Source organism: Micropterus dolomieu, linkage group LG19, assembly GCF_021292245.1.
Source record: "Micropterus dolomieu isolate WLL.071019.BEF.003 ecotype Adirondacks linkage group LG19, ASM2129224v1, whole genome shotgun sequence".
NCBI lineage: Eukaryota > Metazoa > Chordata > Actinopteri > Centrarchiformes > Centrarchidae > Micropterus > Micropterus dolomieu.
The window spans coordinates 17,323,480-17,393,898 of NC_060168.1; the positions used below are offsets into that span (position 1 = coordinate 17,323,480).

A 70,419-nucleotide genomic window follows, 5' to 3' on the forward strand; every position below is an offset into this window, starting at 1 on the left:
GGATTTTTAAGAAGATGATATTTCCATCAATTGGTCGAGTTAAAATCTGAAAAGGCTAAAATCATGTCTAATATTGGGGAAAGGCGAGCCTGCATCCTGCCGCCTGGCATTTTTCTGGCCTTATGCTGGCAGTTCAATAGCTATGGTGCTCCACAACAGTTTGGCCCTCTTCTCTGCGCTCCGGGGTGGAGATTTGAGCTGGCACTTAGGCCTATATCTTTTACAATTGAAAGGTGCTATAGTTATAGCTCACTAGCGCAAGCACAAATAACACTGCTGGTTTGAATTTTTAAATGATACAGTGATAACAAGTCACACATTCTCACGGCACGTTCATTTTTATACATCCCACGTGTGCGTAACCTTTTTGTGTGTAGGCAGCATTTATACATGAGGCCCCTGATATTCAGTTCTCTCATGTGGTACTGTGCTACAGCCTAGACTAATACTTTACTCAATTTCGTGAGTGATTTTTGTTTCCCTGTCTCCTGACTGTGTTTTTTGTTTCTGCTTCAGACTCTCCCTCGTCGTGGAGTTTATTTGCTAGTCTGCCTCAGTGTCTCATTCGTGTGTTTCCGCTGCCTGCCCTGCTCTCACTACATGTCCATTTCCCGGAGGCGAATTTGTGTATCCTGCTGATGAAGGCTCTTGTATTGGGGAGAAATAGACTACGGTAGGCCTATGTTATGTATTTAATTTAAACAAAAACAAAGCCAAAGCAAGATGCAGTAAAGACTGGGTAGTGAAAACTTAAAAAACTACATAAAATGCATTTAGAATATAGAAATTCTATATAGGCCTAAGCATAAACAAATTGTTAAACAAATACTCAAAACTTGATTAAATGCATTTACAATGTTTTAATCACTAGATTACATGATGTGTAGGTTATAGCGTCTTTCAAATTATTCTGAAGACATGATAGTGGGATCTATGAGGCTGTAATACTTATTGATAAGAAAACCAAAAATAATAATACTTTCAAATAGGGTTTCAAATCCAAAAAAAATTCTTCTAAAAATATGAATCGTCACGTACATCCTACTAGTTACAGAAAATGTGTGTAGCCAGGTGAACCAGGGGTACAGAGTTAAATAGTGTTAAGTGGGTTATAATGTTATGTAGTTGCTGGTGAGATTACTGCAGCGATAACTGTCCTCTGTATTTAATGGCACTGTCGCTTTAAGAGTTCTACATGGGACGGCTCGCGCGAGAGGGTAGAGTTTCCGACGGACACAGTGTTTGGCCCCGCAATGTAGAGAAACGGCAAGGGATGTACTTTGGTTTATCGATAGGGAGGATATCTCCATGTCCCATGGTACAGTACACTAATAATCCTTAAGATCGGCAGACGAAAGAGTTAACTAGCTAGCGGACCAAGGTAGATGCAAGAAGACCTGGGTGTCCCGGCTGATTCTTGATGATTGATAGCCGAGTGAGTGAGTGTGTGTGTGTGTGTGTGTGTGTGTGTGTGTATCTTCGCCACGAGGGGAAGAGACTCTAAGCAGCGGCGACAGCGTGAGTGACAATGAAGTGTGTGGTGTTCATATTTTTGTTATTCAGCCAGTGTTCGTGGGTCTGGTGGACCCGCTGCATTTTGGGGTTTTTAATTCAACACAATCAAACAATTTTATGTTAAAATACTCAACAGATGTTTACTTCATCCCAATTACAAGCAATATAAACAGCATATATGGTTAATATTTTCTCTTTACCTTTGTTAGATCACATTTAAGAATTAAAGTGCTACTCGTTTTTTTGTTTATTTTTTACTAAAATTACATAAAAAAAGAAAATCAATTATAATCCAGGTATGAGTGGAAAAAGTCAACAAATTTACAGGTTTTTCATAACTATTGACTTTTATTTATTTGAACCCATTTCTCATGGCTCATTTCTTGGACAAGAAGACCATTCAATTTCCCCATTTTTTGACATCCATATTTCCTCACTTGTGAGCTGCTGAACGGCTGGTCCTGGAGCTGGATGCTGACGGGCTGGTCCTGTGGCTGGATGCTGACAGACTGGTCCTGTGGCTCGTCTTCATTTTGGAAATAGGTGATGCTCAATCTCATCCTCTTCTTCAAAGTCAATGTCAGACTCTGAATTGTCAGAAATGTGATCTTCACATTCTGAAACCTCTTCTTGTACATCATCAAAATCTTCTCTCTCTTCCAAAATCAATTGCAAGGCCCTCTGAGCAGTGAATCTTTTGGCCATCTTGATCAGTTGTGATAAGAAACCACACTGGTAAAGCTATATTTATTGTGTCCCGCCCCCAATTTAGAGAAAATAAATATTGGTTCCCACAAGACAGAGAGTAAAATGTGCGGGAATGTGAGAGCAGACGGTGTTTTTAATTAGATTTTGCAACAATGTTGCAACCTTGTGCAGGAACGGCAGGTGCAGAAACACAAAACTCACACACACACACACACACACACACACACACACACACATAGATATGTGGTTTATGGTGACTCTCCATATGCGTAATGGTTTTTCTAATGTACAAACTGCATAATCTGCCCCCTACACTAACCCCAGGAATGTGAGAGCAGACGGTGGCCGTGCTTGAATTTTGCAACAATATTGTGACCTTGTGTGGGAACACAAAACTCACTCACACACACACACACACACACACACACACACACACACACAAACACACTGACAGGAGGAGGACAGAGTAAAGGTACACAGGACCTACAGTTTCCACACTTTTATTAGACCCGGACATCCTGTGTTTAATGTAAATGTGTAGGGGGGGTGTACAGTGTGTTTTCATTGAAAATGTGTTCTGATATATACTCTTCACAGAAAATGAGCCAAGGCAAATGAGTCTGAGTTTGAAAAAATAAATAATCGTATAATTTTTCTTTTGATAAAAAATGAAAACGGGTCCAACAGACCCGAACACCATACAAGGGTTAACAAACAAAATCACATTATATTGGTGTATACTGAAGCTGTAAATAAACAATGTTTCCTATTTTTCCGCTGACTTAGAGGGGAGATACATGTGCGGAGTTCTTGGTGTGTGTGTGAGTATGCACACTGCACAGTAGAATAGTGAGTTACTGATTTCATTCATAAAATGTTAATTCTGAGTTTCTGTACAAAGTGTTGGGCAAATTGTGTTCTGTGAATGAATGTATTTTATGTTTTATGGTAAAATTAAATATTTCACCTTGAGTTTATGCACTCAATGCATTATGTGACTAAGTGAATGTATTTATTGATATTTGTTTTTTTATTTTTCTCTGTTTAGAAAGGCCACTACTGTTGTCTAGCCTAGAGTGGTGCTAACCTAGATATCTAGATTTTGATGTTGTACAGATTTTGGCTGCTAGCTTTGGTTGTTGGGAATTTAGGTTCCTGTCTAGAAAGTGAGTACCTGAAGTCTACCAGAGTGAGTGTGAACTAGTTTATGGCAGCTGTTTACATTTTGTGGTATGGTTAAGGGGTACTATAGAGTACTGTTGAGCACATAGTTGAGATCAGATGCAATAAGCAAAGGACGAGTTAGAAAGTCAACCTTAACCTCTCAACTTTACATTATTAAGGCTGTTCTCATTGGAGTCCAGTCGGGGAATAAAAACCAATAAAATTTATTGTGTGCCTCATCATTCCTGGTCTGGCCACATGTGTTTACTCCCTAACCAGACACACAGGTGTGCTGAAGAAACTATATCATTTTTAAAAGTGTACTAGTGCTGCTAAAAAAAAATGATTTTTTTTCTAATCCTTTGAGATGCACTTGTAATTGCTTTCCCCCTTTGCCATACTTGCCAAAGGTAAAAGGGGTGTCACAGAGGGTAGAAGTGTGTAGTGAACAAGCCAGTGTGGATTTGATCATTTTATATCAACAAAAATTTGAAGATCCCAAATTCTCTTTGTCTCTCCCTGAGAGAAAGAGGGGAAGGGTTGAGATATCCACCCTCAACAGACAGCCAAAGTACCACAAAGGAGGGGGTGAAAGGTTTGCTCCACTCCCAAGTGCTGCTTGGGTAATTTCAGCCATAAAACCTACCACCTCCGGTGAAGTTGAGATAACAGACTCTATGCATGACTGTTAAACTGACAATATTAACATTACACAGAGACTAACCTCAACATGAACCAGGCTGTGAGGACCTCAGTGACCATAAAGGTGTCACCCCGACACTTCCCAGAGACTAATTTCAGCCGGAACCAGCCTATCAGAACCATTTTGAAGAAAGTCAAGAGACTCTAACTGCCCCACACAGGGTAGCCATGGCAACCGTGCCCCCCCTTTTTTTATTTTTTAAAGTTTTGTTTTTATATATATACCTGTCTTGCCCAGCAGCCTGGTATGGAGTATGATGAGCTGGATACCATATTTTGCCAGACAGATTTTACTTTAACAAGAGAGTATTAATATACTCCTTTGTCTGTTTTATTATTTATTTAAATATGTATCGATTTGTCACCGGGCCGGACAGAGGGGCAGACATGGGGATGGGGGGGCACAAACAGACAGCACAGAGAAATGACAACCCCTGCAAGAGAAGGGGGATGGAAGGTGAGGATAACAGGGAATAGCAGAGGGGAAACACCAATTGCAGAAAGCAACAAGACCTGCAATAGAACAGAGAGGGGTGTTTGGGAAGGAGGAAAACAACAAACAAACAATATAAATAATAGTAATAGACAACCAGCCAAACAGTAGCAATAAACAGCTGACATAGTAAGACAACTAAGAGAAAAATGAAAACAAGAAACAGTCATGCACATTAAATAGGCAACAAAGCACAGCCAGGAGAGCTGGAATAATAACAATAAATTTAAATAAATAACTGAAAGAAAAGCATCAGGAATAATTCTACCAGGGACAACCTAAATTTGTTTGTGTCTATTAGTGAGACTGTGTTTGTCTGTGTTTGTGTGGGTGAATGTGTCTGTGTGTGTGTACATGTGTGTGCACATAAGCATGTTAAAGAATGTAGTTGTTAGAGAGTGGGATGCCACACCTACCCCAGCAACAGGCAGGCAAGAACCCCAGTAGCAAATAGGGGAGGGAGAAATAAAAAAACAAAAAAAAAATGACTCCCAGATGTACCACGATGCAAACGCGGAAGACCCCGACCCAACCAACATACGCCCCCCAAAAAAATGACCATCCAAATGCCAGTTGACAATGCAATGCCGACGGAATGCAAGAGATGTACCCGTCAAGGGCCGAGAACTCCAGGCAAAAGCCCACGTGCCCCCCTTTTGCTAATTATTCCAAATATCAAAGATGCCCTTCCTCAGTCTTGACTCTCTACCCCACCAAAGAGCCATAAATTTGGACTCTTAACATGCCCTCTCACTCTTCACCCAGTTGTGAAACTGCTGAGAAATTCTGGACGCCAGAGAAGGACACTGCCCCGAATTCCTTTGTATGGACAAATTAATATTTTCTCCTTATAACTTGCCTATTACCTTGTTTAATTAAATAATCTTTGTTAAGTTACTTAGTAGTTCTCGCCACTTTAATTTGAGTAGTTCTATTACCATGTTCTTAAGACTGTGTTGAAAAGAAGAATCCATAAAGAAAGTTAATTTGCAGTGTTCTAATCTTCCTCAATACTCACTGATGTTCCTTTAATTTATGTTATACTAATGCTATGCTTCAACACCTTTTTATATATTTTCTTGTTAAAGAACGTGTAACAGAAATATTATCCTGTGCTACTTAATTAATTTTCCAGCTCGAAATGTTGAATAACCACTTCTTCCCTAGTGAGAGTATCAATTGTTCTCTTGTGGAACCAATCTCCCCCAAGAGGACAAACTAAGTATTACAGGTTCCTGTTTCTTTAATCCCTCTCCCGCTGTTTTAATGTATCACTCTGTATTTTATTGGGTATAATCTGACGCCACGTTCGTGTAACTTGCTTATATTCTCTAAGTAAGAATATTTAACAGCCAGTATTATCCAGGAAATGTTAGAAGTTCCTGCCATCCTGAAATCCTGAAAATGTGTTTAACTGGTAACCATTCCCATCATTACAACGATTAAGTAACTGTTTCCTTTCCTTTTTATCAAATGCTTAAAACTAAGAACGGTATGACTGTTTTTGACATTTAAGGTTTGATTGTGGGAAGGTATTTGATTGAAGTACACGTAAATAGACTTTAAAATAGACATTACAATTAAGGGACAGCCTCTCTCAGGAGACCGGAAATAAACCCTCAGGGGAAACACAGCCCCCTCCTGGGACACGCCCGAGGAAACAAAACACGGCGACACTTGTTCTCTGGTCTCTTCGCTCTTGTTTATGCTCTGTTCTACACGCTTACAGAGCGTGTCCCGTCTCCCAGCAACACCCTAAGGAGTCCGGTCCGGCATTGCGAAGAGTTTTTTGTTCTTCTTAAGCCACACACACAAAGTCTCGCTCCCTTTCGTGGAAGTTATTCTTTTCTTTTGCTTGTTTGTAAAGTTACCAGACCGTTTTAAGTCAAGCAAATTTTAATTCAGAAACAACCAAGTTTGTTTTTAAACTTTATTTCCGTCGAATCAACTAACCTCACTCCTCCCCACGACAACGAAGCCCGGGAGGCCAGCCACGTGGGTTAGTTACACCAGCAGCAGCCCAAAGGACATGAAAACCCACGAACCGAGCCAAGGTTAACAGCCATCACTGCAAGTTTCTTCAACTAAGTTACCAGCCGAAGTGGCGGACTTCCGGAGCAATTCTCTTGCAGAGAAAGTGACCCGCAGACGGCAGTTGAGCCGTCTCAACCGAGAACGCACGAAACTCAGCCAGCGTGAGGCCGGCTGGAGAATCAACAAGCAGTAAGGAACCAAGGGCATTCTGTGGTTGAGTTGATGTTGATGAGTTATTACCATAACATGCGTTTATTGTTTCTCTTGCCTCCTTAGACCCAAATCTTTTCCACAATAGACCACTAAATCCACATTTAACTCCATCATTTTCATTGATTGCATCCTGTTTGTTTAATCATTATTGTTGTATGTCTTTGATATATCTAAACTCACTTTATATCCACCTTTAGTTAGTTAATAAATTTCACCGTAATCACAGGAACTGTGTGTGTATTGTTTGACTCCAGGTCACTGTAATGGAGGATTTACGCCTTCGATATGAGATTGACTGATTTATAGAAATTATTAAGCAATAACTACTAACTGATCACAGGAATAATTGGGTTATTATTAAACCCATAACGTTACCCAGGGAGCCCGAACTGAACTGAACTGAATTTCTGGTGGTGCCCCCAAATGAGAGAGATATGAATTTATGAATTAATATTTCTGAATAATTAATATTCAGAATTTTTATTTAACCGTCAAGTAGGTATGCTACAAGTGGCATTAGTCTGCAACAATCTTCTCATATTAATATTAACAAATTCTACACAATTACTTAACGTAGATTGTAGTAGTGATCACACAATACCCATGTGACTAGCACATCTAAAGGCAAATAAGCACAGTTACCTTATCTTCAAATGTAGAAGGACAAACTATTTTTACTTTATTTTTACTTTTCCCTGTATTTCATGTTGTGTGCAAATGTTAAAATTGTTCCTGCATGTGCAGAAAGTCATCTGGAAAATGAAAGCAGTCCAAGGATTGTTCCTGCATGTAAAGAAAGTCATGTGGAAAGTGAAAGCAGTCCCAGGTTTACAGACGAAACAAAACCTGACATGGCCCTGACACCGGTATAGCATTTATGTATCATTCATTTCATTGACTTTGATCGAGTTTAAGTCATGTTATAATCCAAGCATGACATGAACCCAGAGCCTGTGGACTTGATTGAGATCATCCGGGGTTCCTATCAGCACTGGGCTGTATATTTGCGATGGCTTTGTTGTTTACTTGGGATAAACACCATTCTGATTAAGAATGGGATGTCGTTAACTTTTTATGTGCATGTTTATCGTGTAAATTTATATATTGCTGGTGAGGGATTAAAGGTTCAGTGTGTAATATTTCTGAGGATCTATTGACAGAAATGGAATATAATATCCATAACTATGTTTTCAGTGGTGTATAAATACTTTGTTGTTTATATTACCTTGAGACTTTTTATCTACATAACTGTGGGCCCCCCCCTTCGCTTTATTTTGTCGTCATGTTTCTACTGTAGCCAACAACAAACAAACAGCGCTACAGAGCGCGTTTCGTCATCACAGCGTTCTTCTGCTTGTATAATTCCGGTAGTGTAGACACCCGGCACTACATTGAATAGGTACTAAGAAGAAGAAGAGGGGGGAATAATTATAATAATAATATAAAGTCTCTGAGTAGTCTTCTGCTTTATTAGAAGTAAGAAGAGAAGTGACATTTGGACAAATGAATGAGCACACACATATTATTTAGCAGGAGAGCCGACAGCCTGTGGATCTTTATACCATGAAGCCAGACGGAGTCAGGACAGATACAAGCTGACGGAAATCACGGATGTGGATTTTCCCAGAAGGCTATAATGTGGGACAGATGTTTCTAAAGCGGTACTGAAGTTGTCTGTTTTCTGTTGGACAAACCTAATATCTCTAAACTAATCTAGCTTTACCAAACTCGCCCTACAGCCCAACAGATGTCCAGCAGGGTGAAGATGCTTCTTATTTTATTTTTAATACAAACACACACATGTTTTATTTATTTATTTTATTTTAATTTTTAATATTTCTTCTTCTTTTTTTTTACACAAACACACATACGCTTTGATTACTTTACGCTTTAATTGCTTGTTTAATGAAATGTATGGTGTTGATTGTTCTTATGTTGTATGTATGATGCTTTGGCAATGTTGTTGTTACACATTCATGCCAATAAAGCTAATTTGAATTGAATTGAGAGATGTGGGCCCTGACAGTAAACACAGCAGAGACTAAGATAATGATCTTACAGATATCAGGTTAAAATCTATATTCCAATTGAAATCTGGCTTAAAATTATCCAATTTGTACTAGAACCAATAATTCTATATGGTAGCAAATTTGGGGGCTAAAACTTAATAATGAATTTGACAAATGGGACAAAACAATCATAGAATCTTTCCATACAGAGTTCTGTAAGAGCATCCTGCAGGTGCTGAGAAAAACACTAAATAACCTGTGCAGAGCAGAGCTCGGCCAATACCCACTCTTACTAAAAATACAGAAAAGATCAATTAAATTTTATTTTATTTAATCACTTAAAATCAGTTAACCCCCAGACATATCATCACAAAGCCCTTACATACCAGGAGCTAAAACCAGAGAAGAGTCCCCTCAGCCAGCTGGTCCTGAGGCTCTCTGCAGTAACAAGTCCCCAACAGCCTCAGGACAGCAACGCCAACTCAAGCAGACCAAACCAAATTATCAGCAAGCCGAAAGAAAAATAGATTGAATACTGGAAAGAAACAACCAAAACACACAATAAATTACAATGTCATCTGACCCTAAAAAGAGAATTCACACTGGCAAAGTACCTGAGTACAATAAAATGTCCTAAACTAAGAAAAATGTTGACAACATACAGACTGAGTGAACACAGCCTGGCCATAGAAAAGGCTCGCCACAGACAGAGCTGGCTACCACAAGAGGAGAGACTCTGCTCACACTGTTCTTTCTTCTCTCCTTCTCTCATGTGGTATTGTGCTACGGCCTGGACTACTTCCTGAATCTCGTGAGAGATTTTTGTATAATTTTATCCTGACTTTGTTTCTGCTTCAGACTCTCCCTCTTTGTAGAGTTTTTCTTGCCAGTCCTCCAGCCTCAGTGTCTCATCTGTGTGTTTCCACTACCTGCCCTGCTCTCACTACATGTCCATTTCCCGGAGGCGAATTTGCGAATCCTATTGGTGAAGGCTCTTGTATTGGGGAGAAATAGACTACGGTAGGCCTATGTTATCTAACTATGTATTTAATTTAAACATGATAGTGGGATTTGTGAGGCTGTAATGCTTATTGACAAGAAAACCAAACCCCTATCGGCACTGGGCTGTGTATATTGGCAATGACTTCGTTGTTCACTTGGCATCGACAACATTCTGTGAGTGCCCCCCACACACAACTCCATGGACTGCTACTGCCAAATCCTGAACAAAAACAGCCTTTAATAATGGCCCACATTCACTGTCTTTCAGACCAAAATATCAGCTAAGATTGTTTGGTTTAAATTATTCATAATTCATACACCACTCAGAATTGTTGTATTTAGCACATAATCCCGGACATATTATGTCTGTTTCTCTCTCTTTCATTCCTCTTTATTCACAATTGATGTCGCGGGTGCAGACACCAGCATTATGATGTCTGTCCTGACTGGCAAAGCCATGGTGAAGAAAGAGAAACTGCAGGACGTGGTGGGCAACAAGTGGAAAATCAACAACAGCCTGGACGAGAAGTACAAGCCCTGCCCAGTCCAGTTTATTGTGAAGGAGGCCTGTGCATGTGTGGGCAAGGAGCTGCCGTATTGCATCTTCAGGGGGAACTGTGAGCACTTTGCAAATGAGCTACGCTACGGAAAAAAAGAGTCCCGGCAGGTCAGTGAACCCAGTCTTTCAGATGTAGGACTCTCTTGAGGCTGGGGTGAAAAACATGAGGGTTCACCAATGTTAAGTGTATAATCAGAGGAGTCTGAGTTAAGATAAGTTAGAGCTTATTGATCCCACCCGGGGGAAAATTACTTTCGTTACAGCAGCTCCAGATAAAACAAAACAGATCATAAAACAGACATACACATGTGATTGATATGAGTTTAGTTTATTTGCTAAAAACAAGCATGGCATACCACAAAATATTGTGCAAGTAGTTTTGGTCATCCAATGAGCTTTAAGCATACTAGGCGACCATCCAAAAACTGAGTTGATGAGAGGCCAAGTAGGTCAGATTTATCTGCCTAGCGCTGACTGTCCAAAGAAGTCCTATCCAATTGACCCTTCACTAAGCCACACCCCCCTGTTGCACTGTTGCAAACTGTCGGACCTGTCGGACTTTTATCACAAATATCTTCAATGAACAACAAAAACAAAGGAATTTGCCTTGCCGTTCCAATACATTTGGAGGGGACTGTATAATGAGTATAATAAGAAGTAAATTTTTAGTATAAAAAACAATTCATTTATATATACAGTATATACATACATATATATACCTGCGATGGACTGGCGACCTGTCCAGGGTGTACCCCCCCTTTCGCGCAATGTCAGCTGGGATAGGCTCCAGGCCCCCACGACCCTGCACGCACGATAAGAGGTTGACGATGGATGGATGATGGATGGATGGACATACATATACTGTATATATTAGGGAGCCACTCAAAAATAAAGTTTCTAATTTTCATCTTCGCACCCCCAAATGTGTTAATAATGTGACAAAAACTAAGTTGACAAGATTTGGATGTATTCTAATACTATTTACTGGTAGCTCGACACTGACAACGTTTTACAGTATGCAACATTTCCCTTCCTTTAATATCACGAGTTAGAATAATGCAAAAATCCTCTAAAAGAAGACCAATAGCTGCTAACAGTTACTTCAGAAGTTAATAATCAACAGTTAAGTATCCATAAGTATCCAGATAATGACTGTATTGCAGCTTTAGCAACAGCTTCATGCGTTTACTTGTAGGGTAGCTGTCCAGCTCATAGAGTAGCAGCAGATAATTCTGCATATTGATGTGTCCTTGGCCAAGATAATGAACCCCAAATTGGTCCTGTTGGCTGTACCATCAGTTTATGAATGTGTGTGAATGAGTTTCTGATTCTGTCGTACAGACTACATAACTTTCAGCGCCGGCTGATCACCGTTCAGACTACACAACTTGCTGTCTTGTGGGAGTTTTGAAGTTGTTGTGGCATTCACATTACGTGACTGATAGTAGAAAGGGGGTCACACACTACAGGAGCTGACAGCAGCTGTGTCACCCGATGGCTGGTCTCCAAACCACGTTTTGTCAAGAAAACACGTGAAATGTGACATGACGCAACACTATATGCAAAGCAGCTGTTTAGATAGCAATTATAATTGCATTGCGCTCCAAGAAATAGAAATGACAGCTGAAGAAGTGGCTGTCTCGTAAAGTGACCTCACTTGAAGTGACCTTCTTTACTGTACCAGAAAATGACTGGTAGCTGGTGCTAAAAATGAGAATAATTAAGTATAACTTGACACACAGATGCGGCTGGCATGGTGGTGCGGTGGTTAGCACTGTCGCTTCACAACAAGAAGGTTGTTGAACTTCGGTCGTCCCAGGCCTTTCTTTGTGGAGTTTGCATGGTCTCCCCATGTCTGTGTGGGTTCTGTTCATGTTCTCCTGCTTCCTCCCATAGTCCAAAGACACGCATAGGTTAATTGGTGATTCTTAATTGCCCTTATTTGTGAACGTGTCTGAATTGTTTGTCTATGTGTGTTAGCCCTGTGATGAGCTAGCAACCTGTCCAGGGTTCACACAGTGACAGCCGGGATTGGCTCTATCCCCACCCACAACCCTGCATAGAGTTAACTATACAGTGGATTACGACTGCTATAGTGCTAACCCAAAAATATTATTCTGATTACATGGTATTTAAACGAAATAATAACACATATCAGATAAAAAAAAACATTTATAAGAACAGTTAAATGATAACAATACTTACTCAAGGATTAATTTACTTTGGTAGAGAAATTTTGAATCAAGTAACATTTTAGTGCGATACGTGTACATACGAAAACATTTGAGCCCATTGAGCTACCAGTAAATATTAATATATCTGAATGAAACTTTCCACAGTTATTATGCGCCATAAAAAGAACAGAATGGGGGTGGGACTTGGAAAATATTTTTAATAAATTTGGACATTAGATTGAGTGGCACCCTAATATATATATATATATATATATATATATATATATATATATATATATATATATATATATATATATATATATATATATATATATATATATATATAAACAATAATAGTAATAATAATAGTAAAAGCATGCATTAAAAACATGCATAAAAGATTAAACACTTGTAAAGGCAGGCTTATGGCAATATAATGTATATTGAACCTGCTTCCATCTCAGACATGCATAGATGTCGTCCATCTGAAACTGTTCAAGTGGTAAGCGTGGTTTGGCCTTAAAGGTTCAGTGTGTAATATTTCTGCAATATAAGGTCTATAACTATGTTTTCAGTGGTGTATAAAGACCTGACATAATAAACTGTTATGTTTTTATTACCTTAGAATGAACCATTTCTATTTACATAACCGCGGTTCCCCCTTACATGGAGGTCGCCATGTTTCCACAGTAGCTGAAAATGGACAAACGGCGCTACAGATCACATTTCGTCATCATGTTGTTCTTCTTCTTACAGTCTAGTTATCAGAGTAGTTATCTGGTTTATTAGAAGTAAGATGTGTAGTGAACAAATGTTTTCAAAGCTGTTGGTATGTTCCTATTTCTCCGTGTTTGGTCCAACAATGTTGCATTAACATGACTCTGTTCCATTGTTGCCTTTTTTGCTGACAATATAGGCAACTATCTAAAAACTAAAATGTAGTTGCCAAGAGGCTGAGTAGGAAAGACTTATCTAAACAGTTTCACAGGTAGCCTACTATACAAGCGTCCAACAGCAATAATGTCCATAAAATGCAATAGTCTGCGTAGACAGCAGTCCGCAAAAATTAAGCTATCCACACCCCCATCCCAAGTGGTGAACAGGTGATATCCCAAATTGCTACCAGCACCACGTGATCCAACAACCAGAAGCAACCAAAAAGCCGTGTTCAAGAACCCCACACCTCATTCCTGACTCCTACACATAAACCACATTTGAAGGTTTGTTACAATTTTATGGTATTTATTCCCCCTCTGAGATCTTCTGGAGCCTGTCTCATAGAGAATTAACAGTTGTTCAAATAATTTTCATATGTGTGGATTACTGAATTTGTCTGAAAAAAACCCTAAATAAATGTTAGAGGTAGCCTACTAAATATGTCTGATACACACACTTATAAATACATGTTTAATGTATATTTATAACAGTGTAAAAGCACATCTACAGTTGGTTGGTCAGATTTATTGCAGAGATTTACAGGTGCATCTCATACAATTAGAATGTCGTGTTCATTTTGTACTATACATATTTAGTAAACAAAGTGAAATATTTCAGGCAAGATTTAATCTTGATGATTATGGCTTACAGCTCACGGAAATTAAAAATCCATATCTCAAAATATTAGAATAAAAAAGATATAATACAGAAATGTCGACGTTCAGAAAAGTTGAACAGTTCTGAAAAAGGTTAATGCACTCAGTACTTAGTCCAGTCCCCTTTACACGAATTACTGCATCAATGCAACATGGCATGGAGGCAATCAACCTGTGGCACTGCTGAGGTTTTATGGAAGCCCAGGTTCCTTTGAAAGTGGTCTATCTTGTCGGTCTAGTGTCTCAGATATCCAGGCAGAGACATTTAGGTGAATCATGTTTTCTGACAGTTATTTCAGAGGTGTGTCAAGCAGGCTACAGACTCTATCAATGTCGTTCAAAATCTTTTATAGTAAAAGCTCAGTTCAACTCTGAATACTACATTGTAGTAAACAAGCTTCTCATGCTTTTATTTTGTAGGCAAAACCACTAAAGAGGAAGTGATTATGTGAGTAACTGTTGCTGTCATGACTGAGATCTATTTCAGCACTGCTATGAAAGTATTTATTTATTTATATTTATATATTTTACAAAGCACCATAATCTGGCAGCGGACCAGATATTATTGATGGCGGGCAGTTTTGGCGAGGGTTCATAATCACAGAGAGAATGAGTGTGTTTCCCTTGTCAATGTTTGTATAAACTTTATTTAATGTGTGGTTTATAATGGACTGTGGTGCAGAAACAGTGACAATGTTAAAAACTCGTAACTTGGCTTACATTTTTCATGTTGTCTGTCAGTGGCCAAGTCACAATAACATATGGTTTTATTGAATAATTAAGTAAATATAATTTCTTAATAAATATACCTAAAGAAACCTCATTTCTTGACTGGCCACTCTCTGCTGTCTCAGAAGAGACATTTTTTGTGCTGTGTCAGCCACCATAGCTGTCCTACGCTCTTTGAAAGGTAGGGGGCAGTGGTAGAATGGACAGATGGTTGCAATTCACAACCCTCACTACTAGATGCCACTAAATCTTACACACATACAGCAAGGTGCAGGCCAGAGTGAGTTTCAAAGCTTGTCAAGCTTATCAATGAATTAATTGAAGCAGGCTTGGTAAAAGTTAGGTCAGTTACAATGGATTTCAATAGTGAACTGTTTTCATGGTGAGAATCAATTCATCTAACCCCATTGACAACATCATCTATGGATCTGCCATCCATGTTCTAACATGTGAGTGAAATATTTCCCAGAATTGTGGGTACTTTGAATGGAATTTTGAATGTCAAGATGACTCTGCTTATCATACCTCTGCTTACTAACTACAAGATGTACGTTTCCCTCTGCAGGCGTTGCTGGTGTTTGCACCCAGAACCACAATGGTGATTCTGGGTATTCACACTGGCAGCTGTGGCAAGAGCTCTGTTTGGAAGCGGCAAAAAAGAAAACAAAAGGAACACACAGTGATGGAAGGCACACGTCGTCTTCACAGGGGCTTGATTAACAGATCACCATGAAAGCTTAAGGGTGCTAATAATAATAATAATAATAATAATGCATTACATTTATATAGCGCTTTATTATTGAAACTCAAAGCGCATCACAGTGAAGTAGGGGGGTCTTACCTCAACCACCACCAATGTGTAGCACCCACCTGGGTGATGCACTGCAGCCATTAAGCGCCGGAATGCTCACCACACATCAGCTTGATGCAAAGAAGGAGAGAAACATTGAGCCAATTACTAGGGGGGATGATTAGATGGCCAGATGGAGAAAGCCAGGTTGGGAATTTTGCCATGACACCGGGGAACCCCCTACTCTTTGCAACAAGTGCCATGGGATCATTAATGACCACAGTGAGTCCGGATCTCAGTTTAACGTCTCATCCGAAGGACGGCATCTCCTACAGCACAGTGTCCCCATCAATGCACTGGGGCATTGGGATCTTATTATTAAGACCAGAGGGAAGACTGCCCCCTACTGGCCCACCAACACCTCTTCCAGCAGCAAATTAGTTTTCCCAGTTGGTCACCCATCCAGGTGCTGGCCAAGCCCAAACCTGCATAGCTTTGGTCATTCAGCAGTAGCAGGGTTTACATTGGTATGGCTGCTAATCTGATCATGCACAGAAAACACTTTTTTATTACATACAAACACCATAGACTGTATATAAAAAGGCAAACATCTGTGATTTAGACATAAGTTTGGCTAATTTCTGTCTTTCCTGCTCAAATTAACTGCCGTCTCTCCCTTATGCCACCTTTATAATGTGAGGCTTTTGTTTGAAATCATGGCCCTATATTTTTCAGATTTTTTAAAATTTCTATAGACAGCATGTAAAAGCACAACAAACAGTTTCCACAAATTAAGGTGCCAAGATGAAATTGAAGTAATGAAGTTTAAATGTTTTAACATGGAGTTTTTGAAGATAACTATAGATTTTTATTGGATTGTGATGAATGTGAGGTTCACAAGGTTGGGGGATCTTTTCTGTATAAAAAAAATATTTGCTGGTAGCTGCAAATGAAAATATATTCCTACTCAAATCAAAGCTAAACAGTTCTGAAGTCTAAGTAGTGATTCTTGTTAGCCAATATATTAATAAGCTTTCCAACACATATATTTTGCATAATCAAAATAAGCTAATATGATGATATTCTGCTTGCATCTTTCAGAAAAACATGTAATGTATTGTAATGTGCACTGACCTACCATTTATGAATTGTGGGTCATTGGCTGAAAGGAGACATGGACGGAACCAATTAAACACTCCTGCTTTCTTGCTTGCTCCCGTTTTCTTTTATTTTATATCTGAGTTCTCTATTTATCTGGAATTTACAAGGTTTTGTCTTAAATTTATTTGTAAGTGTTTTGAATAAAGAAGAATTTGTGTGATCATAGATTGTAGTCTTTTTTTCTGCAACGCAGTGTCGCCCTCACACAGGATCCTAGTACTTGACCTCAGACTAGTTTCAGTTCTGAATTCATTAAATCTTGGTTTTAGCTGCTTACTTACTTCCCTTAGTCACTTTTGAGAAGCAGCATACTGTATTATTACTGTATTAAACACTATTTGTTTTGTTCTCATTCTTCTTCCTCTTTCTTCTTTTTTAGCTTTGCTGCTTGGATCCCTATTTGTTTTGTTCTCATTTTTCTTCCTCTTCTTTCTTTTTCACCGCTAAAAGTGTTTGGGAAGCAAAAACTGCTGCACGAAAACTCACCAAAATTGGCTGGTGGGTTGCAAATTCCACCCACTACTCAGGCAAAAACATGGCACTCGTAGATCTCATGGTGCTATAACAATTGATGCATCTATTCAGATGCTCGGCCCGAGGCCAGTCCTGGGATATTCTTCCACTAGGGGGCACTACACTTTCAAAAAGTTTATACCTCGTAATTCGCTGCATGGATTCGTACAAAATCCAGTTTGTAAGATTTAAGGTCACTACTCAGTTGATGCATAAAATTTGGAAATGATTGCTCAAAGTGGTCATGGCTTATTACAACAAATGTAAATTTCTAGACATTTCTCATTCCAAACTTCAATAAATCTAAGAAAATCACCCATACATCCTAGAGCTGAAATTTTTTCAGTACATCCACTTGCCCCACTGCAACCTATGGTCAATTCAGAAGTCAGTCACGCTATATTTTTCAGAATATGCTAATTTTATTAACATCTATATCTCCACAAATTTTTCTTCAAATGCTACCAAAATCCACACAGACATTCTGTAGATGGCCCATATCAAGTGTTGCAAAGGGTTTTTTATATCGGTCAAACAGTGAGTCTGCACTAATATTCAGTATCTTACTTAATTTACAGTATGCACAACATTTTCTTTTTTACTCAGTGTTTGATCAAACACCACCAAAATAATACACAACACACCCAAAACCAGCAGAATAATTCATCATTTTTTTCAGAATTTTCCACCAGCATTTTGACAGTGGTAAGCGTTTTAAGTTTAAACTGACAAAAATATCCAGGTCTGGCACATGTGACATTACTACCTCAACTTGTGAGGTATGTGGAAAGAACCTCTCACCAGTAGCTTATTCAGTAAGTCACCATTGAGCATTTAACAAAACATTAACAACAGCAATTTCTCTTCAGTGCCCAATACAATAGAGGTGAATAGATGATCCACTAAATTATTACTATTTTCATTGTTGTATTTTCTCCTAATGAGTCCACATTGACCTCTGTTGAAATTTTCACCTCCTGTATGTGGCAGAGGCAGACATCTCAGAGATGGATACCCATTGCAATGCATGTTCCACATTTACAGATCTGAGATCAGTCAAATGTGTCCCCTGTCAGGCCAGTTCAGTACAGTAAAAGTGTTGAATGTGAAAAGTAAACACAACACATTTGTAGTTCCTTGCCAGGAAACCTTTTGTTGCGCCACACAAATATGCAGTTTCATCAGCATAAAGCTCTAAATTAATAAATATAATAATAATAATAAATGAGAACAAACTTGTGCCAGGTCATTGATAAAGATCGAGAAAAGTAAGGGGCCTAAAGTTGAGCCTTGAGGAACACCTTTATCAACAATTAAATAATCTGACTGGAATCCTTGGTAAACAACACAATGACGTCTATTATGCAAATAGGAATTAAACCAGAGCACAGCATGTTTATTCAAACCAATAGAGTAAAGCTTATCCAGTAGAGGGTAATGGTCAACCATATCAAAGGCCTTTGAGAGATCAATGAAAGCAGCACCAATTAAATGACCATTATCAAAACCCGAGAAGACATCATTTGTAAATTTTAAGAGAGCAGTTGAAATAGAAAAATTTGATCTGAAGCCAGATTGATGTGGAGATAAAATGTTATAATTATTAATGTACTCAGTGAGTTGATTAAAAATTAATTTCTCTAATATTTTAGCAACTGCGGAAATTATAGAGATCAGGCTATAATTATTCACATTCGATTGGTCTCCACCTTTGAAAAGAGGTGTCACTCTTGCAGCTTTCCAAATTTGTGGCACAGTACAGGTAGTTAATGATAGATTAAAAAGATCCATAATCATCAAAAGAGGAAACATCAATATGTGAGCTGCAATTTTGATAAACTTGGCTTCCAGATCATCTGGTCCTGCACTGTGTTTTAATTTAAGGTCATGTAATACATTAAAGACATCAGTAGGCATGATCTTTTTAATCTGTTCTCCTTGATGTGATCCACCTGTTTTATGTTCCCGCCCTGCTCGTTTGCCTCACTACTAAATGTCTGTGTTCTGTTCAGTCTGTGTTGGATCATTGTGGTTTGTCGCATGTAGTCTGTGTTTGCTCTGCGTTTGGGTCCTCAACCTTGCTCACACACTGCAAAGTCGTAACAATATTTTAGTTGGCCATTAATATTTCCTTTCTTTATTAGCCTATTTCAAAGCAATATCAGTACCCCGTAGAATGTTGTTGTCAGTGAAAACTAAATGTTATAGTGTCCCTGTTAATGCTCTCGTATATCCTTCATTCATTGACCAGATGGATATTGAAGATATTTTAGGAGAGAGAGAGAGAGAGAGAGAGAGCGAGCGAGAGAAGCAGGAAATTGGCAGTGCAGCTGATTCTGAGGTCAGTAGTTGTCTAGGCACCAAGGCAAAGCCTAAACTACATCATTTCATGATATTTACTATATTCTGTAGATGTTGCCTAAATGGCTATTTTTACATGAGCATATACACACAGGAAAATATAATAAAATAAAAGCAATCATACATACATGTATCCATACATATAGTAATCATTACTCCAAATTTTTTAATCCTTCCACCATCAGGTTATTAAATTCAGACAGTAGCCACCTTAAATAGGATCCTTATCAACAGCTTACGTATGTATGTTTGTATGCACGCCAAACTATAGAGCAAAATCACACTCTGATTGAACCAATCTACAGTGCGGTAACAGTAATTAGTGTAATTAGATAGCACCTACAATTTATCATTAATTCATATAAGAGAAAGAGGAATTAGATATTGTAGTATCCAATACTTATGCATTTGACTCATAACAGTTCAAAATATCACTGTAGCAGCAAGACAGAGGGTCAGTGACCTTCTACGGGGAGAGCAGTGATTGGTGGTTATGTAGGAACTGAACCCTTCTATAGAATTTGACCTCTAACCCCTTGTTTTGTTACCTCAAGATAGTACTGTACCTTTCTATGGGTTTGACCTTTTACTTTGCAGACTCAAACCCTTCTATGGTACCTAACAAATACCTAAACATATCCTATATAAGCTATGTTTGATGAACAGAGAGACAGAGTGGCCATCGGGCTGGGTTACTCTCCAAGCTGCTGCAGAGCTTGTAATTGATGCTGAACTCCTCGATTTAATAAACTTTTATGATCAAGAACAGTGTCAAGCGGGTTTCCTCTCAACACATCATCGCAGCATTATTGTTCGGACACCACAATATGGTATTACGTTATCACACATTTACATGAGTAGCTGGGCAGCATTTAAGGCACAGCTTACAAAAGAACTCAATCCGGCCTAAGTGAATTTCCCTCATGAAGCATTGATGTGTCTAAACACATGGGCGTCGGAGCCATTGTATGTGGTGAGACAAGACCCACCAACTTTTTAAGACTAATGAAATTGGACCCACTCACTTTTACTTCACCTTTCAGAGTATCATCAATCACATCCATTCCACTTGAGGAATGCACTAATAAATTAAACTCCATTCTATAGCCGTCACTTTCACGCTGCTGCTTCTTCAAATCCATATCACTTAGCTCATTTAGTGTCCATATAAGTTCCTCCACTCCATTCCTTGTTTTCACTGCTCGCACCTGCTGCACTGCTGCGACACAGCGAGGTACACAAAGCATTTTAATATACCTGCTTCTCAGGTGTGTCTTTGTGCTCACATACTATCACTAAAAAAGCCACTTTTTAAGTGAATGTTCATCATTTGTTCACCCGGGGCCATATGACATAAAGTTCCCATCTTAAGTCTTAAGTTAAGATAGGAAGAGTCTAAGATAGGGTTTTTCTCAATTTGCTATTACAAAAGCAAATCCTAACTACTACTACTACTATTACTTCACCCTATCTTATCTCAGGTTAGGAAATCCTAAATACTCAATCCAACATAGGTTATCAACTTTTTTGTCTGTTACCTAGCAACTGATGCCACTTTTCTCTTCTCACCGAGCTGAACGGCTTTGTTTTTTTGGTAGTTTTTTTTTTTTAAACATACACTGAAAATGGAGCAGAAACAACACCTATCACTGAACTTCAAGTCAGCCAGCCACATGGAACCCTCTGTGACATTTAGGTAGGTGAAAAACTCTTATGTTTTCATTGTGTTTTCCCAATGACTGAGGTTGTATGTTTTGCAGCAGTCTGCTGCCCGCCTGTTTTATGTGTTTTGGCGGATTCCAAGCTTCCCTGTCTGGAGTGGCGTGATGTATTGTCCTTTACAGAACACCTTGTGTTAAGGTATGAGAAGCTTAATGAGCAACAAGTAGGGTATGATAACTACCTGAGGTAACTGTTATTTGCACATTAATTACTTTTATAAACCTTTTGCAAATTTGCATGTTTTTTTAATTATAGGTTGTCAGCTGCTGTTTTGCCTTGGTTACACTAGGATTTTTAACAATTGTTGCTAGTACACTCTGGCTGCAGTGCCTCCAGGTGGCACTCTGTCGGGTCAGAAATAAGGACAGGCCGGGCCAGTGGAAGACCTGGTCCCTACCCTAACCAACGTATTAAACTCAATAAAATTACTCTATTAGCTTTCTTCTTTAGTCCAAAACTGCGTAGTCAATGACTTCACTGGAAACGGTCAAGAGTCGGTGCAAAAGAGTTTATTCCAATAAAGGACAAGTAAACCCGAGTAACATCCTTTCAGGTCTCAGGATGGAAATGAGCTGGTGGTCAGCGAACATCGCCTTATATTCACCTTAAACTCCACCTTAAACTCCACCTTTAAGGTGGGCGTTACTTAACTCCACCTACAGCGTTCGCTGACCACTCCCTTCCATTGGTGAATTTCTTATCCTCTGCTGCCATCTTGTGACCGTTTTTACGTACTGTTTTACCAATTTAACTCTTTTACTAATATCAAAATTACCAATAATTATTGTTACAATTTATCCTTCTTTATATTTTTGACATTACTGGACTAGAAATTCACCAATATGTTTCAACTTCTGCTTCCCCGTATTTAAAAAAAAAAGTTGTACAGGCATATTTTGACACCATTAGAACTCAAACACTTACAATTGTATTTTTTAAAAGAATTAATAAGGAACAACATACTTGATAAATGCATAAAATGATTCAGTAAGGAATAATATGATTCAACAATGCCAACCATTAGTGTACCATGTCTCATACAAAGTTTAGTTTCTGTAGTTCAAAGCTTTAGTTTCTTGCAGTACCTGGCCATACTTTGCAGTACCAGTCGCCATTAATCACAATGTGTCATGATCTCATTCTTGGCCACAGTTAGCCATGATCTCAGGCCTGGCGTACGTGACTTACAGCAGGTGCCTTACTACCATTGTGTATGTTACGGTTGGCTAGGTTTTGCCTGCGCTGCTTGAGCAGCTGCTCTGCTCATGTTGGCATATTGAAAAGGCACAGGTTCATGAATAACACACAGAATATAAGAATAACATACTAGTTGTATGAGTTGTTGTAACACTTTTTAAACACTTAGTAATCAAACCTTACATTGAAAGAATAACAGTAGTGGTCAACACCTTTACCCAGCGAGACCACAGTCATTCTCCGAATGGCTACACTACATTCACTTCTGAGTAATACAGCACTAGTACAGCATGGTAAGTTTTAGATGACTTACAGCAAACCAACAAAGTGAACAAACATGTAAATTTAAGAAACAAAAAGGAATTATTCAACAATTCCCTCCTTTGCGGCTGTGAGGCCGCACTTCCTATCACTGTAATGCACTGGTAAATGGGACCTACTATCCCGTGATTACTGGTTCGACACATATTTAGCACATAATTGAGCTGAACACGTGGATCCTCCACCTTTACTTGTGTTGTACAGCATTTAGTAACATAATAATTGAATTAGTGCTTTTTAATCTTTGGGTGTCACTGCAACTTAAGTTTCAAGGCCAGGTTAACATCGTGAGATGAGATGTGGATTAGGTGACAAGAAAAGTACCACCCATGATTTTTGATTCAACACATGCTTACATACGGATCCAAACAGCACTTTTTGTCTTAACATGATAAGAGATAAGCAAAAATGTAATTCAAGTATGTCCTCATTCTGGTCAAGGGGAATCATTGACACGTAGTGACTAGCCCACCTGAGACTCTGAGTGGTTCAACATGTGTACTTGACACATGGATCCGGGACTTAAAATGTGCATATCTGTAATAGTTACTTTAGCGTGTGCTTAGCGTGTCAAAACAACCATGTGCGTGAGCTGTTTTTTTGCTATAATATGTTATGCAAGCATAAAATTACGTAATAGGTACTGACTGTCACACCAAACTTAATATTCAGAGAAAGGCACATAACAGTTAAGTGCATGAAACTCCCAGTGATAAGACTTAGAATGTCCATCCCTAGGGGAAAAGTTACTTCATTTGGACGATGTACATTGCTGCTTCCAGCTGCTCACAACGTCTATCCAGTTGCTCACAGCGGGATTGTAGTGCCTCACAGCATCGTCGCAACAACTGTAGGTCGTGTGGCTGGTTGGGTGCTCTGCGAAGGTGTGGTCTCCCCTGTTGACGGAGTCTGGTTGCCATGCGGCCTAAAGAGAGGCACCTCTCTTTCTTTCAGGTGCCGATGTCTGCACGTTGCATCCCAGACATGATTTGATTGAACCTTCGTAGGGGCATCTTGCCCCAATAATCAGGATCTTCATCAATGATGACAGGGGGAATTCTCACTGGCATGGGCTCGGCAGGTGCCTGTTGAGTTGCAATGTCGTGAGGGAGTAGGCCTGAATTTGTGCACTTTGTCGCAGGGGTTGTTTATCCTGTAGTGTGTCCAGTACTGCTGGCTGTTCTATCGGTGGTATGGCATCACTGGGTGATTGTTGGGGAGAACGAACGATTGTGGATGGCTCTGGTATCGGTACAGGATCTTGTGGTCTTGGATCGGGCGTGGTCAGACTATACTGATGTATTGAGTCCGTAGAGTAATCATCACTTAAGCTCATGTGTGAGGAGTGTGAGGAAGTTGACTGAGGACGTGAGTCAGTGGGGGTGTGCAGTTCTTGCTGCTCCATGGGCCCCACTGCTGCTTGTCCTTCCGCCAGGTCGGCTAGTGGCACCGATGGATCGTATGGATCCGAGGCTTGTCTTGCTGCTTCCTGGAACACTCGCTCTGTGCGTATAAATGCCATGAGCCTCTGCACACTGGGTAGGTTGCTTGGTACAGCACCACCCAATCGTGGGGTGGAGGTTCATGCGCGTCGAGGAACTGTAGCGATCCCTCAGAATTGACAAAAAGGTTCATCTGCAGTGAGTCTGATCTTGTGGGGGCAGCCATCATTGTCGCGGCCGAAGTGGTTGGCTGTTCTGCTGCCTGTTGTGCAGGTACCTCAGCACTCGGATGGTAACACGGCTGGGATAATATATCCCCTGGTTCGTCAGTGTGAGTTGGTGGCGCATCTAGGCTCCAGTAAACCGGTGGGCTTGTTGTTTGTTGTGAGCATGGTGGAGCTGGTGCGGTCCACATCTGGCCTGGGGATTGTGGCGTTGGTTGAGTGAGTAGCTGCCTTAGTATGGATCCTGGGGGTGGCTGCAGACCAAACCCTCCTTGGGTCGGTGTCACCGGTGGCCATGACCTCGAGGTTGATGGCATCGTACTGATAGGTTCCAATGTAGGCCATGGTTATGGAGGTGGAGGTGGAGGTGGACGCTCCCTATGCACTGACTGTGTGGAGAATCCTGTGCTGGCCAGGGTAATCTGATAATTTCTGATCAATGGTGGCCTGTGTGGAGGTTGTGGTCCTAGTGTATAATTCTGTCTTCTCCAGTACTCCCAACTTCCCTGACTCTGCCCTAACAGGGGGTGGATAATTTGGCTGGTTGCCTGCTCCATCATTTCCTTGTCCTTCAGCCATGATTGTATCTATTAAAAGAACAACAAATAATTAGTCCACAACTGGCACTGCGTTATGTCTTGGGCAGGCTCGGTACTTAGTAGTGGGTTTCTTTCCTGTGTGTACGAGACGCAGACATAGGTTTCGTCTATGCAATGACTCACACTTTTCTGACAGTTGCCTAAAATGGTCACTGCCCTGCTTTGTTAATTCTGGGTAAGTTGTGAACAAGGTAGTGGTGCCTGCCTGGATGCTAATTACTTCCTTCTCTGTTGTGGTTCTTAGGGGCATGCAATAGGTCTTATTTACTAGCTCATAAGTATATGTTAGCTTTATCTTGCTACATCTTATGAACAATCCTGTCGCTTCCTGATATACTCTTGTTGTCCATTTTTCGCAACAAACGGCACTTAGGAAAAACCTGTAGGGTGGAAGCAACAAGGGGTAATCCTTTGATTGAACTGACCAGTGATAGTGTTGTAATTTTGTTTTAGAATGTGCAAGTGTCACCGGTCCATATGGTAACATGTCCAAAAGGGGTTGTAGTTTTTCATTATATTGTTGGGCTTTTCCTCTGTTTCTTTTATCTGGTCTGTTTCTATTTCGTTTTGGTTCTTGTTGTTCAGTCATTTTGGTTTAATTATTCCTTAAATTGCCAAATGTCCTGGTCCATGATGGTGTACTCATTCTCACTCAAAGAAGGTTTGGATGGAGCAGATGGAACTGCCGGGTTTTCGTATGCTGATGAAACTGCATACATCTCTATCCCTACATCCACGTCATTGTAGATATGGAGCGGGTATTGTCCTGTGACCAGTGAAATCATTCTGCCTATCATGATCCTGATTAGTGGGAATATACAGCACATAATCACCATAGCTATCAAAATTAGTGAGTCAATTACCATTCCTATTTTTTGGAGAATCTTTGTCCAGGACATGTTCTGAAACCACTCCCATGTGGATGTCTGTTTCGTGTTCCAGTTTGAATGTTTAACCTGTTCATCCCTCATTAATTTTAATGATTCTAGAAGCTTAGTGAGGTTCCCTTCTTGCCCTGTGTTCATGGATATTACTGTGCAACACTCATCCCCAAAGTACTTACACACTCCCTGTTCCTCAGCTAACACTGTGTCTAACACAAACCTGTTCTGTATCGCCATCAGAGATGTAGTGTGTAACTGCTCGTGGACAGTCTCTATGTCTGATATTGTCCAATTTACATATCTCTGGTGATTCCACCAAAGATAGGATATCCAACGGCTGTTTCACGCTATGTACTGTGCATTTATGGCTTGGCCAAGTAAGGGGACTGACCCCGCTATTTGTCCAGATATAATCCAGTCTTCTCTTATTGCTCTGTATTCTGATGGCACACCATAAGGTTCCTGATTCCAGGCTACATATACTTTATCTTCCTTATCATTCTTTAGGCTCCTAGCGATACGCTTTGAATCTGCTATGTCTGCCTGACTGAGTACTATTATCTGTCCTGTTGCCATAACTGGAGCAGATATCCCAGTCCACTGTGGTGGCAACTCTACTTTCAGCCGGTCGCTGTCATCACATAACCAGAAAATGTCTGCCATAGCATACGTGCCTCCACCAAGAAACGGTATGGGGATGTCAGCGTCACTCTGATTTCGTTGAGTTCTAAATGGAGCATAGTCTGCCACCACCTGTTGGCATTGAAATTTAGCTTTAGCAGTTGTATCACATTTATCAGGTGCGAGCACCGTTCTGTCATTTTCAAACTTTCGCTTGCAGTGACACGGCACTTTGGCCTCTGCTCCGCTAACCATCATAGTTTTAGTATCCACCATGCAAAATGGGAACACTGTGCTTTCATTCCTAACGGCTGTCTGTTGCATCCACTGTTCCAATAAGGGGTCCATGTAGGATGGACAATTAGTTCTATTCTGTGACCATCCATCACGCTTTGTTGCCATCATTCTTAGCATGCAATAAGAAAAACAATCATTGTGGTGTTGACACGCATTAAAACTTATGGACAATATTTGAGGAACTCTTTTGCCATTGTAACACGCTATGCAGGATTGGGAACTAACCTGCTGAGCAGACTGTTGTAGCCATTGGCGAAACATAGTCTCTCCCTGTATCACGGGCTTTACTCTCGGTTTTGTTTTGGTCTGTTGTACCCTGGGCCTGGTCTTCTGTAATACTCTGGGGTGTCGTTTGTTAGGGTTAGGCTTCAAAGTTGCCTTTGGCTGACCATCTGGTAATTCCCTTCTTTGTTGGCGTGTCGGGGACTTAATCAGTTTGTGGGCTAGTTGTCTGTCTACAGTTGTTACAGTCGCTTCATCCGTACACCTGTCAGAGCTACAGCTTGACGTTATTGCTACCACGCCTTCAGCTTTGCATTGCTCATCAGCTGGCTGATTTTCCAGTATGTAGCCTCCTGGGCCTTGAGTCAGAGTCTTTTTAAGCATGATTGATCTTACATAGGTCAAATTTAGTTTGTCGTTCTTTGGCCATCTACCTTCCTGTACTGCTACTGCTGCTACACATTCAATCATCTGTCCCTGTTTCGGAGGAACGATCTCCTTCTGGGGAATCATGTCCGGAACCTGACATGCTAGTAGTACCAGGACTGCTGTCACTGCTACCCACATCACCAGCTGCCTGTCTTGGAGTTTCTGTTTGTCCCTCTTCTGGGTCTGTTTCTTCGGGCTGTGTCTCTGTTCTCGTATAGGGGCTGTCTCGCTCTGATTCTGATCGTTCTCCTGCTCCTGTTTCAAGTCCTGCTTCTGAGCTGCTTTCTGTTGGACTTGCGTATGTACACGAACCTGTACATGACCTTGGGGTTGCTCCTGTACTTGAACCTGAATCTGACCCTGTTCCTGATTCTGTAATTGGACTTGGTGTTGGCCTTGGGATTGTTTCTGCGTATGGGCTTGGTTCTGGGCTGGGTCTCTGCAGCTCCCTTTCCTGCCCTATACTCCTGGGTATCTCCTTCTGAACCTGAGTCACCTGATCAGCAGTGGTTTAGATGGAACCAAACGTTCTCACCTTCTACTTTTAAGGCTGATGGTGTTGCTAGGACAACTTTAAATGGGCCTTCTCGTCGGGGTTGGTTCCATTTTCTTTTGAACACCTTGACGTACACCCAATCACCAGGACGTATTGTTTGTTGGCGCTCTGGTGTGGCCCCTTTGATCTGTTGGAAGATAGTTCTGTGGATTCTAGTTAAATGCTGGACATAACTTAACTGTTCGAGAGATGGCACTTCATATGGACCTCTCAAATATGGGAAAGGCATCGGCCTCCCTGTGCACATTTCATGCGGTGTTAGATGCGTTATTCTGTTAGTTTGCGATCTCATAGCCATTAGTGCTAGCGGGAGAGCATCTACCCACTTAAGCTTGCCATTGCTGTCTTCTATTATCTTAGCTAGCTTTGCTTTCAGAGTTCCGTTAACTTGTTCCACTGTTCCCTGTGATTGTGGATGATAGACACACCCAAATCTCTGCTTGATGCCCAACATTTGGAGCATTGTTTTTATGACCTGTGCTACAAAGTGTGGTCCATTATCTGCACTAATCTTGTCTGGTAAGCCTAATCGTGGAAAAACTTCCCTACATAGGAACTTTGCCACTGACTTAGTCTGGGCTGGCGGTTGGTGTTGCTTCAATCCATCTGCTGAATCTGTCAACTACTACTAGGATATACCTCATCCTGTTTACCCGCTCTGTCATGTCTACATAGTCTATTATGAGATGTCTAAACGGGCCATCTGGTGCTGGAATGTGAGCCAGTGGGGCTGAGAATGACTTTCTTGTATTGAAAAGAGCGCAGCCCTGACATTCATTCAATGTGCTATCTACGGTGGCGGCCAGATATGGTGACCACCATACTGCCTGTAGGCGCCTGAGTACCTGTCCCCTGGAACAATGGTCTGGTCCATGAGCATTCCTTAAAGCAAAGCTTGTTAAACAAATAGGCAGTGCAAAATGGCCATGAGGACCCCTCCATAGTCCTTTCTGGGGTCCATCCTCAGTTACTTGTCTGGCCCCTTTCTTTAGCCATATGGACTTCTCATACACGTCAGCTGCTGCTTGTGCTGCAATGAGAGATGACAGATTTGTGAGTGGTTCACAGTCTTCAACTGCCACTATTGGACGCATAACTTCCCCTATAGCTGCTTATTTAGCGGCTTCAATCTTGGTTGTTACCTCGAGCTATCAGAGTGTCTGTTTTCTGGTGTGCTGGACACTTTATGATTGCTACTGCGGTTGGTTCATGGATTGCTTCTAATAGTGCAGAGATGGCTTCTCCGTGTATTACAGGAGTTCCGTCTGCTCTACGAAACCCTCTCTGTTTCCAAGTATTGCCATGCACATGACATACTCCATATGCATAAGCTGAGTCTGTGTATACAGTGAAACGCTTTCCTTTTGCCAGCTTACAGGCTGCCGTTAGAGCCTTGATTTCTGCCAATTTCGCTGAACATGGTTGAGGTACAGTAGTGGTTTGAATGTCTGTGAAGGTATTATCTTTGTTTAGCTGCACCACTGCATGTCCTGCATGATTACCTGTGGCATCTCTGAAACAAGAGCCATCAATAAAGAATGTCAAATCAGCTGGGATTGGTTGATTGTGCAAATCCTCGCATATTCTCATGAACGTGTCTGTTACCTATATGCAGTCATGTGGTGTTCCATCTATTTGCAGCACCATACGTGTTGCTGGATTCACAGTGTTGGACCATTAGATAGTGAGCTCTGGTGCAGACAGGTAGAAAACAGGATATGAGGTCATCTCATATCCTGTTTTCCTAGCTTGGGTTACAACAAATCAAGGACTGGTGAGTAGAGCATGCAATTGATGGGACGTATACAAAATCACTGGATGTCCCATTGTCAGTGAAGAGGCTTTTTGAAATGCAAAAACTGCTGCTGCAAATCCCTGATAACACGGTGGCAGTCCCATCTCAATATTGTCCAGTTTTGAACTGTAGTATGCCAGTGGTTGTTTACCTGTTGGTGAGTCCTGCATTAGCACGGCAATCGCATATCCTGATCTTTCAGCTACATACAGGTGGAATGGTTTAGAATAGTCTGGATTGCCTAGTGCTGGAGCAGAACGCAAATCCTGTTTTAGTGCTTGGAAGGCCCCTTCGGCCTCCTCAGTCCAGTATAACTGGGCTAACTTATCTGCCTGACCAGCTGCTCTTATCATAGCACGCAATGGGGCTGTTTTTACTGTGTAATCGCAAATCCACGAGCGACTATATCCTGCCATGCCTAGAAAGGAGAGCATTTGTCTTACTGTTTGTGGTTTTGGTATCTTAGCTATAGCCTCTATCTGTGAGGTGGCTATCAATCTCTCCACTCAATTTTCTGCCTGGATACTCTACCTCGGTCTGGCAAAACTGTAGTTTGTCTTTACTAACTTTGTGCCCTCCTTTGGCCAACGCTAGCAATACTGACATAGTGTCCTCCTCACATTGTTGTTCTGATGGACTGCAAATCAATATGTTGTCCACGTATTGAATCACGGTGCTACCTCTAGGTGTTGCAAATCTTGTGCTAGCACTCTGTTAAAGATTGAAGGACTTGAAACGAAACCCTGTGCAAGCTGCTATAAGTTATCTGATGACCGTCAAATGTGAAAGCAAACAAGTACTGTGACTCTGGGTGTAGGGGCACACTGAAGAATGCTGAACACAAATATCGCTGTGTACCATCGTGTGTTTGGTGGGATGTTAGAGAGCAAGGTGTGTGGATCTGGAACGACAGGTATTTCTGTATCTACAATGGCATTTATTTGTCCCAGATCATGAACATATTGGTAATCATTTGAGTGTGGCTTCTTAATTGGGAAGATCGGTATATTACAGGGACTCTGTGTATTGACCAGAACCCCAGCCTTCATCAGACCCTCAATGTAGGTCTGATCCCTTCCAAAGCATGCTGTTTCAGTGGATATTGTCTTTGGTATGGTAATGTAATGCCTTTTCTTAGTTTTATTTTTACTGGCTGTGCTGATTTAACTAGACCTACGTCTGTTTTGTGTTTAGACCACAATTCCTGAGGTACTTGATCCAGTAATGGTCTGTGCCTGTCTGTTACAACCATAAATAGAGGCAGTTTCTTATCCCGTGGTCCTCTATCAACTATCACCTTTTCTGCTATTCCCTCATCTACTGCTGTCAGCGTTAGTCTCATGCATTGTCTATCTGAGGCAATGCATATGTTTGCATCATATGTTTGTGTCCAGTTTGGTATCTGTAATGCTCCCTTAACCATTGGTCCTAAATCATGAGACTCATAACCTTCTGACACAAGCAAAGTCACATGTGGGACGGAGCCCGAAACCGTGAACCAGTCTTACAGTTCTGGTGGGAGGATGACAGCAGCCGCTGCTCCTTGTGGTCCTATATACACATCTTGGACTGTCAGATAGTGTAGAGTCTTGTTGATAACTTCATCCCATAAGGTCTCATAGTCCTGGTGTTGCTGCCTTTCATCAAGAGACAGAGAAACATCTGATGCCACATACATTTGCATTTCCTTTCTTAGCTCAGGAAGAGTTTTTGAGTGTATGCTAATACTCTGCCATTTGTTCATCCTTCATCTACCATTTGTTGGCTGTTGTTTGCTTTGTACTTGTTCTGTACTGAAGGAGAGGAAATGCTGAGTTCGGGAGAGTAACCGTGCGTTCTCTCCGTGGCCACGTTACATAAAGAAATGATTCAACACATCTATTTGACTCCGTATTCTTTGGAAAGTAATTATTTTTGTTAAGGTTGGGTGGTGGTAGAACTCAGGTGCAAACACAGACCCGGTGAAGGTGTGAAAAAAAGGGTTTATTCTTGATAACAAAAACAATAACTAGGCAAGGGTAGGGAAGACCAGGCTGGGAAGCTAAAGAGCTTGTGGATCCAGGAGTGTGACTGGCGAGGCGAGGGGGCACGAGGCAGCAGAGGTCTGGAAACAAAAAGGAGAGACAAAAAACAGAACAAACTTTAAGGCGAAGGCTCGAGTGGAACGAGAATCATCTGAGTAGGCCGACAACTGTTACCACGGATGGCGAAAAACAATCTGGCACCGGCCCTCCAGGAAGTTGGAGCTTAAGAGCACAGCGGTGATGAGTTGATCTGCTGCAGGTGTGGAGGAGAGCCAGGTGCCGAGCCAGCTACCACGCCCCCTGCACAGAGAGAACACACCTCCCAAGCAGCCATACAGCCCAAGCCGTAACAATTTTCCCTGACAGTTCTTCTGGAAACTCTATGTGCAATCCGGTTGGGGTGCACATTATATGAGCCTTCAACTGGCAGAGCAAGTCTCGTCCCATCAGGCACGTGGGGGTGTTGTCAGAGTATAATAAAGGTGACACAATAGTTTTTCCTGCAATCTTCATTGGTACCGGCTGTGTTAATGGTATTATTTGTGTTTTCCCAGAGAAGCCTACTGTTTTCACTGATGACTCTGAGAGGGGGAGATTTGAGCCGGATTTTCCAATACAAGAGAAGATAGCTTCAGAGTCTACCATAAATTGGTGGTCTTCATCATAAATTGTGACTGTCATGGTAGGCTCTTCTTGTGGTCGTGATGAGATGGCTATTCCTATTAACTCCCCCTCAGGCTCCTCTGGGCTCCCCTATTGCCATTCAGATGCTGGCCATTCCCAGGGATGGGTTTCACAGTCTCGTCGCTGGTGTCCAGATTCTCCACAGCACCAGCAAGCATTTGACGCCCCTTGTGGTTGGTTGAGTTGTGGGTTGGACTGTGTGCGACGCATTTGTGACGGTCCCATTGGGCCTCTCCATCCTCCACGTCGATTTGGGCCACCTCTGGGTCTTGGCTGTGTTTAGTAACGGTTGTACCCTCCTGCATTTCCTTGGGGTGGATTGCCCCCTTGTGGCAGGTAGTTTCCTCGCTGTTGGTAGCTCTGGTGTGGATAGCCCTGCTGTGGGTAGCCTTGCTGTGGTGCATACACCTGTTGAGGAGGTACAGGCTGCACACCTCCTTGTGTCATCATTGGTGGTGCCTGTGGCGGCTGTAGTTGTGTCATGGGCTGTGTTGTTGCAGGTGTCTGTGGTGCCACAACTACAGGTGGAGGCAGCTGAGACAATTCTGCAGTCACCACTGGAGCCTGTGTCTTGCACTTCTCCTTCTTTGCTTTAGTTAATTCATTTTGTTGTAGTTGGGTCAATTTGGTGGTCAAATTTTTGTTTGCTTGTTCTTCTCTCTGTTTTTCTTTTCTCCAATTCTCCACATGATGTACAATGTGTTCAGAGAATAACGGCCATTCCATCTTCATGAGCCCAACCACATTGTCCAGTCGCTTCTGGACCTCTGGAGGCATGGTTTTCTTTATCATCACCTTGAACAGGCTTTTTGTGGTGTCATTGGTGTTCCAGCACTTCCAGTTTCATCTCTCCATTTCTTTTGGAAGTTTATCAGAAACTTGGATGGGCATTCGTCCTCCTTCAGTCTTTCACCATCCAGTTTAGATGGTTCCATTTTCTCCGGATACTGTCTTCTCAGCTCAGCCCATACTCTAGTTCGGTGCCCACTGAAGCCTATGCCATCGACCATGTTTCCTTTCACCACCAAAGGTAATTTTGCTGCATTCATGATGTCTTCTGTGGAGTGTTTTCCCACAACATGCATCAATAAGGCTTTGATGTCTCCTAAGGCCAATGTCACTCCTGCTGTGCTCTCCTCTAGCGCCATGATCCATTTATTGGCACCTTCAGTCAGATCTGGTAATCTGCTGGCCAATCCCACCATGTCGGCGAATCCCCAGGCTACATATGATGTTTGTCTTTGAGCCTTGGTTACCAGAGGGCAGATGAGTCAACGATTGTATTCCCCTCCTTCTTCGTCTTCTTCTTCCTCTTCTTCTTCTTCTTCTTCTGGTGGAGGAATGTGAATGGCGCGTGATCGCTGCTTTTTGGGAACTGAGGGTAGGACTCATCTTCCATTTCTTCAGCACTTTTACATAATCATTAGTGCTATTAATCTGCTGCAGTTGTCGATTGGTCATATCATGCACTCTCGTCTCCAAAATGCATTGCATCTCCACATTCTTTGTTTTTAGCTTTTTATCATTGCTTTTAATTAAATATTTACACAGTGAGAAATGAGTAGGTAATTGAGTTGGGGGATTATGGGAGTGAGATTGAACAGAGTGAAGGAAGTGTACTTCTCTCTTTATTCTTTTTTCAGAATAACTGTAGCTCATTTATTTGCTCAACCCCTCAGCCTGTTTTTATTTTCCATTTAACTCTTTTAACACTGATTGTAACACTGTAACTTTTATTATATTTTATGTTGCTTTTAAACTTTTTTATATTTCCCTGTTGCTTTTATGTTTTATGTAAAGCACTTTGAATTACCTTGCTGTTAAAATGTGCTATACAGATAAACTTGCCTTGCCTTGCCTTGTTGTAATTGGCAAGTCTGACAACTTGAGTGGGGTGTATTCTCCTCCTCCAGCTGCATATCTGTTGTTGTGTCTTCTGTTGCTGTCGTCTGGTGACGTCTGGGCGCTTGCTTCCTTTAGCTAGTAGTCCACTGTGTTCATTACTTCAGTCTTGAAATCTCTTTTCACCTCCTGGTAGTAATTTTCTCTGTCTCTGCTTCCATGTGAATCTCCACTCACATTCAAAGATTCAGGTTTTGTTCCTCGAGATTCTCTGCCCAGTGGATGAAGATTCGCTGGGTTAGGTGTGTCTCTTTGGCACCATTCCATCTCTTCTTCTTCATCCTCCGTATCTCCTGCTGTCATTCTTTCCTGTTAGTTCTCCTCAGCACTGGCAGTCTGCCTCCTGTCCTTTTCTTTGTTGTGAGTTTGCTTGGTCAAGGTCATGGTAAACTTTCCCTCTAGTTCTCCCTCTACTTCTTGTCTTTCCTCTCCCTCAAGTGTCCCTAGCACTGGATAAATGCCTGTCCTAGGTGTGTGACTATCTGGGGAGTATGGCGGTGGTGGTCTGGCCGACCACTCAGGTACAGTTGCCTTCTGCTGTCCCTGGTTTGTTTTCACTTCCTGTTCTACCATCACTTTCCTGATTGCTAATGGAGGTTTGGGGGGTGGATCATGCATGTGTTGGCTTCAAATTTAAACCAACCTAAAACCTTTCTTTCCCTTGCACGCTTTCCTTCTCTTTTTTCACTTGTGTCTCTAGATTTATGGTGTTTTATATTTATTGCCACTTCATCACAGTATGCTTCCATGAAGGTGCCTTGTAAAGGCCATTTTAGTTTTCCTTTTGTTCTCCCATGCCACTTTTTCATGCATTTTTCAATAAATTCTTTTTGATCTGGGTGATTGTTTATCACCACTCCCATTGGAGTTGCTTTCCCTTGTTCCTTCACCATTCCTGCCCCCATGTAGCCCTGTCTTGCACTAAGTGCTGTTCTAAGTATTTCTGGTTCCTTGTCTGTGTCTTTGGTTTTTATCGTTACCAGTTTCTTATCTACTGTAACTCCTGGCTTATATTTCTTTTCCCTTATGGGATTGTACTCTAATCTCTCTGTTCCGTCTCTTGCTGGTGTTTTTGTAATGCACCCAAATTTGCCTGTTTCCCAGTTAATTCTCCTAGGGACTATTGTGAAGCTCAGTCGTGGATTTGAGGTCACTCTATTGCGCCCCAGTATACCATACCCTGTAGGTAGTCCCAATGCTGGACCTAATGGTATGGTAACAGCTGCACTAGGGTTATTGCACAGCTGATCCAACACTATTGCAAGTGTCTTTGGAGTCCACCACCTGCGTATCACTTCTTTCCACGGCACGTCAGGAAACTCGTTCTGCACTTGTGCCAAATTAATAAATTTTGTCAATTGCCACAATTTCTGATTTATCTCTTGTTCAGTTTTCCATTGCTCTACACCATCCTCATCCTTACAAGTTCGTTCCAACCAAAAATGTGTTCTTATTCCTTGTGTTCCTATATCCCCTTCCTGTGTGTAGTGTCCTGGCAAAAATAGCTCGTCTTCACTGCTATTTCCTTCTTCCATAAACTTATCTTTCCCTCAAAGATGTTTATCGAGCAGTGCTCCTCCTTCAGGAGCCTTTGATGGTATTATCTGCAAAGTTTTAATTGCTGAGTAACTTTTTCACACTTAGTCAAACAAATTAAAACATTGACCTTATTTATCTTACATACATTTCACTCTATCAGACACCTAATTTTAATTTTACATTTATTAGATGTTTTAAATATTGGCACTATTTGTTCTCCATACCTTTTACACCTCTCAACCTACCTATTCTATTTTAGCAGTATTTACACGCACGTACGTTTCTGACTCCTATCTCCTGCCGGCCCCTGACTTAATTTACACTACCTAGGTTTTCAAATGGACTGGTCTGATGCACTTCCTCAACACAGACCCAGTTTACACACAAATAGCCTCTCAATCCACTTCCTCGACATGAGGGCTTAGACAGAATTGATACACTTCCTCAACACAAAATCTGTCTTTACAAATCGCTACTCAATCCACTTCCTCAACATGAGAGCGTAAACTTCTTTTATCTTTTAAGCACGCTTCTATTCTCCTATCCTGCCGCCATCCTATTTTAGGCTCCTAGCGGTAACGTGCTATAGTACATCCGCCCGTTCAGTCCTAACCTACCATTGAAGAGCCCCAACACTCAGTTGAGTGCGAATCGCCTGCGAATTATTCTTATAATAACAACTCCACTAGTTGTAGTTCTACGTGGTCTCAGAGACCTCCACTCCCCTCCCTCCCTAGGAACACAAGGCAGGGGAAAGCTCACCTCACTCACTGATCTCCATCTTCACCTGGTCTGAGGCCTTTTGGTTGCTTTGGCACTCGTTTGCAGTGGGTGGCATGAATCCAAGTTGCTCTTTCAGCCACCTTTACTGCTGTTTCTGTTCTTAGCAGTATCTGAAATGGCCCAGTCCACCTGCGAGCCCACTAATTCTTTCTCCTGAAGTCCTTCACCATGATCCAGTTCCCTGGCTCCAGATCGTGCAGTTTCTTTTCGGCAGCTTTTGGGATGGCGTTTTTGACCTGCATGTTAGTTTCAGAAAGCACAGAGGACAAATTAGCACAATATCTCAACATTTCATCCTCACATTGGCTGGTATCAGGGAGTTGTCTTCTAACTGGCCCAATCCCCGTGTTCAATGGTCTGCCAAATAGGACTTCAAAAGGACTGAGACCCCCTCTGCCCCTCATCCGGCTTCTCATGTGCATTAAAACGATCGGCAAGCTGGATGATAAGCACAATGTTGCCTGAGATCAATCCCCATATCCTCCCCTACACTCCTCAGTGCTGTGCTAATGAAAGGTGTGCCATTATCACTGGAGATCTTAGCTGGGATTGATACATGGTCTTTACCGTGTGTCAACTTAGCATAATAAGGAACCACGGCAGGCACGGTTTCCCATCAGGCCCATACCACACTTTGTCAGAAAATGTGCAGCCTGCTTTCTTGTAAAACTTCCTGTTTTCCCACAATCTCCTAAAATTATGAATAACACCCTAAGAATAACGGCTGTCTGTAAAAATATTTACAGTTTTGTCCTTTGCATATTTACATGCTTCTGTCAGTGCAGCTAGCTCTGCTGCTTGTGCAGAATAGTTTGAAGGGAGCGGTTTGGCCAAAATAGTCTCATGCAAAGTTGTTACTGCAAAAACCTGCTCTATTTTTACAAGTTGCTGGAAGTCCTGACCCCTCTGGAAGCATCACACACATTTACCTTCCATTTACCCCATACCCAAGAGGCTGGTGAGATTAGTTACTGGCCCACTCTGCCTTTTTGTTTTGTTCAATAATATTCAGTAATAACTGGTAGTGTGTTTTGTTAAAAATAAGTAACTTGTTTGCCAAAATTGTAGTAAACTTTTATTTTCCATTGTAATTGTGCGGTGAAACCCTTACAAATGGTTCAGAACACAGCAGCGCGTCTGGTTTTTGATCAGCCCAAAAGGACTCACGTCACTCCATTACTCAGTGACGTCCACTGGCTCCCCGTGGCCTCCAGAATCAAATTCAAGTCACTAATGCTTGCATACAGAGTGACTACTGGGTCTGCACCCATCTACCTAAACTCCATAATACAAACTTACGTTCCTCCAACAAACGCCGCCTGGCTCTGCCATCCCTTCACACAAAGCAATCCCAGTCCCGGCTATTCTCATCTGTGACACCACGATGGTGGAACGAGCTACCACACGCCATCAGAGCAGGGGCGTCCCTCTCTAACTTCAAGAAGCTCTTGAAAACTCACTTCTAACTCCTAACCTCTAACATGCTCTTCCTGTGCTCTTCTTCTTCTATCCCCTACAATGATCTTGTATTGATTGCACTTTTTGCTAACTCTTACTTCCTTCCCTAGGTATTTACCCCATATAAGTGATATGTACTGTGAGCTCTTACTAGTATTTATTGCTGCTCTTACTAGTATGTATTGTCAGTTGTAGATCTGTAGTTGATGCTCTGTTGATGCTTGTATGTTGTTCCTCAAATGTAAGTCGCTTTGGATAAAAGAGTCTGCCAAATGAGTAAATGTAAATGTAAATGTAATTTGATTATTTGTAGTATTGACCATCCTCTCTTCAGGCACTTCCAGTTACCAATTATCAATAAATGAGTAATTCTTTTGGAACCACGTCTGTCTTACTTAACCTGTGTAGCCTTTGGATAAAGGGTTAGTCAATGTTCCTTTCCTAAATCTCTGACTTAGGAATGTTAATCTTTAATGGCATTTTTCGTAAATCAGTTCCTAACCCTTATTACCATGGTTACCAATCATTTAAGAAAGGATCTGCAGGAAAGGAAGTTTCTGTAATACGGCCCCACTCAATCTTTCACCTCCACATGGGGCAGCAGTTCTGGTAAGAGAAGTTTAATTTACCCTTTAGTTTTATCCTGTGTCCATGTTTATAAAAACATAAAGCGTTGTTCAGAGGATATTCCAAGTTTCCTGGCTACATCACGTGCGCACAGACAACACGTGACCTTATTGGCCAGGCTCATTGGCAGATATGAACATTTCTGCCGATGGTCATTTTAAGATTTTTGTCTGCACCAATGTCGTGCCGATATCATCACACATCCCTAACATAGAACAATGTTATCTATACATTGAATATTTTCCTCATACCATGCAGGCCTACCTCATGCCCGTTGAGTCTGGTCTTACCAATTCAATTCAAATTGGCTTTTTTGGCATGAATGTGTAACAAAAGCATCATACAAACTACATAAGAACAATAAACCCCATACGTTTCATTAAACAAGTAATTAAAGCGTGTGTGGTTGTGTTAGAAAAAAATAAAATATATTAAAAATGAGTGTTAAAAAAAATATTTAAAATTTAAATAAAACCGTGTGTGTGTGTTAAAAAATATATTAAAAATAAAACAGTAAGTGTGTGTTTAAAATATATATATTAAACATTAAAATAAAACAAATAGATAATACCTTAAGTGTATATTAAGCGAAAAAAATTGATTAAAAAGAAAAAAATTTAAAAAAAGAAATCAGTATCAAATGTAAAATAAAACAATTGCTAAAATATCAAGCAATCAAAATAATATTTGAAAATTTGTACAATTATCAGTCTGAGTTTCTACTAGTTGTTCTCACTTCATGGCATGAGGAGACATATTTTGTAGCAATTATTTGACATTTGGGCATTAGAATTATTGGTTCTAGTACAAACTGGTAAATTTTAAGCCAGATTTCAATTGAATATAGATTTTAATGTATCTCTTTAGTGCATAGAAAGCTCTCCTTGCTTTGTCCCTCAGATCTTTCACAGCCATGTTGAGGTTCCCTGTGTATGTAATGTTGAAGCCAAAGTAAGTGTAGCTTTTTGTATGTTGTATTTTAGTGGTGTCTAAATAGAAATTGTGTGTAACCTGATTTCTGTAGTGTTTCTGAAAGATCATTATCTTAGTCTTTACTGTGATTACTGTCAGGGCCCAGGTCTGACAGAATCTCTGCAGGAGATTAAGGTGCTGCTGCAAACCTTCTTTAGAAGGTGAGAACAACACTAAGTCATTTGCATACGGAAGACCTCTGATCTCTGTGTCGTTCAAGGTGAGTCCAGGTGCTGTGGAACTCTCTAATTGGTTCGCTTATTCATTGATATATAGATAGATAGAGAATTGGACTGAGATTGCATCCCTGTCTCACTCCCCGGCCCTGGGAGAAGAACGCTGTTTGTTTCCAATGTTTATGGCACATTCACTTTTTGTATACATGTTCTTAATCAAATCATGTTTTTCCTCCAATGCCACTTTCAAGTAGTCTATAGAAAAGGCCCTCATGCCAGATGGAATCAAAGGCTTTTTGGAAGTCAACAAAACAGGCATATACCTTTATTTTCTTAATGTTTAATTCTTGATCAATTAAAGTCTGCAGGGTGAATATATGGTCTGTTGTGCGGCAATTTGGCAAAAAAAACTATTTGGCATTTATGCAGAATATTGTGGTCATCAAGAAAGTTGACAAGTTGTTTATTAATGATGATGCAGAATATTTTTCCCAGGTTACTGGATACACATATTCCTCTGTAGTTATTTGGGTCATATTTATCTCCGGATTTATGAATTGGGGTTATTAAACCTTTGTTCCAGATGTCTGGAAAAGTTCCAGTTGCTAAAATGGTATTGAATAGTTTTAGTATAGCCAATCTGATTTTATGGTCTGATTATTTGATCATTTCGTTGAATTCCATCAATATCACAAGCCTTCTTTCCTTTCAGGGACTGGATGACTTCTGTTAATTCTTGTTCTGATACCGGGTAATTTAGAGGGTTTTGGTTGCTTTTTTTTATCACCGCCTCCAGAGATTTCCATTTTGTGAATATCCTGTACTGATCATCATTTTTTGAAATATTACTGTATAATTTACTAAAGTGATTAATCCAAGTATTTCCATCTTGGATCGCCAATTCATCCTGCTGGGTTTGTTTAGGTTGTTCCATTTCTCCCAGAACTGATTAGACTCTAAGGATTCCTCAATTTCACAGAGCTGGTTCTTGCTGTGTTGTTCGTTCTTAGTTTTTAGGGTGTACTTGTATTGTTTCAGAGTGGCCTCATATTGACAGCGTATGTTGTGGTTATCTGGGTCCCTGTGCTTTTCATTTGATAATTTCCTTATTTACAACTTATTTGAAGTTTTCCTTAGGTTTTTGCATTCAGTGTCAAAACATTTGTTACTGTTCATTTGTTGAGGTTTTGGTTTGGAGGCTTTCAAATTAGACAAAGCCAAATTATGAAATATTGAATTGATTTTGTCCACAGCAGGATTTGGACTAGAATTATTCTGGGGAAATGTTTCAGTTAGAAATAAGAGTTAAATCATGAATGTTTTGATTTTCCAGTGCCTTTTGGTACGCCCCCATGCTGTCTGGGCTTCATCTGTATGAGTATGTGCTGTTAAACAGTTCACGGGCACTAGGGGCCCCAGACTTAGACTGAGCCCTTTTCAGATAATCCTTTTCAGATTTTGCTGTGGTCTGAGCTGGGTGTGAGGGGGCTGACTGTGAAAGCTCTGAGACATTACATCTCGATCTTTAATGAAATAATCTACCGTACTACTGCCTAGAGCTGAGCTGTAAGTGTAGCGACCCAGAGAGTCCCCTCATAGCCTGCTGTTGACTATGTACATAGGTACATAGTCAAATACGGTATATATAAGTACGGCAGAGCTGTAAAAGCTGCATACCGCTTGTATTAGTAAGCTTGTCAAAGCTCTTTCTAGCAGGACATTCAGGGATGGGGAAGCAGGTGCTTCTAGGTAAGTGTTTGTCTCCCTGGGTGTTCATAGTGTCGCCCTTTCCCCTGTTCGAGCGTTCAAGTCTCCACAGAGTAATACATTTCCCATGGTTTTATAATGGTTAACTTCCTCCTCAAGAATAGAGAAAATATATGGGTTGTAGTAGGGGGATTCTGATGGAGGTATATAGATGGCACACATGTAGACATGTTGCTTAACACAAATCTGTTTGTTAATTTTCAACCATATATAAGATTCTTCTTTTTTTAATAACTGTGATGGACTGGCTCAGTTCTGATTTACACCATATAATCATGCCTGCTGAATCTCTGCCTTGGGTTATTGTGGGATATTTTGTTGATTGTACAATAATCTCAGTGCAGCCGTCAGGACGACCAGTGGAAACATCTTCTCTGCACCATGTCTCCTGTAAAACTATGATGTAAGTCTTTTAACTCTGAGTCTGAATTTCTGCTCATCAAACCAAAAGCTGATGATCTCAGACCTTGAATGTTCCAACATGTTGTTGTAAACAATTTCATCTCAAAGTGTAATCCGTTCAAAAATTAGACAAACACCTTAAAAAAAATAATACTAATAATAAACTGGATATTAAAAAATACTAGTAACAAACGAAAAGAAAAGTGTAAAAAGAGGAAAATAGTATTGTAGATAAATGAATAAAATATTAAACTTTGAGTGACATTTTGTCAGTGTTTCATGTGTGAAATACTGACAAGGATTGTCCTTAAATTACTATTCGTTTAAAATGATATCCAACATGCTAAACTATGAATTATGTCTTTAAGAGGTCTCTGCTCTTCCATCATGTAGCTATATGAGGCGAGAGCAGAGCAGGTTTAGCATGTGTAATATGTCTTTGAATTCACCAGAGGGGGGGCAGGGCTGTGGCTCGCCTCACCGCTGCAGCATAGTTCAGTCCAATAGGCTGTCCTCTCTGACAGCCAGGGGTAGATGCATGGTGGAGGTCTGGATGGTCTTGAAGGTCTAAGAGGTCCTGGAGGTCTGCGTTGTGTGGTTACCCCTTGGAGTGGTAGTGAGGCTCCTTCCAAGAGCAACATCCTTCAGGGTCCTAGCAAGGGTGGGGACTGCATTTCTGTGTAGGTGTGTTATCATACAGGCAGTCCAAGTGGAGGGTCGGATGGTGGGCCAAGAACACGTTGGGTTTGAGGGCATAGTTCCTGGAGAGGCTGATATTCACTCTGTGAATGGTGTCGGGGTGGAAGTCTCTCCTGTGCAGCAGCGTAGATGACTATCTTGCTGGTAGGGAAATTGGTGGAGGCTTGTTCAGTGACTCTCCTCAGGGATTCTGCTAGTCTGTCCTGTTGGGACCTTAAGTCGTCGGTGCCTGTATGAATAATGATGTGGCTAGGTAAGCCTAGCTCAGGCACTGTTAACAGCTCCAGGGCTCTCCTGGTATTGGGGCACCAGATCTTCTCTGTCTTTGGAATAAGGTCTTTTCATCCAGGAACTTTCTGTTAGAGTCCATGAGGAGGATAATGTCAGCCCTTCTGCCTGTGTGTGTTTGTTCAGACTCAGCTGTCGGGTCTGGATGTGGAGCTGTGGTGGTGGTTTCAGGTCTGGAGCTCCTGGCTGGAGGCTGGCTAGAGGCTGGGCCTTGGACGGGTGCAAGGTTGTGACTGGCATCTTGGCTTGGGATGTGTATTGAGGCAGCTTAATGGTACAGGGGGAGGATTAGAGTCTGCACCAGGCTGGGTGAGAGGGGGAGGGGTCTTCGAGGAAAAGGCTGTTTTCTCCGTCAGCAGGTGTAGTGGGAGTTTGGCTGGATGTGGTCTGGATCTGAGAGGCGAGCACAGGGGGTTGTGTGGAGTTCAGTCTGGCTTGTAGACTTAGCCTGTCCCTGTCCGGTAGCTCTTCTCTCAGTATAGCCAACTCAGTTCTGCAGTTGTCTCTGTCCTTCCTAAGTTCCTTCACCTCCTCACTGAGATGATCCAGCTGTCTTCTCTGAGCTAGTTCTTGTTGAAACTCTCTCAGCTGTGAGTTGACATTGTCCTGTTCTTTCTTGGCCTGGAAGTCACTGACAGTAGGAGAAGTAGGCTGCTGTTGGTCCAGCTGCTCTCTGATCTGTACCAGGTCTATATCCATCTGGGAGAAGTATTCTCTCGTCCAGGTCCTCAAAGTGCTGTACCAGGGGATGATCTGTGTCAGCGTCTGTCAGGAGCAGGGACAGAACAGGACCTCCTCAGTCTCATAGCAGGAAAGTCTAGCTCAGACTGTCTCAGGTTACCTTGTATCATGGCAGTTCCATTTTTGAATAGGTTTATTCTGCTGGTGTCAGAAATTTTCTTCCAGTACACATATTTTCCATCCATTACAAATGCCTGCTCTCTTTATTGCTGGGTAATGAGAGCTGAACACATTCAGCCAGGCATATGGTTCATCAGTCCAGAAGATTAAATTGCTGGACCTTCCATCTTTGTAGTGGTCCAGGAAAAGGATTTCTGGTATTTCTCGAAGTATTGTTTGTTTATATTTTTCTCTTGCAGTTTTGCTTTTGATAGGTGGGGTGTAGTCAATGGTTTCAGAGTGTGTAAACATCATGAAACAGTTGTTGATCTTCAAGCTTCTGTGTTTAAAACAGCACTACTGCTGTTATTGATGCCATTGCTAGGTAACCACAGTCCAGTGTTAGCTTGTTAGCTATTAGCTTGAGTGTTGCAGTAGTAATAAATGCAAAAACCAATAGTTTGCTGTTACTTGCTTGAGTCCCTCTATCCTCTTCTTCGTTTGTTTTTGTTCTCTCCTTGTTTGTTTCTCTTCAGTTTGATGCTCTGTTTTCTGAGCTCCTTCTTCAAACTGTATCTCTTTTCCTTCTTTCTCTTTCTTCATCCTTCTTACTATTTTTTTTTTCTCCTGGTGTATTGTGGTCACTACTTTTTCATTTTCCTCCATTAAAAAGTCAGTGTTTATCCAATTTTTGGACCGAAAACAAGCGTTTTGTTTAGCAGCAAGCCTTAAACATGACTTATCACCAACAACGGAATTCTCTCTCAACCAAATAACAATCACCAAATAATAAAGTATTGATAGTGGTATTGTTAAAGGATCCTTAAGCAGTTTCAAGAAGGCGTGTCAGGAGGACGATGTCTGGCTGCTCTGCTACCACAACCCCTCCATCTACACCGACACACACAGAGATCCATATCTGAAGCGTTTAGCTGCTCAACGTGATCGTAGCTGTCATCGACTCCACACAGGTAACAGCTAATCAGGACTCACCTCTGTAGAACCTTTAGTCTGGTTCTGATCCCAGTTGTGTTCAGTAAGCAGGTCTCTCTGATGTGTCACATGATGATGGGAAGCCTTGTGATGTTCAGGAAGGACTCTGTGCTCAACATCAGTGAGACCCTCTGAGGACACCTGTCCTCACGTCTTCCACCTGTTCTTGTGTCATCATCTTCATGTGTCCACCTGTCCTCGCGTCTTCTTCTTTATATGTCCACAGTTTAGTCTCTAGACTGCGAGACCTTCGAGCAGTACAGCACCTGGCAGCTGTTCCTGGCTCACAGCATCCCTCTGGACACCAGCATCCCCATGACAGGAACACACCTGGACACTTGACTTAGAGACTCCTGGGTCCCCATTAACGTCTCTCTGTGTGTCCCAGTTACAGTGAGGACATGGACGTGGTGAAAATGGTCCTGAGTTGTCCCTGTCACCCCGAGGACCAGTTCACCACCAGCATCCTGAGACACTGGGCATCCAATCACGACAACATGCTGGAGAACACATCAAGGCCCAGCTGATCAAGAACAACAATCAGCCCCGCAAGAGAGAGCAATAGACAGGTGAGGACAGACAGCGATGGATAAGTGAGGACAGAGGTGAGGACAGTCTCTGGGTACCTGTTGAACAGTGGTTGTGTCTCTGTCTTCAGTTCCAGCAGTAAACTGGCTCAGCTCATCCTGGAACAGATCCTGGAGCTCAGGGACAACCTGACGCTGAGCCTGAGCAACACCAAGAACAGGTGTCGGTACACACACAGGCTTATTGATAACTGATTGATTGCGTCTGTCTCTGCCAGTCTTCACTCAGACCCCAATCCTTCAGGCTCTGCAGCATGTTCAGGCCAGCTGTAACGAGGTCCACAAGATGAGGTATGCACGCACTGACGGGTGACATCACTGTGGCGGCTGATATCACTTCCTCCTCCTCCTCCTACAGGTTCAGAGACCTATTCGCCCTGGTGGAGGAGTATAAGGACTCCCAGACCAAGCCTCCCAAGTCCTGCCGTAAGGCTCCAGACTCCTCGTCTCGCTTCCACCAACAACAAGGAGTGCCTCCAGCAGCGCCTCGGTACATAACCCCACCTCCACCTGCTCCTCTGTGTGAGGACAACCTGAATCTGTGTCTCGTTCTTTGATTGGTCCGTTTCAAAACTACAACGGAAAATTTGATATTTAATGCGTCTGATTTGTGAAACCAGGAAGCAGCTTTGTGTCTTCACCAAGAAGGAACCTCCAGGTTTGAAAAGTGAAGCCTCAAACCTGCATCTCTCTAACAGCCAGCAGAGGGTGACACTCAACACTTTCCTAAAGAGTTTATGGTCTAAGTCGCTAGTCTTCTACACAGCATGATGCTCATTTAGTAAATTATGGTCCCATTTAGAGGAAAATAGACCAGAAAGCAGGGGAGGCTTTAGGGCGGTGCTACCTTGTGATTGATAAGTCACCCAAATATGGTACCCCATGGATGTTCAGTCTGTGTTCACAACGGAGCTAAACACCTCTTTTCTCTCAGCTGGACAGGTAGGCTGGAATAAAATACAGCTGCTCGTTATTTTCTATAAATTGAACTAAAGACGTTCTGTTGGCTTCCTGCTCAGGTTCCAGTCTGAAGGGGAGATGTTTGTTAACCTGCTTCACTTGTCCAGACGTTTAGGAACAGCGTTTGTTGGTGTGGAGAAACTGAAGCATTGACCTGACACACGACACCGTACTTTTACTGCCAGAATATTGTCCTCCTCTGAGATTCACCGTCACTTGCTGTCACTTCACATCAAACACTGAGACATCCAGATTAAAGGAGCTGCTCTGATAAAAGCACCTGTCAGATAGATGTCCTGCAGGGTTTCCGCTGGGTCTTAAAGTCTAAAAATAAAAAATTGAAGGCCTTAAAAAGTCTTACATTTGCTGAAGTTTGAGTTTTAGGTAGGAGGTAGTGTTAAACATCCATTTAACGCTACCTCTAATGCTCATTGAAATGGCCCCGCAGCGCTCAAGAATGTCTTTTCCCCTTGTGGTGGTGTATTTCTTTTTGTCGATAGTCCACATCGGTCCAAATATAATTCGCTGTATTACGACTACAAAGACTAACAGGCAGCTTTTGTGTTATTGCCGCAAGTCTCTCGGATTGTACCACAGATATAAAACTGATTCGGACCTATTCTTCAGCAATGGGGAAGTGCAACCTTATTGGTTCTTCGATGAAAAAACGGATCTTAGGGCTTAAAACCATAGTGTTGCTGCTTAATGAATGAACGCCGCTATTGAAATTTCACACGAACATTAATGATTTTCAGTAAACTACGGTAACACTCAACGCATGGCTGTCTTCCTCTCCTCGTTCTTTTAAGGACTAGCGAATGTGAGAGAGCTGCAGAAAGTTAAAGTTAGCGGAGGATAACATCAGCATCAAGTTGTTATGTTAAAACTCTGTCCTTTACATCTCAATAGTTAAATTAAAAAAGGACGGCGTTGACCACGGAGGAGCTGAGGTTAGTAACGTTAAAGTAAATTAGGGATGCAAAATAACGATAGTCCTTTTAAGCTAATGAGGAGATTATTCTTCTGGATTTTGATGTACAAATGAAACGCTTGTAGTAATACAGACGGGTGGTTCTCATGTTGCCTATGATGTTAATTTCTACAAATGTATAAAACAGTAGGCTAAATTAAGACACAAAAGGCAAACATGAACTGTCCTATCTGTAATGATTCTGAGGTCATGTGTGAGGCTCAAAACTGCTTGGTGCTGCACAATGAATGTAAAATCACTGTGGAGAGCATCAAAACTAACCAAATGAATTTTCCCAGATCTAAGGGTTTTAATTCAACCCCAGTAGTCTTATTTAGTAAGTTCAGGTTTTGGTGTGTAGTTTATTGTCTGCTCCCCTGAATTTATCCACTAGCAGTAGGTTAAGTTTTCTAAAGTCGCCAAAAAGACACAGAACTCAAAAATTTTGTAGACATCACTCAATCCTAATTTGAATACAGTGATTTACTCCAAGAAATTTTGTGACTGCATTTCCTTTATGAGTTTCTTTTTTTATATATGATCATAATGGTCTTAAAAAAGGTCTTAAATTTGACCAGGTGAAACCTGCAGAAACCTTGATATTGTTCCATTACCTCGTCTACCTGACTTAACAATTTGCATAATGGGGAACTTATTTTAAGCTATCTTTATTGGTTTATGATTCCATAAAACGCCACATTTAAAGCTCCCTTTTATATTATTTAAGTAAAAGTGCTGCTGATGGTATAAAATTATGCATCGTCGCTTTTTACAGTAAAGAAAGTAGTAAAAGGAAATTTTTATTTAGCTCAAGAGATTCAAGTTATTATCACGTAACACAAACAAATCTCATGAAGAATCTGGAAATGCAGACTGTTCAACATTATTGCAAAAAAGAATGAAAACAAATTGATTATTAACATTGTTGCTGGTTAATTATTTGACCAAGCAGTCAATTACTTTGTCTATTCAGCTTTATGGAAGCTGTGCCTTATTTTGTGTCTGTTAAATGTAGAAATGACAGATGTTTAAGCTTTTGATACTAATAAAGGGAACTTGAATTCACATCATCCAAAGAACTTTTTAAAACCAACACTCTTTATTTGGTGATTTTCATGTTTCTTTACTTGAACACAATTTTGTAATAATGGAGTTGTATTTGTATTTTTGAGGACTACCATCTGAAAATGGGCATTTTGTAAATTTTAAGTAAGTTTCCATCAGTATTTGAGTCTAGCACAATTAATTTTTTTTTAGTAGATTTCTCTCAGATTATAAATTGTGCATAATTACATTTGAGTAAAGAATTGGTGGAATTTAATTTTAATCATCAGTGAATCTATGTAATTTAGTATGTGGAAATTAAATGTTTTAAAAAATATATATTTAAGTCAAGGTTTCCTGAAATATTACCACTAGTATAAACATTTGAGGTAATCAGTTTCCACAAATATTACTTATTCGGGTTTACAGTATAGTCACTGGAGGCAGGAGCCAAAAACAAAAACCATGGCCCTAACACAAACCATACCCAGTTAAGGTCAGACTAAATTGATTATTTCAAGACATTCCTTCTTTGGCAAGATGAGGTATTACAAAAGGTTTTGTACGAATCTGCCAATGTACAACGGCAAAACGTTTGCATGATGTCTAAAAATCTGATATAGGCCTACTGATATACAGTAATACGAATTTACTCTCCCTACAGGCCTAAAAGTAGATATCCTCAGGTAGAATGGCCAATTTATAAAACAATTGTCTTTGCCAACACAATCACTTATCACTTTATCACTACTTAAGTGTGATGTACGACACAAGTGTGGTGCATTTTATGCTAATTTTTTAGTGAAAACAACTATTTTTTATCATTTATCTTCATATTGGTTATTAAATCCTTACAGCATCTGCTAAAACCTACTGTGTATATAAACAAATATGTGTATAAGGATAACAATATAAGAATGCTAACTGAAATATCCTACATAAAACAAAAATTGGTCGGCAGTGTTTTCAAACTTCTCCGTTTTAGGTCTTCTTTTTTTGGCGTTTTAGTCTGGACGGGAGGTGCAAATGAAGCAAAAGGTCTCAGTTTTAAAACAAATGCAGTAGTGTGGATGGGGCCTCATTGTGTTTTCAAGCAAAAGTCAACAGGCATTCTGCTGAGACAGTCGGGTCATTTCAAGTAGGTGGTGCACCAGATAATTAACATCTCTCTTTCTGTCAGACATCACCAAGAATCTTTCCTTCAACAGAGAATTTCAAACAGCTGGCGGCTGTTCTGGAAATTGTCATTTCTCCCAAACTATCCACAGAAATCTGCTAAATTTGAGTTAGGGTGGCCAAAAGTAGGCTTTTCCAATTGAGAATATTTGCTCATTTTAGTCCTTAAACTTATTTTAAAAGTAGATGGCATGATTCAGAAGCTCCAAAAGGTGGCATGTCATGACCGGTAATGGCTGACTTCCATTTAGCTGCTTTGGTTTCAGGGTCCTATTGGACCTTCTAGTTCACTGTCATAATTATGGGACACTTGAATATAATGAGGCCATCATTACTGTTATTCGCAACACGTTTGTCCTACAATGACCAGTCAAATTGCCTGCTTTGACAAAGGTCTGTTCATTTTCACTGGGTGTTTTCCAGCACTGAATCTAATAAAAAAAAAAAGGCCTGTGAAATAAAGTGTTTTGCCAGGATAGACAATGAAGGAACACAGATTTATTTATGGTCTACAGGGTGTATTTTATTTCATTTAAATGGAAAAGAAAGGACAATTAGTGCAACGCTAAAAGGGTCGAGCCAAGTGCTTTTAAGAGGCATACTGGGCAGAGGATTACCAGGTGTCATCTTGTCTGTTTTAACTGTTGGTACTGTATAGGAAAATACTGGAATGATCTATTATTTCAGCATCTTGACCTCCATCTCAGCCAAAGGTAGTGTTGTTCCAGGCCACATTGGCTGCATCCATGTCTACAAAGTTAATATAAATCCTGAAATAGACACAAAGAGAAATAGGTTAATGACACTGCACATGAACAGCATGAGAGATACAAGGGAATCGGAGTTTGTGTTTGTCACCACGTTACCTTAACTTATCAAATTATGTGAGGTAAATACTGGTTGCTGTGTGTGTGTTTGCTACCTGTCAGGAGAGATGCCCAGGTGTTTGTTGAGCAGTCCACACAGGAGTTTAGAGTATTTGCTTTGAGCACCACTGATCTTGCCAATACTGGTTAAGGAGCAGAGAGCGCAGGGGTCCCCCTTCCCTCCAAACATCATCATCTGGTCAGGGTTGATGTGCACAGCAATGTACTGGTATTTGCAAGACAGTCACAAAACATGATGTCAGCCCACACCGGGTGGAACAATCACATCTAGTAGTTTTTGAAGATCTTAGCCTAAATGAGCCTACACATGACATTGTAGTTTCAGCATCATAAAGGCCGGCACATATTAAATATGTGGACTACAGTGATGGCTGTAGTGAGGATTTTTGAAATAGTGATGTCATGAATCCAACTCCTCTCCAACTCCACCACGAAGAAATACAAGTCATCAAAAAATACCTTTGTCTAATTATTTGAAGATTATTTTCTTGTTCTATTAATTAATTTGATTATTTAATTTAAATTACATGCATAATGGTCTAAATGCTGTTTAATATTTTGGTGGAATAATATATTAAAAGATATTTAGTCTAACAAATTGATTATTAAAACCCCCCAAATTTTCAGAAACAATACGCTCAGTGGTAGAAGCTACACCTTACTACAATTAAACCCCATATTTTGAATGAGCTGTGCAGTCTAGTTCCTTTTATGTTGAATATTCATGTATATGGTAGTTAAATCTATGTCTATTCATGTTAAAAGTGACAAACAGATCTCAAATACAAATTTGGCTGAGAAATAATATTCAGTATCAGTTTATATGACTTGATAGAAGATTTGCTTTTACCTTTTTGGGTTTAGTGAACTCACGCCGCTGATTAATCATTTACCCATGCTTACTCTAAATATAACTGTCCAGACTATGTTTGCATACATCTAACCTTATTCATTCAGTGGAGAGACATATAATCTCTACTTTTAGCTGCAATTCAATGGAAATCAGGCTGAAGGCGGAACTAGGTAATAAGCATAGATGCTGTAGGAAGCACGACCCTGGCCTACCTGTGCAGGTTTGCCCATAGCTTTGGCCAGCTCCTCAGTGGCCTCGGACAGAAGAGCCGCAGGCACATCGTTTTTCACCACGTTGGTGTTCACCACAAACATCGGCATGATTGCGCCTCTTTAGTGCTTATCTTACCTCTTACCTCTTCCCTTCACAAACTGACACTGCCCACAGGCGGAAGAACAGTCGAGACTTCTCTTCCTCTCTTGTGAGAGTGTGCAATCACTTGACAAAAAGACCACAGCGCCTCCATCCATCCTGGAGGATGCTTTACACACGCTAAACAAAACGCCAATCAAGTACAAGTTATGTATTTTTACGTTATTATTTCCCTGTTTCCTTAAAATAATGATCACCACCCACTGTTGAGATCACATTAACTACAAAGTGATGAAAAATCCCGAGTTTAGTATTTTGTTTTTTTCCCAGGGTGCAGCTTTTCCTGAGTGTAGCGTAATTACGGTACTGGGCATGCGCAGTGTTCTCAAGCAAGCATCACTAAGCAGTGCTGAAGGAGGCGAGAAGGAAAACAGTGGCAGGGAGAGAGAGGGCAGAAGTTGGATGGCGCTTTCCTTTGTCGTCGTGTCTCTGTTCTTATGAACAACGAGCAAGCTGATCCGCGATCCGCGAAATCACACCGTCTGTCGCCGATTCACGTCTGAGTTACTGCTCCGGGTTTCATCCAACAAACGGTGCGTATACAAAGCTAAATTAGCCAGGCTGCTAGCACGATCACTTTCCACCGCTGCTGCGGAGGGGCTGCTGCTCCTTTTTTACTTTAACTGTGTGTCGATCAGTAGTACAAGTTATTACAACAAGCTAACCTGACGCAGTGTATGGTGTTTACTGACAATACTGCCGTTGTACTTTCTGAACACACGGGCTGTATAGTCTTTAATTATATAGTAATAGATGGAATAATCATAATATTGGTGTGTGGGCTCACATTAATGTCGATATTATAAGTATTGTGTAGCTGCTAGATAGCAGCGACAAATAAAGTTATTACTTGTGACTGAAATTTGCGATTTGTATACGATTTGTTATATAGGCTAAAGTATGAACGACTGAAACAGTGTGAAACTTTTGCGACCTCAGTGGGAAAACTGTGTCATCTAACTAATTGATGATCATGACCCTCAGCTCCGCTCCCGTCCGAACCTGCGGCCACGATGATGGAGGAATCGGTGTCCACCTTTGAGACGCATCTGACGGCTGTCATGGACAGTCTGATCCGAGCCTCGGTCTGTGAGATCACCAAACTCTTTCAGGAGACGGTGAACGACTACCTGGTGGAGCTGTCCCTCAACAGGAGGGAGAACGAGGCCCTCAAACTGCGGCTGAGGCTCACCGAGAGCAAGCTGAGAACCGAGCGCATGTACGGGCTAGGCTGGGCTGCCAACCGCCGCAACGCCGGACTGGCGGCGGATGAAGGAGCAGGAGGAGGGCGGCTGAAACGAAAAGTTGAGGTGACCCGTAAGTATTTCGGATGGCTTGAGGATGGCATTTTCTCCTCAAAACAAGCAGGCTTCCGTCATGGATCGCGTTTAAAGCGGTCTTTACGTTGCTAAAAACAGCTCCCATATTTCAGCATTATTGTGTTTTTTTACTGTGAGAAACAGGGCTCTTGCATGCGGCCAGGGCTTATGTGAAGACGCACTTGTTTTGTTGGAAACCATCTGGCAAGAGCTGATCTCTCCCTCCCTCCTTCCTCTCTCCCTTCCTCCTCCGCCTCCTCTTCATGTTCTCTCCCTCTGTCCTTCACCTCCCCCTCTCCTCTCTCTCTCTCTGTCTCTCTCCCTGCTGCATTCTGTCCCTCCCACTCCTCTGTGCTTTTGCACACTCTCTGTCTCCCTCCCTCCCTCCCTTCCTGCTGTGCTCCTTTCCCTCCCCCCACCTCCTTCACTTCTCTCTGTATCTCTCCAACTCTACCTCCTCCCCTTCCCGCTCCTCTCTCCTTCACGCCCTCTCCTCTCTCCCTGCCCCCACCACCTCCTGCTCTGTTCTCTCCCTCATCACGTTGCACACACACTCCCGCCCCCCCCCCCTTCCCTCCCCCACCTCCTCCGCCTCCTCTCCCGCTCCTCTCCACCACCACCATAATTACACACTTCCTCTCCACTTCCACTTCTCCTCTGTCTGTCTCTGTCATTCCTCTTTTTACCCTATCACTCCTTCAACATGTCCTCCCTCTCCTCATCTCTCCTGTGGCCCCTGCCAACTCCACTTCTCCCTCTCCTCTCTGCCTCTCTTGGTTTACTCCTTCCTTTCACATGTTTTTCTCTCCTTCCCGCTCTCTCGTCTGTCCTTCTACGCCCCCCTGTCCTCACTCGTTCATCATGCTCACTCCTCCTCCCCCTTCTCCCTTTCCTCACTCTCTTCCACCCTCAACCTCCCCATACTCTTGTTCCTGTCTGCCCTCCAATCCCCTCCTCCACCTCATCTCCCACTTCTCCTCCCTCTTCTCTCCTTCATCTCTCTCTGTTGGCCTCCTCTCCCCCTCATATTTCATTCTCCCGTCTCCCCGTGCCCTCCCTCTCCTACACCCCTGCTCACTTTCTCCTCCCTCTCTCACCTCCCTCCTTCCCTTCCTTGTCTTTCTCTCTTCTCCACAGGAGGCAAGTCAAAGAAGGGCCCGGCGGCAGCCTATGGCAAAGGCTGGCCTGGAGGTGTGTGGGAGGAAGGAGGAGGTGGTGGTGGCGGTGGGGGAGGAAGTGGAGGAGCTGTGGGGATGGTAGCAGGAGCAGGAGGACGAGGGGGAAAGGAGGCCAGGGAGATGTACCTCATCCAGTTCCCCCGAGATGAAGAGGATGAGGGAGGGATGGCGGAGGACGAGGAAGGGGAGGGCAGCCTCAGCGGTGAGGGGGAGGAGACGGCCAACATCAAAGAGGAGGTGAGGGAGATGGGCTTTTCTCAGAGGAGGAGGAGGAGTAGGAGGAGAAAGTGGCACAGCATCTCTGCACTGCTCAGCAGCTTCATTTAGAATAAAAAAACAATGTTGAGAGAAAATCAAAGAAATAATACAGAGAGAGTTTTGCTGGTGTTCTTCAGCCATCAAATCACTGATTTCAGATGTAGTGCATAAAGGGAAGGCTATTGATTTGATATTTAGCTTCCAGAGGAGCCCGTTGAGTAGGGCTCTTCACATCTCAAGTGCAGCAAGCTTTTAGGTACTTTTAGCTACTACTAGTAGTGGTGAAAAACAGTTTGCTATTCCACCACATGACCAAGTTGCAGGGCACAGATCCACTCTTTGCCTCTCTTCTGTATTTGAATATTCAAAGCGTGCAGAATGTGTCATTAGCCTCCCTGTCAAGTCAGTTCAAGGTGTTTTTCAGGGCAAATAAAATAAAAAGCTTTGAAGAAATATTACCAATAATATAGCTTTTTTACATAGTACATTGCGAACATTTTGAAAAAGGTATTTATAAATGTAACTATAAATTGCACATCCTATCTGGTTTGAGGTGTTTGCCCTATAACTCTCCCGCTCGTCATTGCAGTTTGCTCAAACAGAGGGCTATCAACCCACCTCTCTCCGGTTAATCAAGGAGGCTTTGAAGATGAACCCGCCCAACAAGAAACTCCACACTGGCTCCAGATCCCAAAGTGAAGGTAATAAGCCCAGGACACACTGACTGAGGGGGGGGAGTTAGTGAAATGTTCAGAGACAAGAAAGTGGTAATGATCGCTTACGCCAGCTCTCTCTATCTCTCTCCTCCACATGTCTCCTACTCCCTCTGTGTCCGCTCAGGAGACCTGTCAGATCGTCCCCCGACCATTCATTCAGGAGAGAGAGAGGAAGAGGACTGGGAGGTGGACTCAACTGAGCCATCGGAGGGGGGCATGACCATGGATGAGCTGAGGGGTCTGGAGTCCGCACTAAGGGCTGAGAGAGGCCGCGAGCAGGCTGCCATGACGGCTTCCCAGCCTGTCAGCCCTGTCTCAGAGGTAGTGCGAGGCAGTGAGGTCAGCATGGTCCCCAAGTACATAGGTCTTGATGGATTGGAGCAGGATGGAGAGCTGGAGCCTCAGCCACCCACCCTGCAGAGAGAGGAGCAGATCGGGCAAGGCAGATTGAAGGATGCCGTGAGGGCTGGAGTGGTTGGGGGAGTGGAGCTGAGGTTAGGCTGGTCGAAGAAGTTGAGAGAGGGCGACTCGGCTGCAGAGGATGTGGTGGAGCTGGGAGAGTCCGAGCACCTGCCCCACCTGTCTGCTTCAGGAAGTGTTGGGGAGAGCGGAGGGGAAGAGGAGGGTGGCGGGGACCTGCTCCATTTTTGCCCACAGTGTGGAGGAGGCTTCACCTCAGAGGCTGAGCTGGAGGAGCACCCCTGTCCACTAGGAGGCTCTCAATTACAGAACAGTGCAGCAGAGGGCAGTCTTTTCCCTTGTGCCCACTGTGGCAACACGTTCAGCCACGCCTGGGCACTTAAGAACCATGAGTGTGCCTGTGCCGCCGAGCGGCCGCACTGCTGTGAAATCTGTGGGAAGCGCTTCACGCACTCGCGCTCACTGGAACGACATCATCTGGTGCACACGGGGGAGAGGCCTCACCGGTGCCCTCAGTGTGGGCGCACCTTCAGTCGGCTAGGCAATTTGGAACGGCACCAGCGGATTCACACAGGTGAACGTCCGTACGGGTGTGAAGCATGCGGAAAACGGTTCAGTCGCGTGGAGTACTTAAAGAGACACCAACTCATACACAACAGTGAAAAGGCGACACTCCAGTGCTCCAACTGTGGAAGTGGCTTTAGTGATGTGGAGCAACTGAAAAACCACCAGTGTTTTTAGAGCCTCTCCTTCAAATCTGTGATAGAACTGGAAGCAAAAAACAGGTGTTTAATTGAATGTGGTAGAATTTAGGTGACGAATGTGACTGGTACATGCTAATTTTATTCTCAGTGATTTGGTGTTGCTTTTCTTACTCACTAGTAAATAAAGAAGGCAAATCTCCAAAGTTGACAAGAAGGCAGTCGTACATGGTGTTTCTCCGAGGAGAAATTGAATCAATCTCAGAAGTTCAGCCATTTTAACTTAAGGTGTATTCATTTGTATGTACAAAGCCTGTACTTATTTATGATGATCAATAAACTCTACATTTTTGTCTTTTTATCAATAATTCACTCATGTTAAAGTTGGTGCTGTTGTTTTTTTCCTGACAATATAATTGACAAGTTGGTATTTTGTATATATGTGTTTTGGTCATATTAAGAAATAAATATTTCAATTCATCAGAAGACTCTTTGCCTTTGTCAGTATGTTTTATTAGAAAATCATGGGGTTAGTGAACATGTTATAAGATGACATTGATAAGGGGGGAAAATACAAAATTTGTGAGATCAAATTCTGAAAAATTCATTTCCAACCATCAAGAAAGAACAACATTTTGATTAAACATTTATGCACTCATTAAACTGTGAGGGAATCTCTGTAATACTTTGAGTCTGACTAGGAGGGATGTGTTATACTTGGCGACTTCTGGCTACGATAGATTAACCGTGTGCAGGGAAGTTAAGTTACTTCCACAAAGACCAAGAGCTTGTCACCCTTTCTTGCTTACACTGCCCTATAAAAAGACTGACAGGCATTCTCAGCCTTGTTCTCAAAATGCTCTCTAGGGTCTCTAAGGACAGCTGCCTCACATCATAGCCTCTCATGCTGGGGTCTGCTTTTGGATCTACCTGGACAATCTCTTCTCCACTGTTGCGGTCATTTCTTCCCACTGCAGCATATGTGGGGAAAAAGGGCTTCACAGATTTCGGAAGGTTGGATTTGTAGGATGGACAGCAGTAGGCAGACCACATGTACTCAGGAACAGACACCCTGTTATTGATCCAGCGGGTTTCAGACTTATAAGGCATGACTCCGGTGATCACATACATTGGCCCGTTGCAGAAAGCCTTGAACCTCTCCATCACCTCCTTCTCCAGTGGGTTCCAGGTGTCTCTGTTGGAGCCTGCGCGCTGAGGGACAATGTTTGTTAGGGTGAAGGTCGCTTCACGGCCTTCTTTTGTTTTCTGGTGCATGCTGGGATTGAGATGGCCCTTGGTGTAGCTGGAGTTCTTGTAGTCCCGAAGCACTGCCTGGCTCTCAATCACACTCCTGTAGACTGGTTTTGGGGCTGGGAAAGGCTGCATATCAGGGCTGGCTCTATCAAACACCAGCTTAATGTCAGAGAGAGAGAGAAGGAGATGCTGCTTTTTAGAAGCTACATAAAAGCATTTTGCTGCTTAGTGTTGAGCGTAGTTTAATCGGCGAGTGTTAGTGTGCTTCTATTGTGTAAACAGGCTTGCGACTGATTCAGTCATCTAGCTGAAGAAGAGGTAGATAAAATAAAATAAAATAAAAATAAAAACAAAATGGATAAAATGCTCTACTTTATTTCCTCTGTGACTCTGTATGAGAGACGCTGCTTCTGCTTATAGGTAGTGGTAAAAACTGCATTTGAGCAAGTAACACATTGACCACAATGATACTCAGTATTGAACAGGAAATATTAATGTTCTCTCTCACACATTTCTCATACCCAGCTTACAACCCAAAAATAAATTCCTATTAGATCTACATGCAAATGCAGAATTTCCATTTCATGATTTTTACAGACACACTACAACAGCACCTCTATAGAAGAACAAATGTGAATTCATTAGCTTACCTGTGGTTCATACATCCAAGAGGTTTTGGGCCGTTTGCCATCTGCAGGACTGAGTATGTACGCAGAGTACAATGGTGCACGATGCTGACGGTGATAAAGGCTGGCAAAGTGGTACTGGTTTTTGTAGCGCTGGCAAATTGGCTGGTATCCTGCTGCTTTGATACCCTTTGGTGGAGTTTTGTTATAGAAGAATTTCAGGCACTGGGAGAAGTTGTCACTGATCTCTCCAAGGACCAGGCCACCAAACCAGGGTAAGAGAAGAAGCAGAGCTCCTGTTGAGAATTGCAGCATCTTCCTTTGAGACGTCCAGGAAACTGGCTATATCTATTATGGAGAAAATTTAGTGGACAGTGAACACACACTTTGCTCCAGATATCCTCTTTGACTCAAACTGCTGGACAAACTAGTCTTACCTAAGTCTCTCCCTCCAAGGTAAGTAGAAAAACTGAGTTGTTAGCCGTGTAACCAAACAGTGACTTGCAGCTCTTCTGTTAAAAACTCTCCAGTCAGCCTCTGAGGTTGCAGGGAGGGTCTCAGTATCAGCTCACAAACCACAACATGTCATCACTTTTGTATTTTGTCACGAATTGGCTCAATGAGGGTGACAAGAAGGCGGTCTACGCAAGAGACATATTTCAACAAATGTAATTTATTTTAAATGAACCAAAATGAACAATATGGTGTAGAAATCAGTAATATCAGCAATGCATTGATTTAGGAGATACTGCATGTACTGTGGTGCTGAATGGCACAAAATGAAAAGAAGCATTGTGAATACCAGATGGAGATAAATAGAAAGAGAGAGAGTAGGCTCACGGGCCAGTTTTTGTAGCCTTGGTAATGCCAGTCCACTAGACACAGTGGGAGGGACGTCATGCCCCTTTTTAAGCTCAAGCTAAAACACCAAAGAATAAATAAATAAAATGATGGTAACATACAAGAATATAAAAGTTAAATATGTTACATATGATTTCAATTCAGACTCCCTGCTTATCACAAAATGGCCATACATTGACTTATACCACCACCACCGCCATCTATTGTAACATCAAAACAATGATGACTGATAAGGCAACTAAATTCTTTCATTTTGTGCACAGTTTTATAATTGATGTAGATGTGAAAAAAATGCCCATCTCAAACTGCTTATTTGAGATTAATGAGAGTTTACATTTACTCATCTAGCTGACACTTTTATCCAAAGCGACTTACAATTGCTATATGTCAGAGGTCACACGCCTCTAGAGCAACTAGGGGCTAAGTGTCACAGTGGATTTGAACCTGGGTCTCTCACACCAAAGGCATGTGTCTTATCCATCAACCCCTTTTGAGTGTGCTTTGCACTTTCAGGAGGATGAAGTCCTAGCTCACCAAGAGTCTGGTGAAAAATATTTTCCATTATCATTCAGCTCCTGAAATGGGTGTAAGGAAAGTTGACCTGAATAAATTATGCATTTAGAGTGGGTTTTTTTCAGCTGGTTTTAGTAAAAAAAGATAATACTAATTTACCAAATTATCAAGTATGAGCTGACTACTTAAGATTTATAACTTTTATCTCTAAAAGTTTTTTAAGTGCAATTTATTATCATGATTAGGATTTTTACTTTTTATTTAAGTAGGTGCACTTGATGAGGCACTGGGAAAAAATACAGGAGTTAGAGGAACTGTTGTCCAGCCTTACCCTCTCTGAACTCCTGGATAGATGATGTATGTCTGATTAAGACTTCTGGTATTTCTCATCCAAACATGTGTTTTTTTGTTTTCTGGAGATACATTGAGCCTTCTGCATTAAGGATTGTGTACTGGTCCAAAGCCAGGATGATTGGGTACACCTGTAAAGAAATAGGTCAACAGGCCAATCACCAGATGTGAACTGCAGCTTATTGATGAATTCTTCATGTTTTGCCTATATGCCGCTGCTTGCCTTAGGGAGAGAGTTTTGGCAGAGATATTTGGAGTGAGCAGTTATACAGTAAGTCATGTTTTAATCACATGTTCCAATTACTTGTACCTTGTATTGGGATCCATTCAAATCTAGATGATGTAAGAGCTGGGTGAGATGAACAATGCCTGTGAAATTCCAGCAGTACAGCCTAAATGTGAGGTTCATTGGTGGCTCCACAGAGTTCAGATGCAATTAAGCTCCACTCTGAAATATACATCACATACCCTGTGGTGCAGTCACTTTTACATCCAAATTATTTACTCAATCTCTAACAAGGAGTTGACAAGGCAGTCAGGAATCTGGAGTTACTGGAGCCAGGGGCTGAGGTTATGGCAGACAAGGGCTTCCTCATTGAGATGCTATTGGAAGATCTTGAGGCCAAATTGATCATCACACCTTTCAAGCACCAAAACCAGGAAACTGAGAGGACATATTCAGACTCCATATTCTGGTTTAACGGGCAATTGGATGGATAAAAGAGTACCACATTTGGGATTCACCAGTTCCCCTCCCCTTGGCAATAAATCAGATATGGTCCTGCTGTTGCATAATGGCAAATTACGACCCGGCCTGCCATTCTAGTTTCTGGTGCAACGAAAATCAGCTTCCTTGTGTCCAGTCAGTCAACATCAGATGCGTCCTCCCCTCATGATAAGCAACTGAATGTACATTTATATGTTTGTATCAATAATGCACTCATGTTAAAATCAATGCCTTTGTTTGCAACATGTAATTGACAGCTTGGTTTTATATGTGGTCAGGTCACTTAAAAAAAAGTAATTTAATCCATCCATTTAATTTTACGTGATTGGAAACTCCTGTTTTAATATGACATTGACAAGTGAGGAAACATTTTACCAAATCATATTCATCAAAAATAATAATTTCAACACAATCGTGAGACAAGACAGCTGTTAATCTAACACTTTAAACTGTGAGGGTGTTATTAAGACTGAGGAGGACTCTGGTTAAGACGAGACGGGGGGATCTTGTGTACCTGCTAACAAAGAGTGCCTGAGTATAACGGAGGAGACGTATGCAGGTAAACTAACAATATCCAAAGCTCCTCTTTTCAATCTTATGAGAAAGTCATGTGGTTGACATCAGCAGAAGGGAAAATATAAATGCTAACTAACTAACATTTCGTATGAATTGCAATGTCAGTGGAGAACGATACTCATAAAATTATATTATTACTTTTATTATATTATTACTTAGTAATCAGGTAAAAATTTTCTCAGACATATGTTTAAGCTATGTCCTTCATGTGTACATCGCCATATTTATATATCCTATGTGCCTTGCTGCAAAACTGTCAAACTGAATGAAATGCTTTCGGAAACACTGGTGACTTTTGAAGCTCTAGACATCATTTTGACACAAGCTCCAGCACAAGGTATTGAAACAGCGCGTTTCACAGGGGTGAAACAAGCTTTGGCGCTTCGTCATAATTTGCCCATCTCTAACATTTATTTATTATACTTACTTTTTTTTATATCAACCCCAGGAAGCATTGCTACATTACTAATCATGCAAAGTGGGTCCCAGAAGCTCCAGGCTTATTGCGTATCCACTGATTTGTGCTGATTTGAAAGAAAATTATTTTGAGGGTTATGCACCACTAAAACACAGCATCAACTGACAGTGGCAGTAATAAGGGATTTAAACTGGGTCTTCCTTGACACCTTGCTGTCTAGAAAAGGGTCCCTGTGACAAAAACAAAACCCAAAATACCCCTTTTTTAGGTTTGTACTTAATTGTTGCATATTCCAAAATATATTTTTGTTTATGTAAATCACCACACAGCCAGCCTGGAGCCAGCAGAGAAAAACTGAACACTGCAGAGTGGGATGAAAAAATAGGTACCCATTAGCTCATTTTGCCTTGGGGCACCCCAGCAGGTTAATGCGGCCATATAAGGGAGGGTAGTTGTTGCTAAGGTAACTTAGCAACTAACTAAGGTAATAACTAATTTAAAAAAACAACAAACCACAGTTATTTCTACAAAGTAATGGCTGCCCTTTCTTGTCACACAGTATTTTTGTGGTTTATTCATCCAGTTGGCATTGGACTGTTTTCCATTCACAGGACTGTTTGTGTGTATGCAGAGTACAGAAAATTAAATGTTTGTATTTGTATAATGATTTGTTTCATCTCTCAGTTCAATCTTTTTTTTCTCTTTATTAGTGAAACCATGGGGGTAGTTGTTGATCATGAAACAAGATGACATTAACAAGAGGAAAAATATTTATTTTACAAAACCCTAATCATCAGAAAAAAATTATTTCAAGCCATCATGAGATAATTATCATGCCCTGGTTAATCAAACTCAAACTTTTTTTCAATTTAGTAATTAAAGAGAGGCCGCACACTGAGGTGATGTGTCATACGTGGTGATTACTGCAGTGCACACCAATCACAGTTGACATTTCAACAAGGAAGTAAAGCTTTTCACCTACTGACACTGCCCATGAAACAGACTGATGGGCATGGCCAGCCTTTGTGTCAGGATGCCCTCCAGCGTCTCTAAAGACATCCGCCTCACGTCGTAACCCCTCACCGAGGCTTTAGCCTTGACATTAACCGGCACAATCTCCTCTCCACTGTTGCGGTCATTTCTTCCCACTGCAGCATATGTGGGGAAAAAGGGCTTCACAGATTTAGGAAGGTTGGATTTGTAGGATGGACAGCAGTATGCAGACCACATGTACTCAGGAACAGACACCCTGTTATTGATCCAGCGAGGTTCTGAGTTATAAGGAATGACTCCAGTGATCACATACATCGACCCATTGCAGAACGTCTTGAATTCTGTCAACACTTCATTCTCCAGACCGCTCCAGGGGCCGGAGTTTGAGCCTGCTCGCTGAGGGACAATGTTTGTCAGGGTGAAGGTGGCCTCACGGTCTTCTTTTGTCTTTTGGTGCATACTGGGATTGAGATGGCCTTTGGTGTAGCTGGAGTTCATGTAGTCGTGCAGCACCGCCTGGCTCTCAATCACATTCTGGTCCACGGGGGTTTGGAAATGTTTCATCTCTGAGCTGGCACGGGAAAACGCCAACTTCATGACAATGAGAGAGAATTACATAGCACATTTTAGAATGAATGGATAAGTCGTTCAGTTTGCAAAATGAAAATGGAACTTATGAAAGGTAATTTTTCCTTCTTTGTCACGTCACTAGGGAAACAATGACGTGTGTGACAGAATTTTTGTATTTACAATTTGAGAGAGGGTTCTTGTGCTTCTGCTCAAAGTTATAGGCAAAAACTTCATTATGTCAATCACACACTGATGACAATGACACTTCAATTAAACCAAATGTTCTAGTGTTCCCTGTGAATTTTTGTGTATTTGCAAAAGTTATCATAAAGAGAGCTCTTTAGACTCACTTAACTCTACAATAATACATTGACAGAAACACACCAGTGAATTCACTGAACCAAAGAAAGTGAAGTTCTGTTAACAATAACTAATGAAGAGCTTTCCTTCAATCTGCCCTTATCAAAACACAATCTATATGATCACAGTATACACTCAGTTTTTAGTTGATTGGGTACTATTTTACTACTATAGTAAAACTAATACAGTTTGATACAACAGTGCTGTAATAAACCCTCCCGTCATGGGGCTTTTAATGTTCAGTTTTTGTTGAAAGTGTTTTAGAGAGGTGTTGATTCATCTTTATGATTATTCTGGAGAATGTAGTTTGTGGTGCTGTTGAACTGTATTGCAATATACAGAGAGACATTTCTGTTATTTAGCTTTCCCTCATTGATATAAATGGGGTGGACAAAAAAATAGAAATATACTTGTAAGTATAACACAATAGCATTGCAAACTGCAACCTCCAAAATGATTGCGCCTCTCTAAAACGCAGTTAACGCCCAATAAAGTACAGTTAGTCTTTAAAGAAAATGACTGCTCTTGAGGGTTTTTCCCCATAGACTAGTTTTGGGGCTGGGAAGGGCTGCATATAGGGTCTGGCTTTGTCAGACACCAGCTTAATGACAGAGAATAATAAATCTAAAAGTGTTTTGCTGCTTATTGTTGAGTTAATTCGATGTGAGTGTTAGTGTGCTTCTGTTGTGTGAACAGGCATGACTGATTCAGTCATTTAATTGAAGAGGAAATAGTTTGAATAAAATGAAATCAAAATGAAACAAAATAGATTAAATGCTACTTTGTTTTCTCTGTGACAGCATTTTTCTGTACACAGTCTGAGATACGCTGCTTCTACTTGAAGGGAGTGGTAAAAACTGCATTTGAGCAAGTCACGCAATGATTTGCAGGAAGTGTTCTGTCTCTCACATATCATCACAACCACACAACCCAAAAATAAATTCCCATTAGATCTACATGCAAATGCAGAAATTTCATGTGTCTGTGAGAAATTCTATTTTATGAATTGTATAGACACTTAAATCTACAATTAAAAAAAAACGAGATAGAAGGACAAATGTGAATTTGTTAGCTTACCTGTGGTTCATACATCCAAGAGGTTTTGGGCCGTTTGCCATCTGCAGGACTGAGTATGTACGCAGAGTACAATGGTGCACGATGCTGACGGTGATAAAGGCTGGCAAAGTGGTATTGGTTTTTGTAGCGCTGGCAAATTGGCTGGTATCCTGCTGTTTTGATACCCCTTGGTGGAGTTTTATTATAGAAGAAATCAAGGCACTGAGAGAAGTCACCGCTGATCTCTCCAAGGACCAGGCCACCAAACCAGAGTAGGAGAAGAAGCAGAGCCCCCGTGGAGAAATGCAGCATCTTCCTTTGAGACATCCTGTACAATAGAGCAGGAGGCCAGCTGAATATACGTCTGCTGAAAAGAGATGCCAACGAACACAGACTTTGCTGACAGACTTCCTCGCAGACACAGCTCCAGTCTTAAATAAACCCTATATTTCCTTGGTCACCATTCAGCGTCTGGAGTATAGGTGTTTGTGAGCTGTCTCAGAGGTTTCCTCTTCTATATACAGTTTCCTCTTATATATACTGACAGAAGTAGTAGTAGTTCTGACCCACCCACTACCCTTTTTGCTATCAAAATACCCCATTGACCAGCAGTCAGGCTGCGTTCTGGGAAACAATTATCTGGTTCTGCAAATCCTTTTGTCATCAGTCAGCTGAGGTAGAGACCAACTTATTTCAAGTGTTTAATACCTGTATCTTAGTTAGATTCCAGACACATTCTGACTATATTTATGTTAAAAACAACAAATAATGTGTTGTAAATGCTCCACGCAGTTTCTGGTTGCTGGCTGTTGTAGAAGTTGCTGTTGTCTTGCATCTATCCCCTCCAGGAGCAGTTTTTATAGCTGGAAGGGCTACAGACCTCTGGAGGTGTTCCCTGCAGAGTGTCTGTCCCCAGCGTTCTCCCACCTTGTCTAAAAAGACGAAGCATCAAGGGAGTACCTAGGGAGTAGCATGACGCAGAGCTCTGTGTGGATTGCGGTGAGATGCAAACACTCATCTTGATTGTCAGTAGTCTTGCATTTACACAGTACTTGTCTGAAATTGTCTCTGGGACTTATTTAAAGCACCCTCGGATGTTTATTGGCAAAAATGTGTTCATTTGTATAATTACACAAACACAGTCCTCCTCTCTTTGTTTCATTTTCCGTCTCGCTTCAGTTTCTGTGTGGTCTTGTATTTCTTTTGTCATCAAAACTTCCCTGATTGTGGGAACCAGAAGTATTTTCCAGAAGATATAAAAGCACCATACAGCAATTCCATTGTTTCACAACTTTTATTATCAAACGTCTTTTTTATTTCATTATCTTGGTAAAATTGACAGTTTCAGACCGTCTGCTCCAATCTGTCTATATTTAGCACATGTGAGATTGTAGAAGGGATGTAAATAAAGGGGAATCCAGATGGATGTACACAAATAAAGATCAGGAGGTAGATTTGCGACCATGATGTACATGGGGTGGGTGGAACTATACCCCATGTACTGATGCTACCAATTAGTCTTATTTTATCGATACTAATGTCAATAGGACAGATACAAAACATTTCAATGTATATATCATGTTCTGGGTTCATGAACACACTTTTTGGTTTCACTCTTTGATGATGTTGTGAGCATGTGCACAGTGGTGAACATGTTAGTTCAAAGAATTTACACAATGAACATTTCTGTTATTAACCATTAAAATCTGTCTTTAACATGTGTTTATGTTATAAAGTAATTAACTGAGAATAGTAAAAAAATAAATGCCTATTGTTTTGCAAATTACTAAGTGGCTATGAAGATGTGATTGGAAGCCTATTAACTATGCATTAAACTAATAAAAAGGGTATTACTTTACCCTATTGATATTGGTGATTCTGGCCCTGCATAAAGCATACAAATACAATACAAAAATTATGAGCAGTCCTTGAACATTTGATTCAATTTGTTGGCAGGATTTAATTAGGGATAAAGGTGAGGTGTGGGTGGTGGATTGTTTATTAAAGCCATCTAGTGAGCATTCAGAGACATGACACTTATCAGCAGCTTGACTATCCAGGACACAGAAACACAGTCAGGTCAGTCAAACTGGTCAGAGGTTGAGTAATAACGCTGCATTTACAGTCACTGGCGATGTATCGTAACCTGTGAATGACCAGGACTGACCATAGTTTCGGTTTCCACATAGAGGAAAGCTGCTGAGCCTTATTTAGGGACAGTATGAAAATGATTACAGTGGGGAGTCAGCAAAAACAAACCTTGCAATATTCTCCCCCTTTTCATCCCTTTACTGACTTGTGCTGTGTCAGTTAGTATAACTTCTTCCTTGTTTTCTGTTTCTGACTCAGAGGAGGTAGGGTGTGGACACCTAGCTCACTTACCTGTTGAAATAAGTTTTTAAACTGCAGCTTCACTCTTAAACAAAATTAAAGAGCCCTTCAAGCCCTAATGCTCTATATGAGAGATATGTTATAAGCTTAAGTTAAGTTCAATTAGTACAGTTTATTAGGTATCAGGTGAGTATGTGGCACCTGCTATTAGCAAATCCATAAGTTTGTCTTAGTCTATAATGTTAATTCTAAGTTTTACTAAACTAGTGAGTTATCAGGCACATTAATAACAAAGTGCTTGACGATAAAAACAAATAAGGCAACATATATACAGTACATACACACACCCAGATGTGTAAAGCCAGGAAACATATGCAGGCTAGCATCATCTAACGTTAATCAAAAGCAATCTAATATATAACCTAGCCCTGTAAAGAAATGGCTCTGGCCTAGCCCTATAACTTCTAAAAATAATGGTTGAGTGATATATTAAACTAACTGCAAGTCTTTTATACGAGTCATTATATGTGGCGTTAATTATACATGGTTAAATCTTGAGAAATACTACATTTCACAGTTTGTAGTAGCTATTAATGCAGTTTAGACTCAGATAGTGTTAGCCTACTATGCTAACCTAACCAACATTATTTGGTAATTTAGTGTAACATTATTGTTTTAAAGTTACATTGTGTTATTGTAAAACATTATTTAAAATCTTCAATCATCAGGAAACACCATGATGCATTTAATTAATTAACGCCATAACTCATATCTTCTTATACAGTAGGCTACATTAACTAGCAAGCTAGTTTGTCAGTCGGTTGGGTCAGCTACACATCAGTTAGCATTAGTTTACACAACATAAAGAACTGGGTTTGGTGAACCGGTATATTACAACTAGGCTAAGTTTTAATGTACAGTATGAACAGCTGGTGCAATTAAAGCCCTGATTTCCACTGCTACATAACACAATTTCCTTGTAATAATTTCCTTATTATTAATTTTCTTTTCTTTTTAGCACTTTAATGTATCCTCCAATGGATTATTTGACCTTTGACCTTCTGGAAGTACCTCTGAATATATTGATATTTAACAACGTATTAGCATTACAAACATCAACATTGGATTATTGTAAGAAACCTAATGCGTTTTAACAATTAGACTTATTAACTATTGCTGCTTGTCATAAGTGAGAAACCACTGACCCTTGGTGATTCCTTAATATAATAACTGCAGTCTTGATATGTATTATTATTAATAATGACTGTTAATTACTTGGTAATGGCTTGGAGAGACTTTTCACAACCTAGTAAGTTGCCCTCTGTCTTTGCCGTGCCTGAAAACATTTGCTCTGCCTTCTTTTATTCAGTCTCTGCCTTCAGCTTCAGACCACTCCCTCTCTGTGCACGGAAGAGAGGTCTTCTCTTCTTTACGCGTCACAGTGTTGCCTTCATACTTTTCTCTTCAGGACGATGTGCGCAGCCGAGAATGGAGGACGCCAACGCGCTTGAAGAACTCCAGTCGGAGCTCACCTGTCCTGTGTGTCTGGAGCTTTTCCGTGATCCGGTGATCCTCGAGTGCGGACACCACTTCTGCCAGGTGTGCATAATCCAGTGTTGGGAAGCCAAGGCGGACGAGTTGTCGAGTTGTCCAAAGTGTAGGAAGTCGTGCGGCCGTAAACTGCGACCCAACTCGCTTCTGTGCAACGTCGTGGATAGTGTACGGAGAGCCCGTGCCACGGACACGGCCTCCGGGGTAACCGGATGGGACCCGGAAGGTGCGCTAGAGGAACCGGAGGAACGGGAGCTTGGCTCCAGCATGAGCAGCGTAGCCTCGTCCACCGGGCAGTGGCCGCGCCTGAGTATGGATATGTGCGAGGAGCATGAGGAGAAGCTGAAGCTTTACTGTGAGGACGACCAGATTCCCATTTGTCTGGTGTGCGGGATGTCCCGGGACCACAAGACCCATAATGTCATCCCCATTACCGAGGCTTTTGAAAACTACAAGGTACCCTCCCATCGGCTGAGTTCAGACACGTTTCTTTATGATAAACCTCAATCTTTTTTAGGCTCAAAGTATGGCTAAATCTCACCCTAAAACCAATACAGAGCACTTTCTGAGATGGAGAACTTGGTGACTGTCCTGACATCATTATTTGGTCAGTGTCATTAAATAATACCTGGAGCTACAAGATAAACTTTAGTTTTAGGGAGTGCCATGCTCCACCATGCACATTTTACACTCCTCTCAGTGTTCTTGGAAGGTAACATGTCTCAAGTTTGAAAATCTTCCTAAATGTCAAATGAAACCTATTTTTTATTATATAAACATAACTGCTCTGACATCAGCAAATAGGGCTTTCACGGAGCAGATGTTGTGACATGGCAGTTGTTTTTCAAAGCAACCAGTTTTCCCTAGCAGCCTTTGGGCACTTTGTGTTTTACAGGAATTCAGCGCACCACTGTGAGCTCTTGTGAACTCCCCTACGCTCTAAACCTCGCAGCTGACCTTCATCAGTTTGTTCAGAGACTCACTGTGAGAGGCCTCTCAGTGTGTTTTAACATGTTTTGCTGAATTTTGTTTGAATTTGTGGCTCACAGCGTTCAGTTGTGGGAAGGGCGGGTGTCATATGACTCCCATTTAAGATGTTTTTGTTCAGAGCAAAGCACCAATCAAATTAACTCTAAGTTTTCGAGTAATCTTGTTTAGCGACACCATTTCTTAACCATGTGTTGCATGTTATGGGCTATTTCTGCTGCTTATACCAACAGGATAAGCTGTCTGTCGCTCTAGAGAGGGTTCAGCTGCAGACAGACAAGGCCACACTTTTCCAAAGACAGACCAATGAAAAGATCCTCTTCATGAAGGTATGAAGATGTGTGTGTGTGTGTGTGTTTGTGAAGCAGTGTGAAAGGACTAAGATGTCCTGAACTGTGTGTGAGTGTGTGTTTTGAATAGAACCTGAATCTCTGCTAGCTAAGCAATAATCACCTGCATTTCCCCACCTTTACCTGTCTGACGGATGTGAATAAGGGCTGACTCATCCTCATTATGACTTGTGGGGACATAACAGGTCGTTATTCAGCATCGACGTGATGATTCTCATGTTTTGCAAATGCACATGTGGTTCCTGAAATGAATTAGGTGGCAAACAAACATC

The 70,419-nt window shown here is 41.5% G+C and overlaps 6 protein-coding genes and 1 long non-coding RNA gene across 8 annotated transcripts in view; 3 read left to right on the forward strand and 4 right to left on the reverse strand.

Annotated features, from left to right (window-relative positions):
* The first annotated feature begins 6,298 nt into the window (after nt 1-6,298).
* On the forward strand, nt 6,299-17,010 carry LOC123957127 (phospholipase A and acyltransferase 3-like). 2 transcript variants are annotated; one of them, XM_046029707.1, is made up of 3 exons: nt 6,299-6,805; nt 10,260-10,507; nt 15,460-17,010. In XM_046029707.1, exons 2-3 carry the CDS (start codon nt 10,271-10,273, stop codon nt 15,625-15,627), a joined length of 405 nt encoding a protein of 134 aa, XP_045885663.1. In that variant the 5' UTR covers nt 6,299-6,805; nt 10,260-10,270; the 3' UTR covers nt 15,628-17,010. The 2 variants fall into 2 exon arrangements, with proteins under 2 accessions (XP_045885663.1, XP_045885664.1); XM_046029708.1 differs by lacking the exon at nt 6,299-6,805 and adding an exon at nt 9,551-9,858.
* A 14,990-nt stretch (nt 17,011-32,000) lies between these two features.
* LOC123957173 lies at nt 32,001-44,502 on the reverse strand. Its single transcript, XR_006821750.1, has 3 exons — nt 42,812-44,502; nt 36,940-37,196; nt 32,001-32,132 (listed from the first exon to the last, which is right to left on the reverse strand). It is a non-coding gene; the product is annotated as an uncharacterized LOC123957173 (long non-coding RNA).
* Nucleotides 44,503-50,420: 5,918 nt separating this feature from the next.
* On the reverse strand, nt 50,421-52,062 carry mif (macrophage migration inhibitory factor). The gene is made up of 3 exons (XM_046031202.1): nt 51,872-52,062; nt 50,842-51,011; nt 50,421-50,689 (listed from the first exon to the last, which is right to left on the reverse strand). Exons 1-3 carry the CDS (start codon nt 51,977-51,979, stop codon nt 50,623-50,625), a joined length of 345 nt encoding a protein of 114 aa, XP_045887158.1. The 5' UTR covers nt 51,980-52,062; the 3' UTR covers nt 50,421-50,622.
* A 308-nt stretch (nt 52,063-52,370) lies between these two features.
* On the forward strand, nt 52,371-57,103 carry si:dkeyp-121d2.7 (zinc finger protein 696). The gene is made up of 5 exons (XM_046031201.1): nt 52,371-52,564; nt 53,016-53,348; nt 54,488-54,765; nt 55,376-55,487; nt 55,627-57,103. The coding sequence occupies exons 2-5, from the start codon at nt 53,045-53,047 to the stop codon at nt 56,661-56,663; spliced, it is 1,731 nt and encodes a 576-aa protein (XP_045887157.1). The 5' UTR covers nt 52,371-52,564; nt 53,016-53,044; the 3' UTR covers nt 56,664-57,103.
* Nucleotides 57,104-57,195: 92 nt separating this feature from the next.
* On the reverse strand, nt 57,196-59,403 carry LOC123958217 (endonuclease domain-containing 1 protein-like). The gene is made up of 3 exons (XM_046031473.1): nt 59,344-59,403; nt 58,528-58,845; nt 57,196-58,036 (listed from the first exon to the last, which is right to left on the reverse strand). Exons 1-3 carry the CDS (start codon nt 59,401-59,403, stop codon nt 57,389-57,391), a joined length of 1,026 nt encoding a protein of 341 aa, XP_045887429.1. The 3' UTR covers nt 57,196-57,388.
* Nucleotides 59,404-62,927: 3,524 nt separating this feature from the next.
* On the reverse strand, nt 62,928-65,255 carry LOC123958218 (endonuclease domain-containing 1 protein-like). The gene is made up of 2 exons (XM_046031474.1): nt 64,950-65,255; nt 62,928-63,533 (listed from the first exon to the last, which is right to left on the reverse strand). The coding sequence occupies exons 1-2, from the start codon at nt 65,253-65,255 to the stop codon at nt 62,928-62,930; spliced, it is 912 nt and encodes a 303-aa protein (XP_045887430.1).
* A 3,423-nt stretch (nt 65,256-68,678) lies between these two features.
* Nucleotides 68,679-70,419, forward strand: part of LOC123958057 (nuclear factor 7, brain-like) — a 7,675-nt gene continuing 5,934 nt past the window's right edge. The window contains exons 1-2 of the mRNA XM_046031234.1: nt 68,679-69,266; nt 70,031-70,126. Of these exons, the coding sequence (XP_045887190.1) occupies nt 68,748-69,266; nt 70,031-70,126 (615 nt within the window). The 5' untranslated portion in view covers nt 68,679-68,747. The remainder of the gene's footprint in view (nt 69,267-70,030; nt 70,127-70,419) is intronic.

Bases quoted from the DNA above. Each gene is read 5' to 3' on its own strand.
- LOC123958218 (XM_046031474.1), bottom strand. From the start codon at position 65,255: ATGTCTCAAAGGAAGATGCTGCATTTCTCCACGGGGGCTCTGCTTCTT. The intron at 63,534-64,949 runs GTAAGCTAACAA...ATTGTCATGAAG, and splicing joins CTTGGATGTATGAACCACAG to TTGGCGTTTTCCCGTGCCAG.
- si:dkeyp-121d2.7 (XM_046031201.1), top strand. From the start codon at position 53,045: ATGATGGAGGAATCGGTGTCCACCTTTGAGACGCATCTGACGGCTGTC. The intron at 53,349-54,487 runs GTAAGTATTTCG...TCTTCTCCACAG, and splicing joins ACGAAAAGTTGAGGTGACCC to GAGGCAAGTCAAAGAAGGGC. The intron at 54,766-55,375 runs GTGAGGGAGATG...TCGTCATTGCAG, and splicing joins CGGCCAACATCAAAGAGGAG to TTTGCTCAAACAGAGGGCTA.
- LOC123957127 (XM_046029707.1), top strand. From the start codon at position 10,271: ATGATGTCTGTCCTGACTGGCAAAGCCATGGTGAAGAAAGAGAAACTG. The intron at 10,508-15,459 runs GTCAGTGAACCC...TTCCCTCTGCAG, and splicing joins GAAAAAAAGAGTCCCGGCAG to GCGTTGCTGGTGTTTGCACC.
- LOC123958217 (XM_046031473.1), bottom strand. From the start codon at position 59,403: ATGACGTCCCTCCCACTGTGTCTAGTGGACTGGCATTACCAAGGCTAC. The intron at 58,846-59,343 runs GTGAGCCTACTC...TAATAGATATAG, and splicing joins AAGGCTACAAAAACTGGCCC to CCAGTTTCCTGGACGTCTCA. The intron at 58,037-58,527 runs GTAAGCTAATGA...TCTGACATTAAG, and splicing joins CTTGGATGTATGAACCACAG to CTGGTGTTTGATAGAGCCAG.
- mif (XM_046031202.1), bottom strand. From the start codon at position 51,979: ATGCCGATGTTTGTGGTGAACACCAACGTGGTGAAAAACGATGTGCCT. The intron at 51,012-51,871 runs GTAGGCCAGGGT...TGCAAATACCAG, and splicing joins CTATGGGCAAACCTGCACAG to TACATTGCTGTGCACATCAA. The intron at 50,690-50,841 runs GTAGCAAACACA...TGTCTATTTCAG, and splicing joins CTGGGCATCTCTCCTGACAG to GATTTATATTAACTTTGTAG.